The sequence below is a fragment of the Lontra canadensis genome, unplaced genomic scaffold (assembly GCF_010015895.1).
Source record: "Lontra canadensis isolate GAN:19392208 unplaced genomic scaffold, GSC_riverotter_1.0 scaffold41, whole genome shotgun sequence".
In the NCBI taxonomy this organism is placed as follows: domain Eukaryota; kingdom Metazoa; phylum Chordata; class Mammalia; order Carnivora; family Mustelidae; genus Lontra; species Lontra canadensis.
Genome location: NW_022631035.1, coordinates 848,399 through 910,775, shown reverse-complemented (window position 1 = coordinate 910,775; position 62,377 = coordinate 848,399). Strand labels below are relative to the sequence as shown.

The following is a 62,377-nucleotide window of genomic DNA, read 5'->3' as shown; positions in this document are numbered from 1 at the left end:
CCTCAGGGGCTTGATGTAAGGACACCTTCACTGGCCGGGGCCAGCCTTGCAGGGACTCCGCTCCCGCCGTGGCCGGGGCGGCCAGCCGTGCAGGGACTCCGGCTGGTGCAGGCTCCACTGCCTCGTAGCTGTGACATCTGGACCCTGGTCGTCACAAGAGGCAGCTGTCATGCTCTGTACCAACTCTTGGTGACACACATTCCTTTGCCCGTGGCCAGGGCTGGGATGAGTCTCTTGGTCCCACCTGCACTTAGAGCCACTGGGGCAAGTCAGGGAGCAGCTGAACGTTCTCCACTGCACCTGGCCCATCCGGCTGCCTCTACTGATTGCGGACAGAGAGGACACACACATGCCATCGTCACTCACTCCCACAAACAGCCTCTCTGAGCTTCCCAGTGACCGCCCACAGTTCCCAGTCCTTCTCACCTCCCGTTGTCTCTGCAAACCCTCAGTGCCGGCCCTCCTCCCTCCTAGCCAATGGCCTGCAGCACATAGCCCGTCCAGTCTCCTCTCCCAGCCCTGTCCCCCTGGAGGATCCCCCCCTTCACGAGTGACCCTTCCCTCCTGGCGTCCCGCAGCCTCCCCAGGAGCCTCTCGCTGCTGCACCCATAGCTTGCTATCGTCTCTCTCTCTCTTTTTTTTTTTAAGATTTTATTTATTTACTTGACAGAGATCACAAGTAGGCAGAGAGGCAGACAGAGAGAGAAGGGGAAGCAGGCTCCCCGCTGAGCAGAGAGCCCAATGTGGGGCTCGATCCCAGGACCCTGAGATCATGACCTGAGCCGAAGGCAGAGGCTTTAACCCACTGAGCCACCCAGGTACCCCAACTATTGTCTCTTCTTAAAAGCAACCCAGGGATGCCCAGGTGGCTCTGTGGGTTAGGTGTCTGCTTTCAGCTCAGGTTATGATCTCAGGGTCCTGGGATCGAGTCCCACATCGGGCTCCCTGCTCAGTGGGGAGCCTGCTTCTCCCTCTTCCACTCTACCTGCTTGTGCTCTCTCTTTCTCTCTGTGAAATGAATAAATAAAATCTTTTTAAAAACAAAACAAAACCAAAAAACCAACCCAGGAATGTGCCGAAAAACTCCTTGAGAAGAAGTTGTCCTCACCAGCTGCTGCCCCAGAAAACCCGTGTGAATGGAGTTCCTGTGTCCAGCCCCAGCGGTGCCCCCAGGCCCTGCCTCACTGACCGCCAGCAGCACACGGCCGGGGGCGCCTGGGGAGGGCAACCCCGGCACATACTTGAACACACACTTGGGCCACAAGCACACACTTCTGGCCACGGGGCTCGGCCGTCGGAGCAACGGGGAGGGGGGACAGGGCGGGCAGCGTGCTGAGGGCCCGGGAGAAGGACTCCAGCTTCAAGGTGCAGAAGGGGCCATGGGGTGGGGGAGGCCTCAGGCGCACGCTCGTGACAGGCCTGTGGTGCCCCTGAACAAAGGTCCTTCCTGAGCCTCCGAGCTAACTTTAACTCAGGTTTCATCCTTGAGAGAGGGGAGGTTTTCTTTCTCTTCCTGTTTTTCAGGGCAAGGAAAACACTCTTGAGCAGACCTGCCCGAAACTGGACCTGGCCAGGGCTAGGCTCCAGATGGGACACTTGAGCAGGGTAGGGTGGGGTAAGTCAGAGCCGGCTGGGGCCAGGTACGGGGCAGCGCTGAGGGCCAGAGCCTGGGTACCCACTGCAAAAGGCTGGGCTGCGGGCTGCACTCAGAAGGGCGGGGGGGCCTCAGGGAGGCTTGGGCACCTGACAGGCCTGGGAAGGAGGGCCCCCTCCGCAGGCCAGATCCCACCCCACTGCCTGGGCTGGGCAGTTTCTCAATCGGGAAGGCTTGACACCACCTTGAACAATCGGGATTGGGAGGTGTAGACAGATGCGGTCCCATGGCTGTATTCTGTGCACCTGCGGAAGGAGGCCAGACGGGGAGTGGATGCCAAGCCAGACCGTCTCCAAGCCAGGGCACTCTGGTGCCACAAGGAGTGTGGAGGGGGGCTGCCCCGGTGCCGTTCATGCTGAGTCAAAGGCTTCTCTCTGAGTGGCACGTGTCCGCTGTGTGACCCAGGGCCCAGAGCTGCCCTGGTTCCAGAACTTTCCTCATACTCCACTGGCCTCTTGCTGCCCAGCAGGCAGCACTGGTCTTACTTCATGAGGGTCTACCTGTTCCCAAGGCCAGGTCGCCTGCACTGTCCCACCCCGGTTCCCAGCTCTGCTTAGCTCCTGTCGCATCTGCCTGGAGGGGCCCCGCCCCCGCCCTGCTGGCCGCTGCCCGCTCAGCTCTTTGCTCCGTGCACCTTCCTGGCATCTGGGCCCGAGAAGCCAAGCTGGGACGTCGGCTTCCCTGAGGGTCACCCCTCTGGGTTCCTGCAGCCCTGGTGTGGTCCCCACAACAGCCGCTCTGGGACTCCTGACAGCCTGAGTCCCGGGGGCAGGGCGCGCTGGGGCCTCGGTTTCCCCAACAGCGGGCAAGATCTTCCATGCGTCTGTGGAGTGAGGAGCGAGTGAAGGAGTGAACGAACGAACGCACATTCTTTTTTTTTTTTAAGATTTTATTTTTTTTAATTAAAAGATTTTATTTATTTATCTGACAGACCGAGATCACAAGTAGGCAGAGAGGCAGGCAGAGAGAGAGGAGGAAGCAGGCTCCCTGCAGAGCAGAGAGCCCGACGCAGGGCTCCATCCCAGGACCCCGGGATCATGACCCGAGCCAAAGGCAGAGGCTTCAACCCACTGAGCCACCCAGGCGCCCAAGATTTTATTTCTTTATTGGGATGGCTGGGGGGGCTCAGCCCGTGAAGCGTCTCCCTTCGGCTCAGGTCATGATCTCTGGGCCCGGGAATCCAGTCCTGCCTTGGGCTTCCTGCTCTGTGGGGAGCCTGCTTCTCCCTCTCACCCTCCCTGCTGCTCTCCCTGCTCCTGTGCTCTCTCTGTCTCTGTCAAATAAATAAATGCAGCCGCATAGACACTCCAGGTCAGACCTCCCCTCCTGGGCCTCTGTGCTCCCAGCTGGGAGCGGGATCCAGGGCTCAGGCCACCCCAGGAGTTCAGTGTGGGGACGGCTTTGCCTCTGGGGGTGTCTGTGGGCTCAGCGCCAGGCCTCTCCTGCTTCGAACCCCCCATCTGTGGACAGGCATTCAGGCTGTGGAACCCCAGGGAAAGGACTCCTGCAAGGTTTCCTTTGAGGATCTGGGAGCCCTGCACGCTGCCTCCGTCAGGCCACGTGGGACATGCTGGAAACCACAGCTCCTTGGCTCTTTTCCTCACCCGTGGTGGCCAGGCCTTACCCAGCCGCAGGGGCCCCGAGCCTAGGACGGAGAGCCCCAGGTGTCTGCGGAAGGGGTGCCCTCAGCCCTGTGGAACCGGCTGGGGATGCAGGCCAGAGCCACAGCGGAGGTCTCCGTCCTCAGGGATTCCCAGCCCTGCCGGCCTCCAGCACCTCCTGAAGGCCCTGGGCCCACTCCAGGGGTCACCCCTGCCCTCTCAGAAGCTATTTCACAGCCTGGCGCTGGGGCTCAGAGAATGACAGGGAGGCCCTGGGTGTCAGGGTCAGTGGGCAGGGCCCCTTCCTCAAAGCTCCTGGGTCCTTGGGACCGAGCCTGCCCCCCCACCACTGACAGCTTCTCGGGTGGGAAAAGGCCTCAGGCCCCTGTTCCCAATTTAATGGGGTGACAGCAGAATGTGTCAGGTGTAGAGAGGGCCTTCAGGCAGATCTCCTTTGCCAAGAACCTAGTAAGCTGCTTGCTGAGGTGGCCTAATGCACAAAGGCCCATGTGGGTGAGTGTAAGGCGATGCCTCTGGGAAAAGGCATCCGGGCTACTCCCAGGATTAGGCCTGGGGGTGGGGGGGCAGAAATGTAGTGCTGGGAAGGGGACATCAAGCTTCCTGCTTGCAAGCTGTCTCCCTGGGCCTGTCCCTGGGCCCTTTGAGAGTTGACCCCAGGCTGCAGGCACAGGTGTCCTCCTCCCCCCACCATGCACTGTGAGTCTGGAAGCAGAGGGCCCAGCTGTTGGGACCCAGGTAACTTTCTGGAGATGAGGTTTCTAGGGGTTTCTCGTCCTCAGGCCAAGTCACTGAGTTCTCACATCCTTTGACCTCTCCCAGTACATGGAGAAGATGGTCCCTTCCACCAGCATGACAGTGTCTCTGGGGAGCTGGCCCAGCTTAGACGAATTTCTGTCTCCTCAGACCCCACTAGACCCTTCCACCAGCTAGTGCTTCCTCAGGAGCAACTATAATTTGGCCCCTGGATTGGAGCAGAACAAGGGAAAACAGACCAAGATTTACGATGCGGTGTCCTCCTCATGGACTGAAAATCTCGTACACTTGCTTCCAGAGGGGATGTTCTTTTTTTTTTTTTTTAAAGATTTTTTATTTATTTATTTGACAGAGATCACGAGTAGGCAGAGAGGCAGGCAGAGAGAGAGGAGGAAGCAGGCTCCCCGCTGAGCAGAGAGCCTGATGCGGGGCTCGATCCCAGGACCTGGAATCATGACCTGAGCCGAAGGCAGCGGCTTAACCCACAGAGGGGATGTTCTAACTGGTTCCCAGACTAGCCTTCCCGCTGTGAGTAACCATGGAGCTTGACAAATGTACCCAGTAGTGGTTTTCTGGAAATGGATAGTAGGCAGCACAAGACTTCCACCCTTGATGGATAGAAACCCCTAAGGTGAGACCCACAGACGCTCTGCCAGGGATAACGCGTCCACTGAGGGGCAGGGAGTCAGAATCTAAGCAGAACATGTGGTCCTGCCACGCAGCAGAGGCAGATCAGGGTTCAAGGCAACTGAAGGGATGGAATCTTCAGGGAGGGGAGGAGGCTGTGCCCAGAAGTCGGTGTGTGGTCTCTGTTTGCTCCCTGTCTAGTCCGTGGCTGAGGAGTGGGCTGAACACAGGCAGGATGAGATCACCCAAGAATGGCTCAGGACAAAAGAGAGCAGTTGTTATGGGCCCAGTGCTGGGGACCTGGGAGCTCTGGCCCAGCCAGAGAGGGTACAGCTCCTCCACACCTAGTGCACACCCTGGGCATCCAGCCAGGACCTGGAAAGTCTCATCCTTAGGAATTGGGGCCAGTGCTTCTCTCTCTGAAGCCCTCACAGAGTATACAGGGGAGACAGTTTGGAGGCTGAGTCCCACTGAGTTAGAGGACCTGGGGAAACTCCAGAAGTCTTCTGCAGATAACCCTAATAAAGCACAAAACCAAATCCGAACAAGTTTGGAATGATTAGTCAGTAATTAAACTGTCTACCAGAAACAAAACAAAACAAAACAAAACAAAACAACCCCAGCACTCTTCAGAGGAAGATAACAAAATCCAGACTTTCTATGGTGTATCATCTGTAATGTCCAGTACACAATGAAATATATCTAGGAATGAAAAGAAACAGGAAAACATTGCCCATAGTCAAGGAAAAAGCAGCCAACTGAAATAAACATTGTCTTGATATACCAAACAAGACTTTAAAGCACATATTTAAATGTGTTCAGAAAATAAAGGAAAATAACATTTTGATGAACAAACAATTACAAAGTTTTATCATAGAAATGGAAACAATAAAAGAGAATCAAGGGGCGCCTGGGTGGCTCAGTGGGTTGGGCCTCTTTTGGCTCGGGTCATGGTCTCGGGGTCCTGGGATCTAGCTCTGCATTGGGCTCCCTACCCACTTGGCGGGGAGCCTGCTTCTTCCTCTCCCTCTGCCTGCGTCTCTGCCTGCTTGTGATCTCTCTCTCTCTCTCTCTCTCTCTGCCAAATAAGTAAATAAAATCTTAAAAAAGAGAATCGAATGGAAATTGTGACTTTAAAAGTACAATAACTAAAAGAAATTTGCTAGGTAGGTTTAATGAGATTGTAGGTATTAGAAAACAGAGTCATTACACTTGAAGGCAGGTCAATAGAATGAGCCAATCTGAAGAAAGAGAACAAAAAGACCAAAGAAAAATGAAGAGACCCTCAAGGACCCTCTGGATAAGGGTCAAATAAATGGTCTAACATGCAGGTAACTGATCTCCCAGAAGAAGAAAATGAGAAGAGAAGTAAAAAATATCTGAAGAACTAAAACCCCCAAATTCTCAAACATTTGATTAAAATTGTCAACATACAGACCCCAGAGCTCACCAAACTCCAGGCAGGATAAGCAGAAAAAGAATGACATCAAAGTGCATTATTACCAACCCGATGAAACCAAAGATAAAAGGAGGATGTGGGAAAAAAAAAAAAAAAGGAGGATGTGGAAAGAGACTGGAGGAGGAGCTCTCATTGCCCAGGGGTAAAAGGAGCATGAGCGATGAGCCCTCATAAGCCAACGAGGAGGCCAGGAAGCAGTGAAATGACATCTCCAAAGTGTTAAAAGAAAAAAAAAAGTCTGTCAATCCAGAAATTCTAGACGCAGCAAAAATATCTCTCAGCAATGAGGTGAGGGGCACGCGGCGGGCTCAGTGGGTGGGGCAGGTGACTCGATCTTGGGGTTGTAAGTTCAAGCTCCGTGTTAGGTGTAGAGATGACTTAAAAATAACATCTTAGGTGCACCTGGTTGGCTTAGTGGGTTGATTCCCTGTCTTCGTCTCAGGTCATGGTCTCAGGGTCCTGGGATCAAGCCCGCATCGGGCTCTCTGCTCAGCGGGGAGCCTGCTTCCCCCTCTCTCTCTGCCTGACTCTCTGCCTACTTGTGATCTCTCTCTCTCTGTCAAATAAGTGAATAAAATAAAAAAAAACACAACACCTTAAAAAACTAGGGTGAAACAAGATATTTCCAGGTCAACAAAAGCCAAGAGATTTTGTCACCACTAAGACCTGTATATAAGAAAGCTAAATGATGTTCTTTAGCATGAAGAGAAATGATCCAGGTGATTCCTTGCAGCTACCAGGAAGAATGAAGAACGTTAAAAATAATAACTACATTGGAAAATATTCAATACAATTTTTCTCATCAAACATTCCTTTAAAAACATTTGACTCCTTAAAATAAAAATAAGAGGAGCGCCTGGGTGGCTCAGTGGGTTAAGCCTCTGCCTTTGGCTCAGGTCATGATCTCAGGGTCCTGGGATCCAGTCCCGCATCGGGCTCTCTGCTCAGCAGGGAGCCTGCTTCCCCCCCTACCTCTGCCTACTTGTGATCTCTGTCTGTCAAATAGATAAATAAAATCTTAAAAAAAAATAAAAATAAGAGGGGTGTCTGGCCGCTTCAGCCGAAGGAGGAAGTGACTGTTGATGTCAGGGTCGTGAGTTTGAGCCCCATGTTTGAGTGTCGAGACGACTTAAGTAAATAAATATTTTAAAAATAACCTTGTGAAGTGGCATATGTAAAAGTCAAAAGTAAAACAAAAACAGCCCAGAGGTCAATGAGGTTAAAAGGAATTCTACTCTTGCAAAGTTATTACATTTGCAAAGTGGTTCATATCAACCCCAAACCAAGTTTGGTAAATTCAGGATGCGTATTATTAACAGTACGGGACCAACAAAATATTTTTTAAATGTGTGGCCACGAAACCACATGAGGAAGTGAAGTAAAGCCCTAACGCTATTTGTTTGACAGTCCCATCCCAGGAAAGGGGGTCAAGGAGCAACAGGGGAACAAAAAGCAGAAAGAACAAATAGAAAACATGGGAAAGTGGCGTACTTGAACGCAATTAGAAGGCCTGAGTACACACGTCCCAGGCAGAGATCAGCGCCCCGAATGCAAAAGCAAGACCAGAAGTGCGCCCGACCACCTCAGTCGTTAGACGTCTGCCTTCAGCTCCGGTCATAATCTGGGGGTCTTGGGATCGAGCCCCGCATCGAATGAACCCGGGCTCCCTGCTCAGCGGGGAGCCTGCTTCTCCCTCTGCGTCTGCCCCTCCCCTTCTCTTCCCCCCTCCCTTTCCTCCTTCCCCCCTGCTCCTACATGTGCGTGCTCTCTCTCAAATAAATAAAACCTTTTTTAAAAAATGACACACACTTTACAAGAATACAACCACACGCTTATATCCTGAGACACATGGACGGTTTCCAGGATGGGTGGGAGCAGAGGACAGAACTACAAGGAACAACTGGGTGAAAAGAGGGGAACCCGGCCCGGATGGGAGAGCGTGAGAAAGTGATTCTTGGGGGCTCCTGGGTGGCTCAGTGGGTTAAAGCCTCTGCCTTCGGCTCAGGTCATGATCCCAGGTCCTGGGATCGAGCCCCGCATAGGGCTCTCTGCTCCGCGGGGAGCCTGCTTCCTCCTCTCTCTCTGCCTGCCTCTCTGCCTCCTTGTGATCTCTGTCTGTCAAGTAAATAAATAAAATCTTAAGGAAAAAAAAAAGAAAGAAAGTGATTCTTGGCACAAATTCCAAGAAAGAAAAAGCAAGGAGGAAAAGAAGGGAGGGAAGAGGAAAGGTGGCAGGTGGGAAGAATGGGGGGGTGAGGGGAAGAGGCAGGAGGGGTGAGGCGTCTCCTGGGGAGGCCTCCCAGAGCTCTGCATCTGGGGCTGTTGCTCCTTTCTCCCGGGCAAGGGGCGTAAGGGGACAGGTTAGGGGCCCAAGGCCACTCTGTGTGGCTTCAAGCTTTTAATTTATTATTTTATTTTATTTTGTTTTATTTTATTTCACTTTTTAAGTAGGTGCCATGCCCAGCATGGAGCCCAGTGTGGGGCTTGAACTCTCGACCCCGAGATCAAGACCTGAGCTAAGATCAAGACCTGATGCTTACCTGACTGGGCCCCCCAGGCATCCCTCAGGTTTTTTCCAGGAACCCCTCTGAGAACTGTCTGCCCTTCCAGGGCCACGGCTACCTTGGCCTTGACCAGAGCACAGCTAGGAAAGTGGCTTCAGGAGGCTGGTGGGGCCCAAGCTCTGGCTCAATCAGGAAGAAGGACGCTGCTGAGGTTCAAGGGCTGTGGGACTGGGGAGGAAAGCCCAGCGGCCAGGCCAGGGGGCGATGAGGCCTGGGGTGCAGAGCAGGGGGGGCCCTGGGTCTGGCACAGGCGCAGTGAAGCTGCCTGGAGGTGGTGGCTGTGGCCAGGGCGCCGGGACTGGAGCCCATGCAGCCCTGCACGGAGGCCGGGACCCCGTGGAGACCCCTCCTCACCGGGGCGACTCCCCACAACTGAGCTTTCTAAAGGCGGTGCTGGTGTCCTCTCCTCCAAGAAGACAGAAGACCGTTGCCCCGTGGGATGCCTGGGTGGCTCAGTGGGTTAAAGCCTCTGCCTTTGGCTCAGGTCGTGATCTTGGCGTCCTGGGATCGAGCCCCACATCGGGCTCTTGGCTCAGCAGGGAGCCTGCTTCCTCCTCTCTCTCTTCCTGCTTGTGATCTCTGTCTGTCAAATAAATAAATAAAATCTTAAAAATAAAAAAAGAAGAAGACCATTGCCACTGCCAGGGGTGCGTGCCAGCAGCCGCGAGCAGAGGGCCCTGACCTCCATGCCCTGCCTTTTCCCGCATCTCCTCCTCCTCCTCCTTTAAGATTGTATTTATTTATTTGACAGAGAGAGAGAGAGCACAGCAGGGGGAGTAGCAGGCAGAGGGAGAGGGAGAAGCAGGCTCCCCAGAGAGTTGGGGGAGCCCAATGTTGGGCTCCATCCCAGGACCCTGGACCACGACCTGAGCCGACGACAGTCACCAAACCACCTGAGCCACCCAGGCGCCCTTCTTTCTTCTTCCTCTTTCTTCTCCTTCCAGAACCTGTTGGTGGCTGCTGGCCTGGCTTCATGTTCCACGTCAGGAAAACTTGGCCGAGAACAAGATGGTTACCACCGGCTGAAAATAGGAGTTTGTGTCTCTGGTAACAACAGGTGACAGGTGCTTCATAAAATCCCCACCCCCGCCCCCGCCGTCAACACATCATCAGAGCCCCGGGGCTCCCACTCCCTCTGTCCAGCCCGCTCAGGGCACAGGTCAGCCGAAGGGCTCCTCCACAGTTCCCCACTTCCATCCCGCTGAGCGGGTGAGAGCGGGGGAAAGGACCGTGTCCCTTCTGGACTTGGTGCTCCTGATACTTCTCTCTGCCTCCGTTTTACCCGCTGACGCTGGGGCGACTGGAAGCCACAGATGGTGGCCCCAGAGGTAGGGGTGCTCTGGGTTCCTGACCCACGCGATCGCCGTGTCATGTGAACAAACGCGCATTTTGGGCTGGGTCCTTACCGCACCACCGCCCAGCCCGTCCCACTGGCCCTCCGTGCTGGCTTTTTCTTTTTCTTTCTTTTTTTTTTTTTTTAAAGTCAAAACTAATGACTTCATGGACTGATTCTAGCCCTATTTGTTGAAAGGACTCCCCCATCGGCTTGCTCTGGGGACCTTAGTGGTCCCCTGTGGCGGTGGGCGTGTGTACCTGCGTCCGGGCTGTCCTCCGGGCCCTCGGGCTCTGTGTGTGGGCCTGCGCGGCACCTGCTGTCTCGGACTGCAGCCCCACAGCAGGTCTTGAAGTTTTTAACTTGGTTCTTTTCCAAGGTTGCATTTGGGATCCCACTAACGTGCTTAGTGTTTCCATACCAAGTTTCGATTCGGCTGATCAACTTTTTTGTAATGTATTTGTCAGAGTTTGGTACCAGAATTATACTGGCCTCACAAAATGAGGAAAAATGTCCTCTTCTAGCCTAATTTCTGGAAGGTTTTGGGTAATGTTGCTACTCTTCCCTTGAATGTTTGATAGAATTTGGCAGTGAAAGCACCTGAAACTGGGTATTTCTTTGTGGGAACTTTTTTGGTTAATACATTGAAATTGTGCAATAAATATGGGCCACTCCCGTTCTGAATCTCATCCTGGCTCCCTTCCTAAACGACGTCTTTATGGAGACATCACTTGTATCAAAACGTGCCGGGTGTTGAAGTGTACAGTTCGGTGTTTTTATTATGTTCAGAGAGTTGTGTAACCACGACTACTATCTAATCCCGAATAGGGCTAATCCTATTACTCACGGTGGGGCGCATCGCCACAAACACGGAGTTAGCTAGCACCGAGCCCTTGCTGTAGAGGGAACCGTGTGGCCTCCCTGCACGCACACGGTTCGCGGAGATAATAACCCCAGCAATAGAAACACAGTTCCTTCCGGTAGATTCTGTTTGACAAAAGAGAAAACAAGGCTCAGAAGTGTCATGTGAACTGGCTGGGAGTGGGGACTCGGCCCTGTGCCTCTGGCCCCAGAGCAGGAGCCCTCTGCCCTCCATGCACACCCATCCCCACCCGCCCACATACTCGGGCCTCGGAGGCAGGAGGCAGGGCCTCGCCTAGTTTGACCTCGACCTCGGCTGGGGATGCTCAGGTCTTCCACTGTCAGATGAAGACAGGAAGGACTGATCTTGAGATTACAAACAAAATGTGATCAAGCAGGCCAGTCTGCAAACGCACAGCCTTCCAGTGGGGATCAAGGGGTTTTTGTGGCCCCAAGAAAGCCCACACCCATCAGCAGCTGTCTCCGTTCACCGGCCCCCAGCCCCCAGCAGCTGGCCTGCTCTGTGGGCCACCGTCCCTCCAGGGCTGGCCTGGGGCCTGGCCTGCAGTGACACGGGGTGTCCTGATATTTATTAAATACTCGTTAAAAAAAAAAAAGTTAGATGGAGGTCCAGGGACGCACGATTGAATTTTTAAACTCAATTTACAAAATTTTAACTTTTTCTGATGCTTCGTCTATTGCACGTCCATTATATGACATATTTTGTTATGCGTAAAATGCCATAAAGGAGAAAGAGAAAAATTCATTTTACTGGTTTTTGCATTTTTCAGAGACAACTAAACATTTTGGCGTTTCTTTCCAGGCTTTTTGTCCTCCCTGAAAAACAAAGGCGCCAGCTGGTCTGGCAGACCACGCCGCTCGCCGCTTGGGAAGCCGGCCAGTCCCCCCTCCCCTTGGAGGCTGCTGGGGGTCCGGGGACGACTCTTCCTTCTGACCCAGCGAGGGGGTCTAGGTCTCTGAAGGGGCCCAGCCTAGTGCTCCAGCCAGCAGGTGGGCCGATTGGGCCAATCCAAAGCTGTGCTGCGTCTATGCTCTGTGCGCACAGGACACAGGGGAGGCAGAGGGCCTGAGCGGCCTGGGTCTGGGAGGTTTGGCTAGTGCCCCGGTCTTGGGGGACTGCATGCTCTATGTCTGGGGGTGTGAGGGGGCATCCCGAGCAGGGACAATGCCTGGTGACCTGCCGCAAGCCCCCTCCCGAGTGACGGGGGTCCCATGCGAACTTGCTGCTTCGGGGGCTAAGGGCACCCCTTTCCCAGGACCCCAACTGGCATCTCCCACCCCCTGGACTTCTGGAGCCCACATCTACCCGTCTTCAGGCTCCGTTCCCAGTCTGAGGCTCGGGCCGCCTCCTGGTGCCCGTCTCACCCTCCACCCTGACGGGCCCCCGCAGCCCCAAGCTCGCCCGGTCTGCCTGTCTGCCACGGTGTGCGGCTGGGGTCGCGGGATCCTCTCCCCAGGAGCCCCGAGCAGTGCAACCGTGCGCCTGGGGACAGACATTTGAAGCAAAGTGGGAAACTGCTTGTTGGAAAATTTCATAACCCAAGTCCAGCAACACAAATGGGCTGTGCTGGGGCCACTAACGAGAAAAGCCTCAAGGCCCGAGTGAGTGGATGTGAACTCAGACCCCAGCCAGAGCGGGAGAAACGGCTCAGGCTTGGCTCACGAGCCCACGGCAAATCCAAGGCTGGAGGACGGTTTGGAGAGCAGAATGACCAGCTCAGACTTGATGGCGTCTGAATGGTAAGCGGTGTAGACAGAGCAGAGGTAGAGGGGGCGCGATTCTCCACGGCCGAGACGTCCCCCACGGGCACAGCGTGGCCCAGGCTGAGGCGAGGGCGTAACGGAGGCTGAGGAAGGGGCAGAAGGATCCCCCCCCGCCGCGGACGGAGCATCACGCACACCCACATGCTGCGGCCCGCGGACCGCACCGCGAGGCGCTGACCCGGCGCTGAGATCCGGTGCCCGTTTCCGTCACGGATCCCTCCCCGGTTGCCGTGACAGTGGTGCAGCACCAAGAACGCGAGGTTTCAGACTTGCTGAAATTCGCCACTCACTGCGTTTGCCTGGACCGCAGTGCTCCTCTTCCAGCCCCGTCGGTGCTCAGTCTGGGGCTCCTCCCGGGACTGTCGGCAGCCCTGGGGCCTGGAACCCGTGACGCTCCACTCCCAGTGACCTCCGGACATGTCTTCCTCGGGCCGAGCGCCATCGAACCATACACGGACACCAGGCCACACGGACACCAGTCCACGCGGACTCCAAGCTGCTGTCTGGGTGCTCCCTGCCTGCCCTATGCACAGGCATCGGCACCTACGGCCCTGCACACACACGCGCACACGAGTGCACGCTCACGTACAGCCCTGCACACACGCACACTCACGCACGCTCACGCACATTCACGCATGGCCCTGCACACACGCACACTCACGCACGCTCAAGTATGGCCTTGCACACACGCACACTCAGGCACGCTCACGTATGGCCTTGCACACACGCACACTCACGCACGCTCACGTATGGCCCTGCATACACGCACATTCACGCATGGCCCTGCACACACGCACGAGTGCATGCTCAAGTACAGCTCTGCACACACGCTCGAATGCACGCTCATGTGCGGCCTTGCACACATGCACATCCACACACTCACGTATGGCCTTGCACACACGCACGCTCACGTACAGCCTCGCACCCCTCCACGCACACACTAGTTGTCCCGCAGTGTGCTGAGAAAGCAGGCGAGACGGAAGACTAGCCTCCAGGGCCAGGTTTGCAGTGGGTCCATCGTTCCCTGCAGGAACCACCACCCAGCCCCCGCTTGGGAACCCACGGAAGAACCCCACGGGCAGTTAAGGCTTGGCAAGCAGGGCTTTGAGGGGCGCAGAGTTGCCTGGAGAGACCCTTCCTGGGGCAGCAGCTGGAGGCCTGTCAGCTCAGCTGCCAGGTGCCGTGCTGGTCCATTAAGCCAACGAGCCAGAGAGTAACAATCAAGCCTTTATTCACTTCCGGCAACTGCGCAGCCAGGACCCAGGACAGAAGTGCCGAGTTCCCTCATTCCCCTCTCTCTTCCGCAGAAAGGCACAGTTAAGGCGGGTGGGGGCTGCCGGGGTGGGGGCACCGCCCTGCAGGGGGAGCCCGGAACAGAAGGGCCCTGCTGCTTTTTGGACTTGGGGCAGGAGGCGAGGTCAGGGAGGAAAAGCACTGAGTGGTGGGTCGGAGTGGAGAGATGATACAAAGACCTTGGCTGAAGGGACGCGGTGAGGCGGCCCCTGGGTGGTGATGCCCGGGGCAGGAGTAAGCTGGGTTCCGAGCCCGCTGGCCGGAGGCCTTACTGCAGCACCTTCAGAGACCAGCCAGGTGGGGGGAGGGCGGCTCCCCGCTCCAGGCCTGCCGGTGCAGCCTCCTTGCCCACTGATGGCCTGCCGACGGAGCCCACGCACGACCCTGGCCTGGAGCCCACTCAGGGAACCTAGTCTGCCCGGAACCCCCTCTCCAGCAGGGTGAGGAGGGCAGGATGGGGCCCTGGGAGCAAAAGCCAGCCTTCTCCCAGGCCCCTAGGTCCCAGGGTAGACACCTTTCCTGCGGGAGCACACCTTGGGGGCTGCGCTGGAAGGAGGACCCACATTTCCCCCTCCCGCCTTCTGCGGCAGCTGGCACATGCACAGCCTGGACCCCTGGGCGGGGGCAGGCCGCTCACCCAGAGAGCTTGGTCATCTGGCCTGCCAGGGGCCCTGGGGGAGCACTCTGGGGGAGGCCTGCAGCACCCCCATCTCCCTGGACATGGCTGTGGCCAGCTAAGAGAGCCAAGGGCGGAAAAGGTCAGCAACGGTCCTGCTCCCTGGGTTGGGAGTCCAGGGTCACCGAGCAACGAGGTCACTTTGCTTGTGCATAGGACACCAATCCGTGTCTGGGTAGAGAAGGCAGTGGACAGACTTGAACCTGGGAAGGAAATACGGAGGTCAGGCCTACCGGGATGTAGGTGTTGTTGGGGGAAGCGCCAGAGGCCCTCCTCACCGCCCACTTACCGTGTGGGGTCCTGCTGCAGGCTGAAGCCTCCCACGTTCACCACATTATGTGGGTTCTCTGGACCCCCGTAGCTCAAGGTGACCTGAGGTGGGGGGGAGACAAGTCACTCCCAGGATCAGCTCTTCCCCCACACCCTCCTCTGGCCTCCAGAGTCAAACCAGGAGAGGCTGCTGTGCCTCTGGCTCCCCGGGGCCCTCCAGGGCAGGACTGCCCCCCATCCTGGTGCACCCAGGGCATGACCTCCCCCCCACCTTCCAGGGTAGGTGGAGGGCCCACCCAGGCCAAGTCCAGGCCCACCCCCCACTCTCCCCACCCAGGGCAGGAATGTCTCCCTCCATCTGGGGCATCCAGGCAGGCCCCTCACAAAGGAGCCCCTGTACCCAGGCCCCTGGATCCCAGCTGCGGGGCTGGGAATGCTTCCCTGAGCCCTGGTGATCGGCCTGAGATCCGGGGGAAGGGCCAGGCACCTCGGGGGGCAGGCTGGGGGCGAGGCCCGGGAGCTGGGCTGTACCTGCCGCAGCACGGCGTCAGGCGGCAGCCTCCGCAGGTCCTCCAGGTGGGAGTGGAAGAGCGAGCTCGGCAACAGGCGCGCGCCCAGCAGCCCCTCCACGATGTAGCCCACGGTGCAGTCATCCGGCAGCCGCGCCCGCTCGGCCGTGCTGATGAAGCTGCCCAGGCTGGTTGGGGGCCGGGGCCAGTGGGTCAGGGCCTCCTCCATCCTCAGCGCCACCATGCCCGCCTCCCAGCCCCGGCAGCCGGCCCCCAACACACCGCCCCCTCACCTGGCCCAGGGGCTCATCTTCAGAGCGAGGCCTCTGCTCAGGCAGAAGCCAGCTCCGCCCGTCGCAAACCAGAACTTGACGGTGGTCACCTGAGAAGGAAAGAGACGTGGGGCAGGGCGGCGTCCTCAGCTGCTCCCCGCACAAAGGGCAGGGGGACCCCCGGGCACAAGGGAGGGGCTTCCTGGGGGCCCAGCTCCGCCCACAGCACCTCCTGAAGGGCCCCCACCCCAGCATGGACCAGACTCTCCACCCTGCCGCCCTTCCCCAGCGGGGTCTCCGTGCTCTCAACCGTGCTCCCGGCCCAGCACTCACGGTGCCCCCTCCCTGGACCCTCTCGGCGGCCTCGATGGGGTGGTCCAGGCTGGGCCGGCCCAGGTAGACGTCCTGGCTGGGCGAGAAGGTGGAGAGCAGCCGCAGCAGGCCTCTGGGGTTCACGTAGTTGTCGTCGTCCACGTGGCAAAACCACCTGGGGGCGGCCAGAGGCGCTCTGGAGCCAGGGGCTGGTGCCGCTGGGGGCCTCCCCCTGCTGGCTCCCGAGCATGTGTGGGCCCAGGCTTAGCCCTGGGCTCTCCCGGGGGCACTGGAGCAAGGCCACCACATACTTGCGTCCGGACTCGATGAACTTGTCATACTCCACGGCCATCTTGCAGCACAGGGCCTGGCGGGTATGCACGGCCGAGCAGTTGGTGTTGATGATGTGGCTGCCTGCCCGGCGCGGGAAACGGGGGAGGCATGAGGGCCAGCCCGCCCCATGGTGATCAGGGCAAAACGGGGCTGTCCAGCGGGCATGGCCACCTCGCCCTGCTTGAAGCCCCCAGGCCGGGTCCAACCGCGCAGCCCTCGCCGGCTGCTGACCCACGGGGCCCAGACCGGTGACAACCATCTGCACCACTGTGAGCGCAAAGCCGGCCCAGGTTGACGACGTGCCCGGAGTGGAGCTGCCAGGAAAGAGTGGCCCTCTGCTGGAGCGTCTTCAGGGGCCGTTTGGGGACTGTGGCTCCGGCCCGAGGCCCTGGGAGGCCTGCCAGGGCTGCGGGAGGCAGAGCCTGGCCCGTGTGTGTAGGGGGCCTGGATGCTGGCACCAGCTGTGTGACCCTGGGCAAGCGACGGCCCCCACCCTGCCCCGGACCTCTCTACACAGCAGGGAGACGGGTGTCACCACACCAAAGGATCCATGAGGGGGCCCCGGTGCATGCAGGCTGGGGAGTGCACCTACCTGCCCGGAGTCGCAGTTCAGGGTCATCCCCGTCCGTGAAGATGAACGTCTGGGGAGAGACAACCTGTGAAGCCCCAGGGGGACCGGGATGGAGCTGCAGAGACGCCCCTGGGTGAGCCTGCGCTTCAGAGATGGAACTTGGAGACGAGAAGAGGGTGCCCAGGATGGGGCCGGACGCTTGGGGTTGGGACAGGGGAGTGGGGGTCCCCAGCGATGGCCTGCTGCTGTCCCCAGTGTCTCCTGCTGCGGTTGGGGCCAGGCCTGCTCTCACCGGACATCTGTGGGGTCTTGGTCCAGCGTCAGCTGAGAGAACCCACCCAGTTGGGAGGGCGGCCGTCCTTGGGTCCCCACAGACTCATGAGGGTCTGGCCATCACTCTGGGGACACAGCAGTGGGCAGGGGGTCCCGGGGATGGGGTCTCCGGGGCAGCCCTTGCGGGGACAGGGGTGTAAGGGGCGCGGACGGTTGCGGTCCGGCATCGGGGGAAGGGGTGCCGGGGTCCGGGGTCCGGGGGCAGGGGTGCCGCGATCGGGGATCCCGGGGCAAGGCCCACCTGCTGGCGAGCCCGGGAGATCCAGGTGCTCAGCAACAGCCCCAGGCGTGGCCCGTGGTTCTTCTGGGTGGTCTTGACAGCGATGAAGACGTCGTCCGGCCGCAGGCGGGGGACGGAGGCGGGTCGGGCGGGGGATGCCCGCCGGCCGGGGCTCAGACTGGGAGCCCTGGCAGGGGCGGGGGCCGGCGCCGGTACGCGGGGCAGTGGCAAGGGCAGCAGCAGTAGCGCGGCCAGGGCCGCGGCCAGCGCGAGGCAGGCCCGGCACAGCGCCCCCCGCCCGCGGCTCATGCGGCCGCGGGACCCGCGGGCACCGCCCGGGCCCAGGCCGCGCAGCGGCCCCTTTAAGAGCCGCTCCGCCCGCCGCGACCCGGATGCTCTGCCCCGGAAGTGGACGGTGCTGCCCCGGAAGTGGACGGCGCGCCGCGGCGGGGTCGGTGAAGATGCCGTTGCCGGTTCAGGTGTTTAACCTGCAGGTAACGAGCCGCGGCCGGCGACCCCTCCCCGCCCTCCCGCACCCCTGCTCCCGCCCCCCACCCCCGTCGCCGCCGGGCCGGGGCCGGGCCCCCGCGCGGCCTCCCCTTCCCGCCGCCCGGCGGCCTCGCGCAGGGAACCCGCCGTGGGCCCGGCAGCCCGGCCCGGCGCTAACGCTGTCTTTCCCTTCGGCCGCAGGCCAGCTGTGTGTCAGGGTCGGGGGGTGCAGAGAGTCAGGACAGGATGAGGGCTAGCCCGGCCCCCAGCTCGGCCTCCTCGTCAGTGACCGATCTGTACCGCGCCCCTCACAGCAGTAGGTCAGATCTCTTCCTGCCGGGCACGGCCGGGGACTTCAGCCTGAGCGCCAGCCTGTCGGCCTGTACGCTGCTTCACGAGGTACCTTCCAGGACAGGGGGCCCAGGAGCGAGCGAGCGCGGGAGGGGGGCGCGCCCCCGCCCGCCGGCCGGGCCAGCCGGCGCAGGACGCGCGCCCCAGGACACTGTTCCGCCGCCGCCTGGGCCCGCCGCCCCCGCTGCCGGGCGCTGCTTGAGGCTCGGAGAAGCTGCGTCAGGACGGTGGCTGCGGCCGTGAAGGGACCGCAGGGCCCCCTCGCCCCGCTGCCAGCCCGCGGCCCCGGAGACCCGCGGTGGAGAGGGCGCCAGGGCTCTCTGCTCAGCGGCCGCAGGGTTTGCGAGGGACGGCGTGGGACACGGGCTGGGGAAGGGTCAGGGACGGCCAGCGCCTCCGGACTGGGTCCCGGACAGGATCCCCTGGACAGGATCCCGCAGACAGGATCCTCCCGGGGACGTGGCGCCTCGGGCAGAGCCCGACTCAGGGCACAGTGAGGGTTTCTCGCCCTTCCTGGTCAGTCCGGTTCGAGTGCCAAGTGCCCGCCTGTGTTGCAGGGGGCCGTGGAGCCCATGCAGATCGATGTGGACCCCCAGGAGGACCCGCAGAATGCGTCCGATGTCAACTACGTGGTGGAGAACCCCACCCTGGTAAGGAGCCCTGCCGGCGGTCCTAGGGCAGGCAGCAGGGGCGTGCGGGGTCAGTCCTGGGGCGGGGGTAGGCTGGGCTCCCCCCCCAAGCCGTTTTTCTCTGACCCAGAAACCTCTAGGCTGTTCGGTTGCCACTGGTCATGGGGGCGGTAGCCCAGCCGGAGACCGTGTGCCCCACTTCTCTTCATGGGGCAAGAGCCCACGCGCAGCTCTCCTCAGACCCAGGACAGGTCTTTCTTGGTGCCCGGGTCAGGAGCGCGGCCTCCTGACTGCTCTGCCTGGGGACTGGCAGTCACGAGTCATGCCCGTCTGGCTCTGGCCGTACACCCCTCAGCGCCCCGGGCAGAGCTCTACCCTGGAGGCCCCCGCCCTGGCTCACGCCAGGTGGCCTTCGCCAGCGCCGGAGAGCCGTGTGGCTGGCGCCCAAGCACCTCATTCTTGCCATGGGCGTAGGGCTTCTCGGATACCGCAGGAGGGTCAGCGTCTGGGTCCTGCTCCTGGCTCACCCGCCAGGGCTTGGGGTCTGAGGTCCCGCCTTGCACAGCCTCCGTCCACCCCCGCCTCCCCGACTTCAGGATCTGGAGCAGTACGCGGCCAGCTACAGCGGGCTGATGCGCATCGAGCGGCTGCAGTTCATTGCCGACCACTGCCCCCCGCTGCGGGCGGAAGCCCTGAAGATGGCCCTGTCCTTTGTGCAGAGGACCTTCAATGTTGACATGTATGAAGAGATTCACCGCAAGCTCTCGGAGGCCACCAGGTGACACCAGGGGCTTGGCCAGAGGAGGCAGGGCCCTTGGTGGGAGCAGACTCCAGGGACTGGGCGTGGTGTATCCCCCTTGGGTCTAGCCTGGGCAGGGGCCCTTCCTGTGCTCCTGACACCTGACACCATCCCCGTGTGGGCACTTAATAGCGTCCCTGCCTCGATGTGTGGACATGGCCTTTTTTGTTAAAAAGCCAGGAGGGACGATAAATGGCAAAACAGGCCAGGTTCTCAGTCGCCCTGTCGTGGGGCTCTCTGCGTCGTCCTGGCCTTTCTCTGCGCGCGCAGGGCGCGTAGACGTCCTGGCGGGAAGCGGGGCTTCTGGAGACGGCACCTTGCTCTCCTCTGCGCCTGGCCGCACGCACGCGCCTTCTCCTGGTGGGTGTGCGCTCCAGGCTGTGGGCCCGTGTTCCTGTGCTGCCCGGGCGCTCCCTCGGCAGGGGCTGGGCAGGGGCCCCCGGGGGGGCACCCCCCTGCCTGCACCTCGGCCCCTGACTGCCGGAGCACTCCCTCAGGGAGCTGCAGAACGCGCCGGACACCATCCCCGAGAGTGGCGTGGAGCCGCCGCCCCTTGACACGGCCTGGGTGGAGGCCACTCGGAAGAAGGCTCTGCTGAAGCTGGAGAAGCTGGACACGGACCTCAAGAACTACAAGGGCAACTCCATCAAGGAGAGCATCAGGTGCTGTTCTTGGGAGGCTGGGAGGCTAGCGCCGGCAAGGCCCGCGTGGCCCTGGGCCAGGTCCGCTCACGTCTGGCCCCACAGGCGTGGCCACGACGACCTAGGTGACCACTATCTGGACTGTGGGGACCTGAGCAACGCCCTCAAGTGTTACTCCCGGGCCCGGGATTACTGCACCAGCGCCAAGCACGTTATCAACATGTGCCTCAACGTCATCAAGGTGGGCCCTGATTCGGCGGGGTGGGCGGCCAGAGGGGCTGCGGGGCAGCGCTGACCCTGAGCCAGGAGGAGGCACCCCAGCTGAGTCCACCCCACCTGCCTGCCAGGTCAGCGTCTACCTGCAGAACTGGTCTCACGTGCTGAGCTACGTGAGCAAGGCCGAGTCCACCCCGGAGATCGCCGAGGTAACAGCGGTGTCCCCACTCTGTCCTGGTCCCCGGACCGCTGCGCCCTGGTGGGCGGGGCCCTCCCCAAACTGCCCTTGCCCCTCAGGCTGGGGCAGGGCCCAGGAAAGGACCAGGTTGTGGAGGCTGGTGGCTGACGTGTCCCACTTTGCCCTGCAGCAGCGTGGGGAGCGGGACAGCCAGACCCAGGCCATCCTCACCAAGCTCAAGTGTGCCGCCGGTGAGCGCTTCGGGGCGGAGGATGCCACAGCTGAGCCTGGCCGGGGATGGCGTGTGCTGGTCCCACGTCGGTTCTCACTGCCAGGGTGGGGGGCCTCGTCACAGCTGAGGAAACGTCCGAGCCGCCCTAGGGGTGCCCGCCAGGCCACGGTCCTGGGTGGGGAGGCCAGTGCACAGCCGGTGGTCAGGGATGGAGGCGTGGCTAGCGGGTGGGCCTGGGAGTCCTTCGTAGGAGTCACCGCCGCTGTGCACGGCTTCCCCAGGCCCTCGACTCCAGGGTGCTCCAGGCCGGGCTCGCGGGCATGGCCACGTTTGACCAAAGTCCCTGTCCTTGACCCCGGGAAGTGGCTGGGGTGGGGAAGGCAAGGGCGCCAGGCTTCATTGTGGGCCGCCCCTCCCCCCCCACCCCGGGCAGGCCTGGCCGAGCTGGCCGCGCGCAAGTACAAGCAGGCGGCCAAGTGCTTCCTGTTGGCCTCCTTCGATCACTGCGACTTCCCCGAGGTGAGGGACCGGAGGGCATGTGGGGACGCGCCCTTGCTGGGACTCGGGAAGCAGGGGGAGGGCTCATGGGTTATGGTCTTTATTGAGGGGACGCCCCGTGGAGTCCTGCATGTTGTTCGGGTGGGTGGTGGCTGGGGCAGGGGTGACCCAGCCTCGTGTCTGTGTTTCCTCCTTGGATTCTGTCTTGACTGTCCGTGACCCCGGGTGTCTGGTCCCAACTCTTCTTGCCCGTAGCTGCTTTCTCCCAGCAACGTGGCCGTCTACGGTGGCCTGTGTGCCTTGGCCACTTTTGACCGGCAGGAACTGCAGCGCAACGTCATCTCCAGCAGGTGGGTGGGGGCTGGGGTGCCGGCCCTGCGCCCCCCTGGCCTGCTCCCTTCCGGAAGTGTGAGGACTAGCGCCCGGCGGGCCTGTGGGGGGGCTCCGGCCCTCGGCCGTCAGCGCAGGTGCCCGTCAGGCTCTGAGGGTCGTGCGTCTGCAGCTCCTTCAAGCTCTTCCTGGAGCTGGAGCCACAGGTTCGCGACATCATCTTCAAATTCTACGAGTCCAAGTACGCCTCGTGCCTGAAAATGCTGGATGAGATGAAGGTGAGGGACCGGCCAGCTTTGGGGCGGGGGGCGGGGGGCGGGCGGGCCGGGGGCAGCGGTGCCTGAGCAGGTCTCCTCGCCAGGACAACCTGCTCTTGGACATGTACCTGGCCCCCCACGTCAGGACGCTGTACACCCAGATCCGCAACCGCGCCCTCATCCAGGTAGACGCGGGGGCGCGGAGGCCGGGGCGGGGCGCTGCGGGCGGGCCTGGGAGTCCCCGGCGGCTGACTCGGCCTCGGCCCGCAGTACTTCAGCCCCTACGTGTCGGCGGACATGCACAAGATGGCCGCGGCCTTCAACACCACCGTGGCGGCGCTGGAGGACGAGCTGACGCAGCTCATCCTCGAGGGGCTCATCAACGCCCGCATCGACTCCCACAGCAAGGTGGCCGGCCCCGGGCCGAGGCCGCGGGTGCAGGGCGGGCCCCGGGCCGTGGGGAGCGCCGCTGAGCCCCATCCCTCCGCCGCAGATCCTGTACGCCCGGGACGTGGACCAGCGCAGCACGACCTTCGAGAAGTCCCTGCTGATGGGGAAGGAGTTCCAGAGGCGCGCCAAAGCCATGATCCTGCGGGCGGCCGTGCTGCGCAACCAGATCCACGTCAAGGTGCGGGCAGGGGCGGCCCCCGCGGGGACGAGGGGCAGGGTGGGTGCACACGCGTCCCCTGGGCTGAGCAGCCCCGTCTCTACTCCAGTCCCCTCCCCGAGAAGGGAGCCAGGGGGAGCTGACGCCGGCCAACAGCCAGTCCCGAATGAGCACCAACATGTGAGGGCGCCCGCTGGCCTCCAGGACCGGCTCGTGCCCCCCCCCCCCCCCCCCCCCCGCGGCCTCGACACACAGGCTCCCACGGCTCACCCGCTACTTGTGGAGGGGCCTGTGTACCCCCCTGGCCCCCACTCTGCAGGGCCTCCCACTGGGGCATCCAGGCCCGGCTTCTCGTGTTCCCTCACCCCCTGCTGTGCCCGGCGAGGGGGGCTGCTGCTGCTCAAGGCCCTTCCCGGAAGGAGAGACCGGCAGGGCTCACCCGTGTGACCTCCTGGTGCCACCCCCGCCCCCCAGCAGCACTGCCTCCCAGCCCCCTTGTTGTGTCATTGAGGGCGCAGACGAGTTCAACGTCAGTCCATTAAAGGGCAGCCTGAGAACGTTCCCTCGTGCCATTCCTTCCCGCTGAGAGGGCTTCCGAGGCCCATCTCCATGACGTCAGGCTTTGGGGTCAGGGCTCCCCACCCATTATGGGGGCCAGACGGCCGGGAGGGGACTGAGGCCAGCCCACACCCCCTCCTTTAGGGGTTTCCCAAGGCAGTGGCTCCTGCCCGTGGCCACTTGCTGAGTCTTCACGGGCCCCGGCTCCGCCCTCCCAGCCTGGTGTGGTGTCAAGGTCTCACAGGCCCGGGGTCTGCTCACGCTGTCTCTGGTTCTCTGCATCCTTTCAGAGATGCACATTTATTGTTCGCTTTTGAACACACGCGTTGCAGGGAGGGGGCAGGTCCAGCCTGGGCGCCTGCTCCCTGGTGCAGCATTTCTGGGCTCCTGGCGTCGGCCGAGGGGAGACCAGCTCTTCCTTCCGCGCTGAGTAGCGGGAGGCTCCCTGAGTAAAGGCATTTCCTTAAGTGGGACGCGTAGAGGTCTGAGCAGCAGTCCTGGGGCCTGGGGCGGCGCTGTGTCCGGCTCCGGCTGCCCCTCAGGCCAGGGCGCTGCCCACCACCTCAGGAAGGCCGCCTGGCTCCCCAGGTCCTGCTGGCTGGGGCTCCTGCAGCCGGGACGGGGCCCCCTTCCAGGCCAGAGACTTCTCCAGTTTGGTTTTAAAAAGCAATCCGTGACCTGGCGGCAGAGGAGGAGGGCAGCGGGGCTCAGGAGGCTGAGGGTCCCACTGCCCGCTGGGGGCTGGGGGTGGGGGGTGCGGGCAGCAGAGGCGCCCCTTACCTGGGCAGTCCGCGGCCTCTCTGAAAGCTCGCTTCTTGCAGCAGCCCCGGCACAGGTTGAACACACACCTGTTGCCCTGGACGCGGGGAAGCCGGTGAGCCTGCGGCTGAGGCCCCTGCACCCGAGCCGGCCCCCCAAAGCCCAGGGTCGGCCAGGAGCACCGGCGGGCTACAGCCTGGCCCAGGGCCTGCCTTCCACACCACAAGCGGCTGTCGTGAGGCGGGCAAACAGCCATCCTCCCTGGGGCTGCCCCCCAACCCCCGCCAGGTCCTGGGCAGTGTCCGTGGGAACCGCCCGGCCCGCCACCCCCAGCGCTGAGCTCTGGCCCGGGCAGCACGGCCAGACTCACCTTCGGGTTTCCACACTGATCACACTTAGCATATTTTGCTGAGAAAAGAACAGAAGCAGGTGTTGGTAGAGCCGGTGAGCCGGCCTGAGGACGCAGCACACGTGCCCCCACCGCGTACTAGGTGCTTGCCGCTACACCCTTCTCTGGAGTGTGGCCTCAAAGCCCATCCCCACCTCCAAGCAGCAGCCAGGGAAGCAGGTGGCAGGCCGGGCCGTGGTCACTCACCGTGGCAGCCTGGCTCCCAGCAGGCCCTTGCCACTGCACTCCCTCCACCCTGGGGAGCAGCCCCTGGGGCCCCACAGGGGGAACTACTTACGCTTCAGCGAGGGGTCGAAGGTCTTGTGGGGGTTCCTCAGCTGCTTCTTCTGCTTGTTCTTGGACAGGACGTCTGTGCCGCCCTCCTCCTCCTCCAGGGCCCGCTTGATGCGCGCCCCCCCATTCTCCTTGCTCCCTTCCCTGGGCCTGGAAGGAAGGGCAGCGGGCAGAGCCGGCCCTGTTGAGAGGTGACCCACCAGCCTGGGCCCCAGGACATGTGTACAGCGCCCCAGCAGCTCGGCTCCTGGGCTCCCGGGGCTGTGGCTGGGTCTGAGTGGCCCCAGATGACAGCCCAGCCATGGCTGCAGGGACCCAGGGGAAGCTCAGGGGTGCCTGCCACTTGCTCCCAGGACAAATCCACTGGGACCGCTTAAGAGAATCACCTTATGGGGACAGCTGGCATCTCAAGACAGAGCCGAGCGGCCAGCACCCTCCACCAGGGCTGCAGAAGGCACGCCAGGCCCCGGTGCAGGGAGCAGGTGCCCTCTCCTCCGTGTGTACCCCAGCCCGTGGGCTGGTGGGAAGCTCACCCTGGCCGCAGGTAGGGCTGGCAGATCCAGTGGAAGAAAGGCAGGCCGCCAGACGGCTTCTCTCCCTCCTTCTGCCTGGATATATCCTCCTGCAGAAGCCCAGAGCAACCCACGTCACAGAGCCCAGAAGCCCCACCTGCCGCCCTGCCCCCTGCCAGCCCCACCACCTGCCTGACACCGCAGCTTCAGCTCCCGGTTCACGGCCGCAACACCCTCCAGGGTCTTCACCTTGGCGAGCTCCTCCCGGAGCTGCTGATGCACCTGCAGCCTGAGACAAAGGCTCCGTCCCCGAGCCGCCCCCAGGTCGAGCCCCTGCCCGGCACGCAGACCCGACTCGGGAGCGAGCTCTCCCGATACACGCTTCCAGAGAGCTCCCCTTAAGTCCCCCAACACCCAGTCAGGGTTCAGACCCGTCCGCATCTGCCTTGAAGAGCAACTCACGTGTGGTGCCACAGCTTGAAGAGGTGGGCGCGGACGCAGGACAAGGGGCAGGGGTGCTGCTGCACGATGTCCAGGTATTCCTCGGCCAGCTCCCACACGGCAGGGCTGCGGCCCTCAAACAGGGCGGGGTTGTGCAGGTTGCCCTCTGGGGGGAATCGGGGGGAGGAGGGCTCAAGGTGGCAGGCACTCACGTCCCCGGAGGGGTGGCCCCCCACCACTCAGGCCACGGGCAGCCGAGGCCTGGGAGTGAGGCCAGCACGGGCCCGGGCACCCCAACGGGGCCCAGCCCCTCCGTGGCCTGCCAGCCGTGGCCCATCAGCCGCGGCCCTGGCTCACCTGCACTCATGACCCCCTGGACTCCTGTGTCCTGGATGCAGCGCTCCACGTCCCGCAGGCACTGGATGTTCCCGTTGGCAAATACAGGGATGGCCACTGCCTTCCTGTCGGGAGCAGGGGGCAGACACTCAGCAGAGGAGAACCATGTCCCTTCGTCCCCCATACCAGGCACAGAGCTCCCGCCCCCACACTCCCTCCGACCCCACCGCACAGCTCCCTGCCAGCTCGGGCAGCCGCGGCCCCCTCCATGCACACTCACCGCACGGCCTTGATGTGCTCCCAGGAGGCAGTGCCCGACAAGGGCCCCTTCTGCTCCTTGGTGCGCCCATGCACGGTCAGCAACTAGAACACGGTGAGGCCTGGCTCTACTGTGCTGTGACCTCAGACCCCAAACCAAACCCTGGGCCTCACGTGCCCAGTGCCGGCCCCCCAGTACTCTGGCTTGCAACGGGGGGGCTGCTGCCTGTGGCTCCCGTGTCCCACGGATCCACCCAGCGTGCAGCACAGAGGCGGCACCTGTTCGAGGGCGGCTCTTCGTGAAGTGGCAGCACGCCAGCTCCAAAGGTGTTGGGGGGGCACCAACCTGACCTTAAGGCTGGGGTCAGGTAGGGGGAGGGCAGCTGAGGCCTGGCCCCTCCCAGGACGAGCCTCCTCCTCGGGAACACGCAGCTCCCCCACCCTCACCAGGCCTTGCCTCGTGGTGACCATGATTCTGGCCCTCCCTGGCGAGTCGGCGCCCCAAGGGAGCTCCTGGGGGCAAGGACCCCTCCCTACCTGGTTCATGGTGCAGGGGACAGGAGGCAGGGGAGTAGGGCGTGGACCTGCGAGCCCTCAGCCCCCTCACCTGGCAGCCAGCCTTCTCCAGCATCTGGGCATACTTCACGGTCTTGTCGATCTCCGGGAAGACTCGGATTTTGCACGTGACGGGCACAGCGAGTTTCTCGTGGGCCAGGACAACTGGGGAAAAGGAGAGTCGGCTTCTGACAAGTGTGCTGCTCACCCCGGGCCGGCCGTGGGGAGCCCCGCCTCACACCAGCTCCCATCTGCCCAGACACTGCAGGGCCGGGCCAGGCCGCGACACCTGCCCCCAGCTCCCGCTGTCCGGTTCGCTGTCGGGTTCAAAGGGGAGTGGCTGGCATGGAGCAGCGGTTTCCCCACCCCTCCTGCAGCCGCAAGTGTGCGGTGGCCAGGACTCACCGGCCACCACCTTGGGGCTCCTTTACCAACCATGACCCAGCCTGATCCCCACCCCCGGCCCCAGCACGCAGCTGACTCACTCATTCTCTGGAGCAGGTCCCACTCCTCCTGCAGGAAGGCACCGTAGTGACCTGCAAAAGAGCAGCACGGTCCTCGGCCCCTGTTCTGCCACGTCACACCTGGGGGCTGTGTGCCCGGCTGCTCAAGGTACGGAGTGGGATGCCCACCACGTCTGACCAACCAGCAACCCCTCAGACTCAGCAAGGAACAATGTCTGTGCCCCAGGCCGGGGAGCGGTCCCAACGCCTAATCCATCCTCCCCAGGCACTAAAGAGGGCAACGAGCCTCAGGCCAGCGGAACCCTGTCACTCGAGGGAGGAGCAAAGACGGACAGGGACGCCACCAGGAGCAGAGCGCAGGCCCTCCCCTGGTCTTGTCCACACCCTGGCCTCTAGGTGGGCTCCCTGTGGTTTAGGGCCTTGCCCTCCCCCACCAAGGCAGTGCTCCGCACAGCGACCTGCGGCTGAACCCACCTCTTTTGGCTATCATCTGCGGGCAGCCCAAATTCAGGTCGATGGCGTCACAGTAATCCTGAGCCAGGAGAGCCGCCTGGACAAACACCTCCGGGTCATTGGCACAGAACTGGGAAAGACACAGGTGGTGTCGTGAGCCCGAGACAAACCCTGGTACCGCAGCTCCCCGGCCCCACAGGACATTCAGGGTCCCCGGGGCTGCCTGCCAGATGGCATCCTGTGCTAACGTTTACGCGACGCGTGTCCACACCACAAGGAGGGGGAGTCACAGACACACGTCCGTCCCGACTGACACGACGCTAGCATCACTGACTAGGAGAGCAGAGTGTGCCTCCCCAAGGTCCGGTAACGAGAGGACACGGGGCAGACAGGCAGGCGAGGGGGGAGGGGCTGCCAATCTCGCACAGCACGCACGGCGTCCCCTCGCCCAAACTGAGCCGGTGGCCCGGGAAGGGGTCAGTCTCTGGGAGACCAGCCCCGGGAAGCCCGGAGCTTTGCCAGAGCATGCCCGCCCCCACCCCCCGAAGCTGTTCCTGGAAAGATGCTGCACCTGGCATTCCCGGCCAGGCCCCTGCCCACCTGCACAATGAGAGGCCGGTCCTCGGGGCACACCTCGCAGTACAGGTTCTCCTTCCGATAGTTGGCGTCGCGGACGAAGACCTGGGCGTGCAGCATGGGGGTGTAGCAGAGCTGGGCCCCGTGCCGACGGCTCAGCAGCCTCCAGGCCAGCTCACTCTGGTCCACCATGGGCGCCACCACGTGGCGGGCGCCCCCCAGGGTGCGGCTCCAGAACTCAAAGCCCTGCAGCTTTGGCATCGCCTCCACACTGAAAAGGGGGAGACCAAGGGTCAGCCACTGGGGCGGAGCGGCAGGGCAGCCGTGAAGGCATCGGGTGGAGCCCAGAGGATGCACAACCCTCCTCGAGGCCACTCCAGGGCAGCCTGACGGTCGCAGACCCAGACATCAGGGTCACCCTTGCTGCAGACCCAAGGCCATCGCCTCTGGGCAGAGCGTCCCCACCCGCTCGCCAGTGAGCCAAAAAGCCAGGGAACGCGCTGTCCTGGTCCCGCCTCCCCCGGACACCACGGTCCGGTCAGGGAGGACGGCCTTGCCCACCTGCTCCGCACAGGAAACGCCTCAACGCGCCCCGGCTCACGGCACCGGTGCTGGCCAGACGCCCTCGCTGCAGCCGCCCTTCCCCACAGGCCGTCAGAGCAGCCGCGGCCCTTCTGCCTCCCCCAGCGGAACGCCGGGGACAGTCCCCGCACTCCGACTCCGCGCACCGAGCTCCGCGGTCACGAAGCAGTCACCGGCCTGACCACCGACCGAGCGCGCCCCTGGGGGGCCTGACACTGCCCGACCGAGGTCCCACGGGGAGGTCCCACGGGAAAGTGCCCGGGGCACAGGCGCGCGGGGCGCCGAGGCGCTGTCACCGTCGCTGCCGCCTCGCGCGGGCGCCCGGCGGGACCCGCAGGACACCTACCTGCCCGGGCCCCTCCCGGACAGCAGACGGGCCTCTGGGAGCCAGGGCGCGGCGGGGGCTCCCTCGGTGCCCGCAGGCCGCCACGCCGGGGCCGCCGCCCGGCCCAGGGCTCCGCGCCGGGGCCGCCGGAAGGTGCCTCCGCCAGGGCGGTCCGGGCGGCCCGCGGTGCGGCGGGAAACGCGTCCCCGGGAAACCGCGCCCGGCCGCGGAGGAGCCCCGCCCCGCGAGGTCGGAGGTCAGAGGCCGGAGGTCGGCCGGGCCCTGCCACAGCGCGGTCGGGCGGGGAAGGGAGACGCGCCGGCAGCGGGCGCCGAGGCCCGGCTCGCCCGGCGCCCGCTTTCCACTCCGGGCTCCCGCTTCTGCCTCCCGAAAGGGCCGCAAGTCCCCCGCCTCGGCCCGGCGCTCAAAGGCCTCCGGGAGCCCCCACAGGCCGGAAGTGCTGCCGTCCGCGGGGCCCCACCCCGCACTTCCGGGGCCCGGCCGGGGTGCGCACGCGGCTAACCCGCCTGAAACGGAGCACGCACGCGCAGGGCGCTCCTCGCCGCGGGGGCTGGCGCAGGCGCACCCCGGAGTCGGGGGGTGGTCGCGGCGGGAGCTGCGAGCGGGAGCCGCTGCGCTGCGGGGCTTTCCCCTGGCTGTTTCCGAAACCCGCTCGCTCCCCCGCAGGAGGCCGTGCGCTCCCCTCCGCCGCTAGCGAGGCGCCCGAAGCCCTGCCCGTGCCTGCCGCGAGCCGCGGACGGCCCGCGCCCGTGCTTTAATTCGCGGGCCCCTGCGCACAAACCCGACAGTGTGGAGGCCGTTTAGTTCCGGCCTTGAATACGGCCGCGTCCCCGAAGGACGGGCGTTGGAGGAAGGACAGGTCCAGACCGAGAGACGCGTCAGCCCGTCCGAAACGACGCGCGCACCGAGCACCTCCGCCGGGTCCGTGGGGCCGGCCGCTTCGGACGCAGCGGGTCAGGGCCGGGACGTGCTGGGAGCGCGACCTGCGCCGGCTGCGGACGCTCGGGGAGGGACAGAGGCGCGAGCGTTCGTTCTTGGACCTAGGAGTGCTGATTCCGGGTGCACGGGACCGTTCTTCGCTTGGCTTCAGCACGTTATTAAGAGGAAGGTCGTGCGGGCGCCTGGGGGGCTCCTGGGTCGAGCGTCCTCTCGTGGTTTCAGCTCAGCTGCCGGTGTCGGGTTCGCGGGATGGAGCCCCTTGTGGGGGTCTCCCCGGGATTCTTTGCTCTCCTCTGCCCCTTCCCTCCCACCTGCCCAGAATAAGGAAGTAAATCTTACTAAAAACACACAACAACCCCGAAATCAGTGCCATGCAGTCTTTAAAAATACGGTAACTAGAAAATTTAAAACTATCTACGTGGGCAGGATTTCTGGAATAGCAGATCGAGGAGTTTTCCAAATGCCTTCCCAAAAAAGCAATGTTTAAAACAGGACAAATCGTTTAAAGCAACCATTCCAGGACTCTTTTTTTTTTTTTTTTTGGATTTTTTTTGTTTATTTATTTATTCGACAGAGCACAAGCTCTCTCCCAGGTGCCCCCCATTCCAGGACTCCTGTCCAAAGACATAGAACATTTAAGAGCACTTAGATGGAAGTTATGAACATCAGGTGGGCTTGGCTGGCTCGTCAGCAGAGCCAGGGGCCGGGTGTGACCCTTGATCTTGGGGTTGTAGGTATGAACCCCATGTTGGCTGCAGAAATTACTCAAAAATAAAATCTTTAAGAAAAAAAAGGGAAGGGGTGACTGGGGGGCTCAGTGGGTGAAGCGTCTGCCTTCGGCTCAGGTCATGATCCCGGGGCCCTGGGTTCGAGCGTAGGTCGGCTCCGCTCTGCGGGGAGCCCGCTCCCTCTGCTGCTGCTTTCCCTGCTCGTGTGCTCAACGTCTCCCTCACTCTCTATCTTGCTGTCAAATAAATAACTAAAATCCTTAAAAAGAAAGGGGGCATTCTGTGGAGTTTCGGGAAGGGGCGCCTTTCCTTCCCGCCCACCCTCTGGTAACTCCACCAGAGTCAGGTGGGCCTCCAGGACCTGACACCGGGGAGGGCTGATTAGAAAGCCTCCCAGGGTGTTGAGAAAATTGCAGTCGTGGTGGCAGATGGCGAGCTGGACGCCCAGCTGCCAGAGGCCACAGGACTGGTTGGAGCAAGGACAGTCCAGCCAGAAATTCAACAAGGAGACTCCGTCGACAAAACAGCAGTCATCGGGGCAGCCGCCGGTGGTGCCTGGTAGCCTGCAAGGCCGCGTGTGTGCCCCGCAGGGACCAGGCTGCACTCCCAGCTCCACGCTCTTCTCTGGCTGCATTTGAGGCTTCGCAGCAGCAAAATGGAAAAACCAGGGCTGAACTGCGGACTGCTAGGACTTGGAATACGTCCCCAACCTACGCAGAACCGTCGGCAAAGGACGCAGCCCCCCCAGAGGACGCTGGCCCACGATGCTTACGCGCACCTTCTGACCAGTAACTTACGGTCGTTAAGCTGTACGGACCCAGGGAAGCGGAGGAGACCAGGGGCACCCGGCTGGCTCTGTCCACACAGCTCGAGAATTTTGATCACGCAGGGTGTGGAGCCTACTTAAGAAACAAACAAACAACCTGGTAGATACCCCAGTGGCCACACTGCGGAGGGGACAGGCTCAGCAGAACCCGCCATCCAGGCGCGGTGCTGCGTAAACCCACACCCGCACCGAGAACAACAGTGAGTTGGGTGGGGGCAGGGGGTTCAGAACCCAGAGTGTCTACAGCACGTCATCTAAAAATGCCCCGTAGTCGATTAAAAACATTCTTTAAAGATTATTCAGTTTAGGGGGCGCCTGGGTGGCTCGATGGGTTAAGCCTCTGCCTTCGGCTCAGGTCATGATCTCAGGGTCCTGGGATCGAGTCCTGTGTGGGGCTCCCTGCTCTGTGGGGGGTCTGCTTCTCCCTCTACCATTCCCCCCTGCTTGTGTGCTCTCTCTCTCAAATACATAAATAAAATCTTTTTAAAAATTCGTTTACGAAAATCATGCAGCCAGCAGCAAGCACAGCGGTGAGGGTCTGGGGCCTTTCCCTCTGATCAGGGGTAAGGTAAGGAGGCTACTGCCTCTCGTTACTCGAAATAGTCCTGGGCTTCTCCCGGCACCGCAGGCAAGAGAGAGGAATAAAAGGCATCCAGACAGGAATAGAAGGAAGAAAATGCCTCCTTTTGCCGTCACTGTCTATGTAGAAACTCCCCAAAAACAAAAGCAACCTACCACACCCCTAGCCCTAGCCCGCTCCCCCCGCTCCCCGCCGCTCTGCCTACTTGTGATTTCTCTCTCTCCATCAAATGAAAACATGGAATTTAAAAAAACAAAATACAAATATTTATGACCCCGTCGTGTTGCCTCCTGCCCCCAAGCCGCGTCCCTAGAAAGCACTGATCTGTTTTCTGTCCCTAGAGATTGCCTCGCCGTTCCAGCATTTTGCAGAAATGGACTCATGCTGCGCGGACTCTCCTGGTCCGGGGTCTGCGCTGAGCGGCATCTCGAGCCTGTCCACGCCGTCCTGGGCGTCCATGGGCCGAGTTTGCTGCTGGGCCTCGTTCCTCGGTCCCGACGAGCCGCCGCCCACCTGTCGCTTCACCTGGGATGGAGGTCTCCGTGTGTGCGGCTTTGGGCTGCAAAAAAGGTTTGTGGACAAGTCTGTGTGTGGACACAGACTCTGTTTCTCTTGGACACATGCTTGGAGTGGAACGGTCGCCTCGTATGGTAGCTGCATGTGTCACTTTTTCAGAAACTGCCAAATTGTTTTCCAGTCCCAGCGCACCGTTTCACACTTCCGCTAGCAACACGGGGAAGTCCCAGCTGGTCCATATCCTCCAACACTTAATATTCTTTTATTTTTTTAAGATTTTATTTTTTAAAAGATTTTATTTATTTATTTGACAGAGATCACAAGTAGGCAGAGAGAGAGGGGGAAGCAGGCTCCCTGCTGGGCGGAGAGCCTGATGCAGGGCTCGATCCCAGGACCCTGAGATCGTGACCTGAGCCGAAGGCAGAAGCTTCACTGACAGCCCCCCAGGCACCTCTCTCATTGTGTTCTTAATTATGAAATGTTATGTCTGTTCCTTTGATCTGTTTCACATCTTTTGCCCATTCAAAATTTTAAAAAAATTTTAAAGATTTTATTTTTAAATAATCTCTACACCCAGTGTGGGACTTGAACTCACAACCCCAAGATCAAGAGTCACATGCTCCACCAACTGATCCAACTGGCAGCCCTCTTTTGCCGATTTTTAAAAAATTAAAATGTTTGTTTCCTTTTTGTTGAATTTTGAGAGTTCTTTACATGTTCTAGACATAGATCCAGGGGTCTGTGACTTACTTTTCATTTTTCATGATCAGTGTCTTTCAAAGAGTAGACACGGGCGCCCGGGGGTCAGTCAGTTGAGCATGGGACTCTTTTTTTTTTTTTTTTTTAAGATTTTTTATTTTATTTATTTGACAGACAGAGATCACAAGTAGGCAGAGAGGCAGGCAGAGAGAGAGGGGGAAGCAGGCTCCCTGCTGAGGGGAGAGCCCGACACAGGATTTGATCCCACGATCCTGAGATCATGACCTGAGCCGAAGGCAGAGGCTTTACCCACTGACCACGCAGGCGCCCCTTCATGGCTCTAATTCTGTGTCCTGATGTCAGTAAACACACTGATTATTGCAGCTTTGTAATAAATTTTGAAGAGTCTTGGAATCAGGCACTGCAGCTTCTCCACCCCTGCCGCTCTCCAGCGCATCCCACGGGAACTGACTTTCGGGTCCGTGTGTCCCTCCAGACAGGCTTCCGGGATTTCGATTGAGGCTGTACGATGTGTGCGGGCTGGGGGTGCCCGGGTGGCTCTGGCGCAGCTCGTGGGACTCCTGGTCTCTGGGTCTTGAGTCCAAGCCCCATGCTGGGTACAGAGATTGCTTAAAGTTAAAATCTTAAAAAAAAAAACCAACCCGTAATGCTCATTCTGGGGAGAATGGACACATCAGCCCTGAGTTTTGTGACCACAAGCGTGGCACATCTCTGCACCCACTCCCTTCACCTGGCTCGGCGGGGCCGCGCCCATCTTCCATCGCGCTCCCCCAGCTCTGCCTTCTCTGAGGGGCAACTGGCGCTGACTTGTTGAGGGCAGCGTCTGCCGTTCATGTCCCTTGTCGGTACTTGCGTGACGGGCTCAGACCCTGTCTCTGCTGGGGTCGTCCCACACTCACCAGCTCCATCTAGCAGGTTTCCGGAGGGTCCGTCAGCATCTACACACGGGGGACCACGTTGCCGGCAACCAGGGCCGGTGTCATTCCTTCCTTCTCCACTGGACACCTTTTCCCTCCGCTCGGCGGGTCAGTCTCTGCCTCGTCCCCCGTCGCAGGGAGACGCCCACTCTGCAGCCAGTAGGGGAGACGGCGGCTGCATCTTGCCGTCTACCCGGTGCAAGAGGTCTCGTGTCTCCAGCGGGCAGAGAGCTGCCCCCGCAGACCTGGGTTAGGCTTTGCGCCTGTGTTCAGCACATGCTGTTTTTTGCATCCAATGAGATGATCCCTTTTCGGCTGTTAATGTGGTGAGTTATGGTGATTGATTTTTGAAAGTCCAACCAGCCTTGAATTCCTAGGATAAACCCCAATTGGTCATGATGTATTCCCCCTTAATGCGTGACTCTGCATGCTAAAATGCCGTCGATGTTTTGCTTGTGTGACCATGACGGATACTGGTAGCTTTCCTGTAACGTCGGGCTTTGGTACCAAGGGGATGCTGGCCTCGCAGCAAAGCTGACGTTACCCTCTTGCTGTGGAATGGATTGTGTCCCCCACATTCCTGGGGGAGCCCTAATCCCCAAAGGGACAGTATTTGCAGACGGGGCCCTCAAGGAGGTGCTAAAGGCGAAATGAGGCCCTAGGAGTGGCCCTTCAGCAGACAGGGCTGTGTCCTTACAGGAAGAGGGAGCGACACCAGACTTGTGTGCTCGCTCTGTGCCACGGGAGGACAGCAAGAAGGCAGCTGTCTGAGAGCCGGGAGGACAGCGCTCCCCAGGAACTGCACCGGCAGGAACCTCGGCCGTGGACTTCCCGGCTGTGAGGGTGAATTCCAGTCTGTAGTGTCATGTTACGGCAGCACGAGCAGACCGACACATCCCCAAAGTATTTCGTGCAAACAGAATCCTCCGCACGCGAAGAGACTGGTCTCCCTTCTGGAACTCGGGGAGCGTCTGGAGGGAATGGGTCACCTTTTTCTCCTACGCGTCCCGCAGAACTGGCCATTCCGCTCTGGAGTTATCTCTGCGGACAGGTGTTAGCCGCAAACTCACTGTCTCCCACGCAGGTAGGGTCACTCGGGCTGCGACTCCTTCTTGACTTTGTCCGGTGTGGGATTTCGTCACCTTACCTGGGCTGCCCGGTTGTGTGGCACGAAACCGTCCGTGGTTCTCCGGCGGCGGGGGGGGGGGGTGTCTTGGGGACGTCCCCTCCCGTTGCTGACGCCGGCTCTTGGGGTCTTCACTCCTCTTCCGGCTCGGTCTGCTTTAAGGTTTGTGCACTGCTGATCTCCTCCAAGAACTTGGTTCTGGGTTCATTAAATTTCTGTTGTTCTGCATTTTATCCAGCTGATTTTCACTCTGGCGTGCATTGCTTCCATTATTCTGCTGAGCCGGGTCCCGTTTGCCCCTATTGTAGTGTCTGAAGGTTCATCTGAGCCGTCAGTGCCTTTGTCCCTGCCGCGGCTGCCTGCCGAGTGTGGTGCTGCGCTCTCAGCTCCGACACCGATTTCTTTTTCCAGTTTTTTTTTTTAAAGATTTTATTTATTCATCTGACAGAGATCACAAGTAGGCAGAGAGGCAGGCAGAGGGAGAGGGGAAAGCAAGTTCCCTTTGAGCAGAGAGCCCGACGCGGGGCTCGATCCCAGGATCCCAGGATCATGACTCGAGCTGAAGGCAGAGGCTTTAACCTACTGAGCCACCCAGGTGCCCCTCCAGTTTTTCTTTAACCTGAGGATTCTTTAGAACTGAGATCTGAGGGGCGCCTGGGGGGCTCAGTGGGTTAAGCGTCTGCCTTTGGCTCAGGTCATGATCTCGATGTCCTGGGATCATGTCCCCCGTCCTGCAGCGGGGAGCCCGCCTCTCCCTCTGCCTGCCTGTGATCTCTCTCTCTGACAAAAGAATAAGATCTTAAAAACAACAACAACAACAACAACAACAAGAAAACTGTGATCTGATTTCCACACATTTGAAGATATTCTAGAGAACTTTTTGTTATTCTCGTTTTATTAATTGTGGTCAGAGAAAATATTTTCTAAAGTTGAATTTCTTTTTAACTTAACGACACTGGTTTTATGACCCAGAATGTATGCTCCCTTGGTAAATGTTCCATGTCAGTTTGAAAAGAACGGTGTTGTGCTGCTGCCCGGTGGGTGTTCTACCTCCGCCAACCGAGTGGGCTGGTCACACCGTCCATCTGATTCACCCCCGACATCCTGTCTCCGTGTCCTGCCAGTTCAGGACAGGGCTTTTGGACTCTCCAACTTTCATGGTACATTTGTGGTTTCTCTTCGGATGTATAACCTTGTTTCCTGTGATTTGGAGCCGTCATGGGGCACAGAGGCCCAGGGTTGTTACAGCCTTTCCATCAGCTGAGTCTTTTACCTTTTTTCTCATTATGGAGGAACCCTTTTTACCCCCGGTGCATTTTTAAAAAAAATTTTATTTATTTACTTGACAGAGATCACAAGCTGGCAGAGAGGCAGGCAGAGAGAGAGAGGAGGAAGCAGGCTCCTCACTGAGCAGAGCCTGATGCGGGGCTCGATCTCAGGACCCCGAGATCATGACCTGAGCCGAAGGCAGAGGCTTTAGCCCACTGAGCCCCCAGGTGTGTTTTTTGCTCCGAGATCTGTTCCCTGTTGGCACATACAGAATGTGCTGGAACAGCCCTTCCCACAGCAGGAGATCCCAGGCGGGGACAGACTGCATCTGTCCACTGTCCGTTAGTGGACACCTGCTGGCCGTCATGAGCAGGGCCACCGTGAACACGGACACACACGTCTGTGCGAGCCCTGGTGTGCCGTTCTTTGGGGCGTATACCTACGAGCGTAACTGGTGGTTCACGGTAATTCTACGCTGAACTTCCTGAGGAACACGGAAGAGCCCCTCGTCTGTTCTGGTTTCAACTCCCCGAGTTAGAAGCCTGGAGGTGGGCCTGATCCCCCTGACCCTGGCCTCCCTGGCTGCAGGGTCCAGCTCTCCCTGCTCATTCCCAGTTGGCCCAGAACTCACAGCTCCCCACACCCCACGGACCCACTGGGGTCTACCTCACCCCTTGGCTCTCAGGGTTCAGATGCTCAGGGGACCTCCCTGCCCCCCGACTTCCTCGGATGCACCTTTGTCTACCCCGGCCTGACAGCCAGGCTCTCGTTCGGCTAGGCCAGTTCGGCCAAGAGCAGCCGAGGTGCGGCTGGGAAGGCGGTGTGCCGAGATACACACGTCGGACCCCAGCGCCCGGTCCAGATCGCGCTCAGTCATGTGCGCGGGACCCTCAAGTGAGCAGAAGCCCTGGCGTCCCTGAGGAACAAGGAACCCCAGCCACAAGCGGTGGCGCCGGGGACCCCACACTCGGCCTGGCCCATCTCTTCAGTCCGCAGCGGCAGATTATCTGCGTCCCCCTGGCTGTGTGTTCCCAGTAGAGCTCCCGCCTGGCCCTCCAGGAGCCAGGCCCCGTCCCTGTGTCTGAGGGCTGCGGGGAGCAGACGGGCAGCCCGCCACCCCGGGTCCCCACAGCAGCTGTCAGAGGAGGGAAGGAAGGGTGACCGGAGGCCAGAGCTCAGGTGGGGTTCAATTGTGGGGAGGCCTTCACCAGGTTGGGGTAAAGACGGGACGTTGTCCAGACGTGGACCTTGACACGGACAGTTACAGTAAATTCCAGAACTCAAGCAGCAACGTGGATCATGTTTCTTGAAAAACGAATACAGACAAACACAGACCGGATGCCCGCGTGCCCTGGGCTGCTCCTTTCCACAGGCCCCTGCATCATGGGGGCCCCAGGGCTGGGGCTCCTGCGCCCCCCGCCTTCCTGGGGGGGACGAGGCCCTGGCGTCTCCCCAGCGACGCAATAAATAGGAGAACCGGAGGGATGAGCGGGGGGCAGACCCCCGCGGGCCCCACACGGCGCACCGCCCGCCGGCCGACCCTTCACAGACCCCGCAGGTCTCCAAGTCGGTGGCCGCGGCGGCAGGGGTGGCGGCCCGGGGCGCGGGCGGGGTCCCACCGGCAGGACCCCGGTCCCCCGGGGCGCAGGGGCAGCTAGCCCTCCCGCACGCTGACGCGGGGCTCGGCCAGGGTGCTGTGGATGATGCTGAGGATGGACTCCAGGCCGCTGCCCTCCAGCAGCGTGCGGTGGTCGCCCTCGATCACGTGCACCGACACCTTGCCGTCGCACACCTGCGACAGGTTGTAGTCGGCGCCCAGGCCCTCGCCGTACAGGCTGCCGGTCTTGGCGCGCAGCAGCGTCACGTTGCCGTGGTAGGTGGCCCGGGGCGTGTACTGCTCGGCAGCGCGCAGCTTGTGGTAGAAGGAGCGCGCGGCAAAGCTCAGCTGCCTGCGGTCTAGGCCCGCGTGGCTGCGCACGATCAGGTCCACGGCGGCCACCACGCGCTCCTCCAAGCCCTGGAGGGGCAGCAGCGCCTCGAGCACCTGCAGGCCGGGGCACAGGACGGCCGTGAGCGGCGCTGGCCGCGGCCCCCCACCTGCGGGGCCCGCCCCCCACCCCTGAGCCCAGCCCTGGCCCCGCTCCCCGCCCTGGGCCCGCTGACCCACCCTGTCGTGCTCCACGTCCACGAACTGCTGCACGAAGAAGCACATGGCCTCGGCCTCGGCCTCGGCCTCGCAGCCCAGGGTCATCTTGGCGCGGTAGCTCTGTGAAGGGAGAAGGGGCCGCTGCAGCGGGAGGCCGGACGGGGGCCGGGCAGGGCAGGGGGAGCCCGCCGACACCCGAGGGCCTCACCTGCGTATAGGCCAGCACGTAGGAGTGCGAGCCGTCGAACAGGAAGAGGCTGTTGTGCGTGGGGGCGGGGCTGGGCTGTGCTGCCTGCAGCTGCGAGCACATCTCGAAGGCCACGCAGGCCCCATACGAGTAGCCGGCGATGCGGTAGGGCCCCTCGGCCTGCACCTGGCGGATGCACTCGATGTAGTAGGCGGCCAGACTCTGGATGCTGTCCAGGGGCGCAGCTGCGGGGGAGGAGGAGGTCAGCGGCAGGCGGTGGGGGTGGGACACGCCCACCACCCTGCCTTATTGGGGGTGGGCACGGCCTCGCAGGACGGGTCCCACCTCGGGTACACTGCAAGCCGTAGGTGGGGATGCTGAGCTTGGCAGCCAGGCTGTGGAACACCGTGATGGAGCCCTCAATGGGATGCACCAGGAAGAGCGGTCGCTCAGAGCTCTGCACCGAGTTGAGCCGCGTCAAGGTGGGGCCCTCCGGGTTCACCAGCAGGGTGCTCAGGTTCGGCTGGGTCTGCTGCCCCGCAGGGCTGCTCTTCTTGGGCGTGGCAGCCACCAGTTCTGTAACGAGGGGAGGGTGCTAGGGAGGCCCAGCGCCGGAGAAGGGTGGGGGGCCCGAGGCCCCACGAAGGGCTCGCAGGAAGGGGCCCGATGGGCAAACCCTGACCTGGGGGGTGGCTTTGGCTGCTCATGAGCCTGCAACGTAAAGGGGCTGGGTGGCCCAGGGACCCTCCTCTTTCTACAGCTCTGTCCTCACAGCCACGCACCTTTAGCCGGGCCGCCCTTTGAAGAAAGCTCCTGCAGCTTGCGGAGCGAGAGCTGCCGGATGTCCCGCATGGACATTAGAAGGTCGTGCTCGCGCTCCAGCATCTGCCGCACCTCCACGCCCATGAGCGAGTCCAGGCCCAGGTCTGCCAGCGTGCTCTCCAAGTTGACGGTGGCCAAGTCTCGGATGCCTGGGGACAGGGACTCAGTTGGCAGTTTGGGAGGCGGAGAGGGGGGCCCTGGGTGAGCGTAGACACGCCAGCGGCCGGCGCCCTTCCCAAACCACCATTGCCCTGCTTCCCGCACGCAGCCCCCCACCCTGCCCTGTGCCAACCACAGGTGCCTGGCCTCTCCCACAGCGAAAAGGCACAACCTCTTCCCAGCCAGGACGACAGCGGTCAGCGGGGACGGTGGGCTCCCTCACCCAGGATGTGGGCCACGGCCTTCATGAGGTCCTGCTGGGTGCTGCTGTCTCCCTGGGCGGCGGCCTTCTTCTCAGCCAGCACAAAGCTGCCCAGGACGGGGTAGGGCTGGCTCAGGAAGAAATCCAGCACCCCCAAGCAGGAGCTCATTCGCTGAGGCAGCGTCCCGCCGACGGCCGTGTCGTTGGAGCCCATCGCCTCCAGGATGAGGCCCACGTCACCGATGGCGCCCCATTGCACGGCGAGGCCTACGGGAGGACCAGGGCCAGCGGGCCGGAGTGAGAGGGGGCACCCGTCGGGGCCGGGGCAGGCGGTGGGGGCTGCCGGGCGGGGAGCGGGCTGGTCTACCTGGGAGCCCGTCGTGCCGGCGCCTCTCACACACGCGCTCCATCGCAGAGTTCGCGAAGCCGTAGTTGGTCTGGCCGGCGTTGCCGCGCCCACAGCTCACAGACGAGAAGACCACGAAGTAGTCCAGCTCGGGGCATGCTGCCCGCGTCACCCTGTGGGTGCTCGAGTCACACCCTGCTTGCTGGCCCGGCCCACCTGCCGCCATGCCCAGGAGCCCCTGCCTGCTGAACCGCCTCCACGGCCCTGAACCCCCAGCTCAGGCCCCAGCAGAGGCCTGCTGCCTGGTCCCCGAGTGGCAGTGGGAACTGTGCTGGGATGCACGCAGGGCAAGAGACAGCTGCTCCCAGCACGTGCCAGGTCAGAGCCAGGCCGGGCTGGGGGATGGGGACAGGGTTGGGGCCGGCAGGGGGTGGACACCTCACCTGTCCAAGTTCACGGTACCACTGTACTTGGGCTTGTTGACGTCCTGGAAGAACTCAGGAGTCTGATTCTCTAGCACGGCGTCTCTCAGGACCTGGGAGTCAGGGACTCTTAGCAGCTATCCTGACCTCATGGCTCTGGAGAGCGTGGCCTGGGAGGGCCTTCCCTGGGGGGCCTGCTCGGGAACCCTTCAGAGTCACACTCACCACGGCCAGGTTGAAGACGCCTCCCACAGGCCCCAGCTGCGCGGCCTCCGCGATGAGATTCTGGGCCCCGTCGAGCGAGCTGGCGTTGCTGGTGGATACCAGGACCTGCACGCCTTGGCGTCTCCACTCGCGGACTTGCTTGGCCTGGTAGCCTGTGGAACACAGGGCAGTGTGGTCGGGCCCCCTGGGCTTCCAGACCCAAGAACGCAGAGCTGAGTGGGCATCCCGGCCCTCAGGCCCGCTCACCTGTGCGGATCCCGGAGCGAGAGGTCAGCACGAGCCTCTGGGCGCCCCGCAGCACGAGCCAGTGGGCCAGCTCCAGGCCAAAGCCGCCCAGGCCGCCCGTGATGATGTAGCTCTTGTGGGCTGGGCAGAAGGTCTTGGACACTGCGGTCATCAGCGTGGGCCTGGGCACCTGTGGCGCTGCCTCTGGCTCCTCCTTGAGCACCTGCGGCCCAAGCAGCAGCCCGGCTCAGGCCCCGACCGCAGGGCAGGGCAGGGGGCGGGAGCCGGGGGCCCCAGGGGCCGCGCTCACCTGCACCACCACTTTGCCGATGTGCTTCCCCTGGGCCATGAAGCGGAAGGCATCCTCCACCCGGTGCTTGGGGAACGTGGTGCACTTGAGGGGCCGTACCACGCCGTCCCGAATGCCCGCCTGCAGCAGGGTCGCCACCTCCTGCCAGCCGTGGCTCACGTCGTCCAGGAGCGAGTCCAGCAGAATGCCGTGGAAGGTCACGTTCTTCAGGAAGACGGCCATGCCTGCGCGGGCAGGGGGAGGGCTCACCACTCGTGGCAGCCCCTCCGCGGCTGACACCGTGGACTGTGCCCGAGTGCGGGCCTCCCACCGCCCACCTGCCCGCCGCCCGCCTCACCCAGCTGGTGGTTGTTGGAAAGGTCGAATTTGCCGATCTCCAGGAAGCGGCCGTGCATGGCCAGGCAACGCACGCTGGCCTGCAGCTTCTCCTCCGCCAGAGAGTTCAGAACCAGGTCAACTCCTGGGGGCGGGGGTAAGAGAGGTCCTCCCGTCACCACTGGGCCCAGGTCCCGAGTGCCAGACTTGGCCCCCGCCTGGGCCCGGGGAGGAGGCGAGGGGTGGGTGTGCTGGGGACACTGCTCACCCTTCCCGGCCGTGTGCCGTAGCACGTGCTGTTCGAAGGACGTGTCCCGGGAGTTGGCAAAGCTGGTCTCGCTGAGCTGGGGGAACCTGGCCTGGAGATACACCCGCTTCTCGGCGGACCCTGGCAGGGAGAGGCGCGTGCCGCTGAGCCAGGCTGTGGGGCTGGGGTCGGGGGTGGGGGGCAGCTCTGGGCTCCCGGGAGGGCTGGCGGGCTTACCCACGGTGGTGAAGACACGGCAGCCCAGGCTCAGGGCGATGGCGATGGCGGCCTGGCCCACGCCGCCGGAGCCCGAGTGGATGAGCACCGTCTCCCCGCGCTGCATGCGCCCCCGCACGATCAGTGAGTAGTAGGCTGTGGTGTACACCACGGGCACGGACGCGGCCTCCTCTAGGGTCCTGCGGGCACAGCACGGGAGGTCAGCTCGGCCTGAGGCTTGGCCGCAGCCATGCAGGGCACCGGGCTCAGAGTCCCCCCGACTCACCAGCTGGACGGCACATCCCACAGGAAGTCCTCCGACAGCAGGACGGAGGTGGCCAGGCCTTCAGCCGGCACTAGCCCCATCACGCGCTTGCCACTGGCGTCCCGGCCAGAGAACTCCATGCCTAGCATACAGTCCCGGGAGGACCATTTCCCTGGGGGCAGACGGCGGTGGTGAGCCCTGCGTCTCCCGGGGGCGGGGGGGCAGTGCACAAACTCAGGCACCAGGAGCCCCCAGGTCCTGAATGCTGCGATCGAGGACCCTCCTCCTCCCAGCCCCTGGCCCAGAGCGTCTGCCGTGGCCGAGGACGTGCTCCCACACCTGGGATGGCGTCGGGGGACAGCTTGCCCGTGGCCAGCATGATGTCTCGGAAGTTGAGGGAGGCGTAGTTGACGGTGCAGAGGTGCATGTTGGGGTCGGTGGGCTGGGTGTGACGCAGAGGCGAGCAGACCCAGCGGATGGAAGAGAGGTCCCCCCGGGTGAGAACATTGACAGAGGCGTGCTCGGTCTGCTCCTCCGGCAGGCCTGACGGCAAGAGGGAAGCGGGGCTGCCACGGGGGCTTTCCAGCCAGGGCCCCCCAGGCCCCGTCACCCTCAGCCCACCCAGGTATAACGCAGGGAGCTGGTGGGGGTCAGGGAGTTATCTTGGGGCGCTCACCGTGCTCCAGTGGGAAATGGCGGAAGGCCCCCCATGACCCGTCCCGGTAGACATTCATCACGAGGTCCCCCTGTAACACCTTCTGCAGCTCCGAGGAGCTTGGGTCCATCTTGGGGGTGGGGGACGTGCTGCTGAGGTTGGACACCAGGATGCATCTGGGGGCAGCCAAACAGGTGAGGGAGGCTGAAGAAGGAGAAGAGCCAGTGGGGGGAGAGAGAGGGCAGAGGAGGGAGAGGGGGCAGGGCAGGCAAGGGAGAGAGCCTGCAGGGGAGAGGGAGGGAGCAGTGGAAAGGGGTGGGGCAGGAGAGGGGGAGAGCAGGAAATGGAGAGAGGAAGGGGGGAGGGCAGGGCAGGGGGAGCGGTGGGTGCCTGCAGCCCCGGGGCTGTCCCTCACCGAACCCGATGCCCGCCAGGCTCCCGGCGGAGACAGTTCACCATGCCCACGACGCCCGAGGTGGGGCAGCTGGCGGCCGTCAGCCACACGGGTCGGGAGGAGTTATCTGCCAGGATGTTCTGCAGGACGAGGGAAGGGTTGGCGTCGGAGTGGGTCCCCAGGCCCGTGGGCGTGGTGCTGGGCGGCCTGGCAGACACTGACCTTCAGGGAGTCCACCCAGCGGAAGCTGGTGTCCTCCACGGGCAGGAAGACGGGGCTGCCCTGCGGGGCCGGCCGGCGGCACAGGAAGAGCGCGGAGCCGTAGAAGGACCTCTTCAGGGCCACCAGACGCAGGGAGGCCTGGGCAAATAGCCCCTCCCACTCATCCTGCTCGGGGGGGCGGGGTCAGTGCTGGGGTCAGTGCTGGGCCCTCTCCTGCGCCGCCCAGCCCCGCCCCCAGCCCGCCTCTGCACCTGGCTCAGGAGGCTCTGCTCGCCTCGCTGGGGCTCCGGGCAGGTGAGGAAGGCGACGGTCTCTCCCAGGGGGTGTCCTCTGAGCAGGGTATGCAGCAGCAGGAAGCCACCCTCCTTGAGAGCGGCTACCATATTGCTGAGGGCCGTGGCCGGGTCGTGGAGGGTGGCCACGGCACAGTTGCATACCAGCAGGTCAGCCGGGCCCAGGCTGCTGGGGACGGGGCCCGCAGGGTCCCACTGCTCCTGGGTCAGGTCGTACTCCTGCAGCTTGGCCTGGGCGGCCTCCAGAGCCTTCGGGTGGCGGTCCGTGGCCGTGTAGTCCAGCTGGAGCATGGGCTGGGTGACGAGCAGCGGTGGGATGCGGGAGTAGAGGCAGCCGTCGCCAGCCAGCACCTGCAGGCGGGGAGAGCATCCTGGCCCAGCGGCATCCCCAGGCAGACACCCGGGTCCAAGCTGGCGGACGTCTGCTAGGAAGGCCCACCCGCTCACCCTGCTGCAGAGACCGCCAGCTCGTGTCCTCCCCTCCAGCCCACCTCTAAGCAAGGCATAAGGGTCAAGGACACGAGCGCAGCCTCGGCACAGCCTCCTATGGGGCCCTGGCGCTGCTGACGTCTCAGCCAGCTTGGACCCGGCCCCACCCACCCACCTCGATGATGCGCATGCGGGTGCCGGTCTGGTTCTCCAGGGAGGTGTCCACGCAGGCCTTGAGTGCTGGGGCGTCGAGCAGGCCGCAGAGCAGCGGGTCGCTGTGCAGCAGGGGCCTCTGCTGGGCCAGAAGCTGGCTCAGCTCCATCTGCAGGCTCCCGTTGAGCTGGAGCTGACAGGCGGCGGCCAGCAGCTGCGGCAGGCCCTGCTGCGGGGGCTCCCGGGGGACCTGGGCCCCGTCCAGCCCGGGCACCACCATCTTCAGCCCCTGCTGGGCCACCTTGGTCTGCAGGGCCTGTGCCAGCCCTGAGGAGGGGAGAGATGGCCACTAGGGAAGGGTCCCACCTGCACCAGTGTTCCCTGAGCCCCCCTCGGAGCAGGCTCTGTCGCTAACCAGGCCCGCTGCCTGGCCCTTCCCCTGAAGAAGCAAACAGATGGGAGGGACAGAGTGGGCAGCCTGGTCCTCGAGGACCAGGAGTCAGGCCCCTGGGTATCATCGAGGCATGAGCGCCACAGAGGGCAGGCTTCCTACAGAGCACAGGCTCAGCGCCCCACCAGTTATCCCCCACCCATCGGCGCCGGGGCAAGGGTGGGGTGCAGTCTGCCGGGCCAGGCCCCCGGGCCCTCCCACCCCCCCACGATGGCTGGCTGGGGACAGAGGCCGGGAGGACAAATCTGTCCTCATGCCCCGGGCCGGCCCTGAATGCCGGGGGGCCTCTCGAGGAGGCGGGTTTCCGCTCCTTGTGAAGCAGGAGGTTATGGAGCTGGAATGGGTCCGGCGAGGGGCTGCGTGGGCAGGGAGACTCCCTCTCGCCAGAGGCAGCGGTGAAAGGCGGGGCACAGAGCAGGGATCGGGACTCACCCCTGCACAGCTGCAGCTCCTCCTGCAGGGCCGTGTCTCCAGCCAGGAGCCCCCCCTCCACGTGTGGGGTGAAGCAGAACTTCTCCAGGACGGGGGCCAGCTGCTCTTGCTGCCGCCGCGGGGCCACGGAGGCGTGCAGGCCCACGACGAGGGCGCCCCCGGCCACTGTGCTGTTCAGGCAGCTGCTCACCACCACGTCGGCCACTGTGGGGGACAGGGAGGGGCGAGCTGGGGGCGCGCGGGTTTGGGCGGCCGGGGGCGCGGTGCGGGGGCGGGGGGACCCGGGCTACCTTGGGCCTGGCCCTTGAGAGAGTACACCTTCCGCCGGTGTGTGGCGGGGTCGATGTGCAGGGAGGTGATGCGGGTGGGCAGGTGCAGGCTGCGCTGGGCCGTCCCCAGGATGGAGAGCTGCAGCATGGCGTCCAGGAAGGTCACCCAGTTGTCCTTCCACAGCAGCTGGCCTGTGTTGCCTGTGGCCGAGGGGCCGTCAGCGTGGCCTCTTGAGCTCACGGCACCCTCCCCTCCACGTGCCCCCTCGCGCCCTGTACAGTCTCCCCCGCCTCCCGCCCCCACCCCCACGACGGCTCCCGGATGCTGTGTGGCCTGAAGGGAGGCGACCCTAAGGCTTGTTTCCCGCCCTTCCCACGAGAACGTGGCGCCCTACCTTCAAGGTTGGCCTCCAGGACACCCTGGAAATGGGGGCCATAGTCATAGCCTCGCAACCTCAGCTCCTTATATACGTCCCCCTGGGACAGGCAGAATGCAGCCGTGGGGTCTGTGGGGTCCGGGCCATCCTGGCTGTCGAAGAGCTTGGGGTCGGGGTCCTCCCACTGGTACACCTTTCCTGGGGTGAGGGCAGAACAGCCTGAGACCCGTCCCACAGAGCTGGCCGCCAAGGGCCCCCCCAGAGGCCAAGCCCCCCAGAGAGCCTGGGGCCCGGCTGGACGCCCGCTGCTCACCGCTCACGATCAGGTTGCCGTTCTCAGAAACCTCAAAGGCACGGGAAGCCTCCAGCAGCCGCACTTCCAGAGCCACGGTCCCTGTGGACAGCAGAGCTGGCACTGAGCCACAGGGGTCGGCCGTTGGCTCTCCTGCCCTCGCCCAGCGGCCACCCCACCTCACCGGTCTTGGGCAGGATGGTGGCCTGGTGCAGCGTCACCCCCTCAAACACCACAGGCATGTCGTCCATGTTCTGGCTCAGGGCCCGCGCCAGCGTCCTCCAGACCAGGCACAGGTAGCCGGTGGCGGGGAAGAGCACGCGGCCGTCGATGCAGTGGTCCACCAGGTAGTGGTCAGGGGACTCAGGACTGGTGTCTGTGTGGGCTGAACCTTAGTGCCAGCGCCTGGGCGGGCGAAGGCGAGCCCTGCCAGCACCCGCGGCCCGGCCCTTGGCTCCCCTCAGCCCCTCCTCACCGATGCTGTAGACGGTGGCCGCGGAGGAGCCGCTGGAGCCACTGGGGAAGTCCCCGGCCGCAGGCACGTCCCAGGTCTGACTGTGGTCCCACTTGATGTGGGGGGAGATGAGGGGGGTCCCCCGGGGCACTGGGACCTCCATGGGTGGATACAGGCCATTGGGGTTGGCATCAATGCTGGAGGGGAGGGCACGGTGTGAGGTGCATGCCTGGGTGGGCAGCCTGGCCCGGGACTGCCCCGTTGAACCCACAGCCAGCCATCTCCCACGAGGCCCTGGAGGCCACCTGGACGGGGTGCGGTGGGGGCCGTAGCAAGGGAGCTTGGGGTGGCCCGGCACCCACCACCTCCCACTTCCTGGGGATGACTTCAAGGCCACCGAGCGGCCCTATAAAAACGCTTTGCTGTCGGGGAGAAGGTCCGTGTGGCCCGCCCCACCCTGCCCCAGAGCCCGGCCCCCTCCCCGGCAAGCCGGCAGGGGCCGCCGACCCACCCCAGCAGATGCAGCCTGCCCACGCTCCTGAGGAAGAACTCCAGGTTGTCCGTCTGGTCCTTCTTCATCAAGGGGACGATGGTGCAGCTGGACTTGAGGCCTCTCTTCAGGACAGCCTGGCGGGGCAGACAGGCTTGAACTTCCTCACTGGCTCCCACCTGCCCCCAGGCCCAGACCCTGGGCTGCTCTTGGCCGATGCCCCGAGACCAGGGTCCCTCCTGGGACTGGCCGGCCTCCCCCTCCCCCGCCCCCGGGGCAGGGCGCGCACCTGCAGCAGCGCGTGGGGGGCGATCTCCAGCACCACGGCGTGCTCGGGCACGTGGTAGAGCGCCTCCTGGAACAGTACCGGGCTCACGAGGTTGTTGACGCTGTACTCCGCCGAGGATGTGCGGGCCAGGCTGCCCTGCCACTGGGCCTCGGGGATGGAGGTGCTGAGCCAGCGTGCCGAGCGGGGCCTAGGCTCCCGGATCACCTGTGTGCACGGCCTGGTCAGCGCGAGGCCTTGGCCTTGGCCTTGGCCGCCGCCCTACCTCCCCGAAGCCCCCGAGGGCGGCCGGCTCACCTTCTTGAGCGCCTGCAGCAGTGTGGGGGCGATGGCCTCCATGAAGTAGGAGTGGAAGGCCATGCCGCCCGTCCGCACCTCCTTGGCAAACACACCCTCCTTCTTCAGCTGCTCCAAGAAGGTGACCATCTCGGCCTGAGGACAGAGACGTCTGGAGCTGTACGGTGGAACCACACCGACTGCCTGCCCCCTGCGCGGAGCTGCCCCCAAGGGACAAGGAAGCGACCCGGGGACAGGCCTGGCCTCGTGGGCCCACCTGCTGGCCCCCCACGAAGAGCTGCCCCTGAGGGACGGGGAGGGACCCAGGGATGCGCCTGGCCTCGCGGGCCCACCTGTGGTCCTGAGATGGTCACCGTGTCTTCGGAGTTGTGGCAGGCGGGCACGATGCCGGGGGGGCAGCGCTGCTTACACTCCTCCCAGGACAGGCCTGTGGGCAGGGGTGGCCTCAGGGGGCGGGCTGTGGAGAGCCAGGAGCACCCCCGCCCACCCCCGGCGAGGACAGTGACGCCCCAGGCAGGCCCTAATGACTGGTGTGGTAATGACTGCCGCGGAGCAGGGCCTTTACGGGGCACTTTCGCTCCTGCCGCGTTTGATCTCAAGGGAAGGTGTTCTCTCTGTTGTCCCGCGGGTGGGCAGCTGGGTCCCAGACACTCGGCCTTGGCCTCTCCCGTCAGCACCTCAGGGTGGTGGCTCTTGGAGGTGGCCCTCCTGTCTCCAGCCCAGCCCGCCTGAAGCATGAGCAGGTGCCAACAGAAGGGAGCCACAGCGAGCCACCCTGACACCAACTTTCCCGAAAGCCCTCAGGCTGCTTGCCTACAGGTGGGAGCTGGTTCTCAACCTCACGTGGCTTCAGCCCTCCCTGTGGCCACTGCACCAGTGCTGACAGATGGCCACCATGCTGCACCCTACAGGGTGCTGGGGTGGGTGGCCACCCACCCATGCCCCGTGGGAACATAAGGAACACCAGGGACGACACCCCCACTCCGGACCCCCGGGCTGGTGGGGGGAGCAGGACGGGGGACCTCAGTGATACCCACCCACGGCTGCCATGGTTCCCGGAGGAATGCTGGCCTCCTTGATGCACTGGCCCCGCCAATAGGCGGTGAGGATGGTCTCCTCCCGAGTGAGGCAGCCGTCGGCGTAGCCGCAGGCCACCTCCCCCAGGGAGTGCCCAATGATGCCATCTGGCCGCACGCCCATTGAGGTCAACAGGTCTATGAGAGCGATCTGGGGGCGGGGGACGTGACACGTCACGCCAGTCCGGCCACCAGCACCGCCCCAGCAGCCCCATCCTGCCCACGGGCCGTTGGGCCCCAGGGCGCACCTGGATGGCGGTGAGGCTGACGAAGGCGTGGACGAGGTCGTCAAAGGTGGCCTCGTCCTTGCTCAGGAGCAGCTCGGACACCCGCAGACCCAGGGGCTTCACGACCTCGTCGGAACGCAGGATGGACTCCCGGAAGCCGTGCAGGCGCATGAGGCTTGACCCCATCCCGTGCCACTGCGCGCCCATCCCTGTAAAAAGAGACGGGTCAGGCTGCCAGCCGCCCGGCGCCCGCTCCTCCCCAGGGCGGGCCCGGGCTCTCACCGGAGCAGATGAACCAGACCGGACGCGGGCCAGGGGGCAGCTGCGGCACCTCCTGCACCTCCGGGCCGCCGTCCCGCACCCCCAGCATCGTGAAGCCCCGGAAGGGCATGGCGGCGGGGGCGCCGGCCGCGATGTCGTTGAGCATGCTCACGAAGGCCGGGTCCCGGTGGTGCTGGTGGCCCTGCTCCAGCAGACAGCGCACGGCCTCCACGGTGCGCCCGCTGGCCCGCAGCAGACGGGGCAGGGTGATGTGCGGGGTGGCTGGCGAGGGCGGCCGTGAGTTGGGTCTGAGGACCACGTGCACGTTGGAGCCTCCGAAGCCGAAGGAGTTGATGGCCACAATGCCGCCGCGGACAGGCAGGGGCCGGTCCACCACCTGCAGCCGCCCTTCCCGGAGGGCGGGGATCTCAGGGTTCGGGCTGCTGAAGTGGAGGTTGGGGGCCCAGAGCCCGTGTTCCAGCGACAGCAGCACCTGCGGAGGCTCGCAGTCAGTGGGGCGGCCGGCCCCCGACACTCAGCACTGTTGCCAGAGTCCTGCCTGTCCCCAGCCTCGGCCCACCATGGTGCAGGGACCCAAAGATCTGACCTCGAGTCCCTTCCCCTCTTTGGGCCTCCTGCCTTCACCCGGGGCCCCATGGTGGCCCCCGGATGGGTGGGCTGTGGGCCTAGACACAGAGGCACCGCCCCCACCCCCGCCAGGGCTCCCTCCAGGTCTCAGTTCTCGTGGGAACCACAAACAGGTGACTACGTCAGCCCGAAGGAACCTAGAGCACCAGCAGCTACAGTGCGTGGTCTCCCCACAGGCCACCCGGTTCCCGCTGCCCCCTATTCTGGCTGAGTGTCTGACCCACAGAGAGCAAGGGGAGAGACCTGTCATAGGCCTGGCTCCTGCTGTCCGGGCCTCTGTGGCTCACCCCCCTCAAGCACAGCCCGTGGGACCCCCCCCACCCCAGCCTGGCAGACAGGACGGCTCTGGACTCGCCCACCCACCTTGGCCAGTGCCGCGAGCCCTGAGGCGGGCTCTGGGTGCCCCATGTTTGACTTTGTGGACCCGATCAGCAGCGGGTCCCGGCGGGTGGTGCAAAGGGCTCGGTCGATGCCGTTCAGTTCCTGGGGGTCACCCACCTGTGGAGGACAGGAGGAGGGTCAGGACCCCAGTCGGGTGCCTCTCGGGCGTGGGGTGTGGGGCGTGGGGCACTGGCGGGGCGCTGACCTTGGTGCCCGTGCCATGGGCTTCGATGTACTCCAGGGACTCTGGGGCCAGCCCGGCTGGCTCGTACAGGGAGCGGATGAGCTGCTCCTGCGCCTCCCCGGAGGGGAAGGTCACACCTGTAGGACGAGCCTGGCCTCAGTGCCCGGCTGATGACCCCTCACGGTAGCCCGGCCCGGGGCCCCTGCAGCCCCCAGCTGGCACCCACCTTGCTCCTTGCAGCCGTCGGTGTTGGTGCCGGCATTCAGGATGGTGGCATACACACGCCGGGCCAGGGACTTCTTGGTCAGCAGCATGACCACCACGGCCTCCGAGCGGCAATAGCCACTCCCTGTGTGCAGAGCGCCACTGAGGCCCGGGGCGCTGCAGACCCCCAGCCCCCAGGCCAGGTGCTCTGGGGCCGCCACCCGCCCCATCCCCCACCACCCGCCGCCTCTCACCAGACTCGTCGAAGGACCGGCAGGCGCCCTCGGGGCTCAGCATGCCCAACTTCATGAACTGCACGGACGTGTTGGGTTTGAGCAGGATGTTGATGCCGCCCACGATGGCGCTGGGGCACTGCCCGCTGTGGATGGCCTGGTATGCGTTCTGCAGAGCCATTAGGCTGGACGAGCACGCTGTGTCCAGAGCAATGCTGGGCCCTGGGAGCAACAGCACAGTGTGGGGGCCTAGCGGCTCGAGCAGCGTGGCCTCCCCTGGGAGCCCCGGCCAGCCATCCTGGGGGAACCAGGGGCCCAGAGGGGCTGAGTGGGTACCCACCTTTAAAATCAAAGAAGAAGGAGAGACGGTTGGCCATCATGGCACGCTGGCAGCCCACCATGCTGTAGCCCACGAGATTCTCGGGGTCTCGGCTAAGGGCCTCCGAGGCCTCGGAGCCGCTCACGCCCACCCAGACACCGGTGTGTGTCCCTCGGAGTGACGCTGGGTTGATGCCTGCAGGAAGCAACGGTGAGACCTGGCGGCTGGGCCTGTTGTCCAGCTCTGAGGTAAGTCTGCCCCCTCGGCCCGGCTCTGGAGGGGCCTGACCAGAGCAGCCAGCCCAGGTGGGGTGGAAGACAGATAACTGGGGCCCAGGAGACGGGTGGGGCTCCAGGCTCTGGGTCAGGCAGAGGCCAGAGAAAGCCGGAGGTGAGGATAGAAGGCACCATTGTCCTCAGGACACTCCCCTGGCCCCTGGTGTCACCAGTAGGGTCTGGCAAGCCCCAGTGACCAATGAGCACCCGAGCGCCAAGGGCAGCCTGCCCTAGGACAAGCTCAGATAAGGAAACAGAGGGAAACAAAGGCTGAGTGTCCAAACTGGGAAAGGAGGGAGGGACCCGGCCAGCCCCCGGGGAGTAGCACCCAAGGTCTCCGCTCGCCCTTCACTCCAGGGAGCTCTGTGCCGGCGACACTGTTGAGTTCAGGGCCCGGGGGCTGGCCGGCTGTGGGGCAAGCGAGCGGGCAGGCCAGGACTTTCCACCTGCAGTGCGATGGGTCGGCCCCCGGCTCCCCCTCAGGGCCGGGCTCCTGCCACCCACCTGCTGAGGTGCCAGACCCATGAGGCCAGCCTCCTCTCCCCACCAGGCAGGGCTCCTAGGCCCTTGGGGTGGTAGGGACAGGTCTGTGCCCCGTGACAAGGGACAGCTGTCTCAGAGCACTTATACAAGGCCAGACACAGCCCAGAGAAGGGGAGAGTGGAGGGCACGAGTCCTGGGAGCCGGCCCCCACCTCCCAGTCGGCCTGGCACTCCACCCTTGCCCCAAGAGCAGCTGTCCTCTGCGGAGGGAGGGAACTGGGGCGTCAGGGCATGCCAGGGACACCTGCGTGCGCTGTTGTGAAACCTCAACCTGCTCCCAGGCCCACGCCTCCCGCACCGCCCTGAGCCCACGGGCCCTGAGCCCCAGCCCCGGAGAGCCACAGCGCCTTGGGCTGCCTCCTTGGTATCTCTGTGTCTTCAGACTTCTGCTTTTAGAAGTGGGAAGAGGCAGTGTTGTCACAATTTCTGGAGAGGTGGGAACCTCAAGGATGGGCCCCCAGCCCCAAGGAGGCCACGACTGGCCCGCAGCCTCATGGGGACCCACCTCCGTCCAAGATGGCCTCGTAGGTGACCTCCAGCAGCAAGCGCAGCTGGGGGTCCATCGTGTGAGCCTGCTTTGGGTGGACCCCGAAGAAGGAGGCGTCGAACTTGGAGAGGTCCTTCAGCTTGCCGGACCGCCTGGGCAGGCCGTAGAGCCCTGCGGACACAGGCAGTAGAGGGCTGTGGGACCCGAGGGACCAACGGCGAAGTCCCTGCCGTGACAGGGGGCCATGAGCTCCTCAAGAAGACTGGGCAGGGGCCAGTGTTGCTGGGTCTCAGGGGCCCTGTGGGTGACACCAGCCCTGCTTCTGAGCAGGGGCCCCACTGGGTAGCCATGTGGGAGGTGGCCTCAGAGTAGAGCACAGTGAGGACGGGGCCTCCTCCCGCTCACCACTGCCCCAGCCGGAGACCCCTGCCTGTCCTAATGCTGCCTGGCGGCCGCAGCCATCCCTACTCCACCGGCTGACTCACACCCCGCAGATCAGGTACAACGGCTCTGCGGAAGAACCTCCTGGGCGGGAGGGAGTCAAACCAGCTTCCCGAGAGAACCTGGCATCTTATCTGGCAGTGGCTGGCTGGGCTCTGAGAGACAGGGTGGTGGGCGGTGGGACCACGGGTGCCTGCCCCACCTGGCCTCACCCTGGATCTGCCCCCCAAGTGGGTCACCTAGCTCGGCCATGCCCAGGCTTGGCTCTCAGTCCCCAGCCTTGCCTTGGTGTCCAATGGCTCTGCCGCTGGGACGGGGGCTCAGGCTGGAGCCGGTCTGCCCTGTGTGGGAGGGGAGTGCAAGGGGCCACCCACTCACCGGCCTTCCACCTCCTGTCATCGTCTGTCACCATGTCTATGCCGCTGATGAGATTGGTCCAGAACTCCTGCATGTTGTCCGACTCGGGCAGCTTCCCGGACATACCAGCGATCACCACCTCCTCCATGGCTGTTCTGTACAGGGAGGGCAGTGTGGGGGCCTGGTGCTGGTCAGCTGCAGCGGCCACACCACCAGGATGCAGCCTCCCGCCCTCTCCCCTGGCTTCCCGACCCTACAGCACCACCTATGGGTCTGAGAGCACTGAGACCACGATCCGAGTGGCCAGCTCCTGCGCCCTGCACTGGCCGGAACAGAAGCCCCGGGTGCATGGGGAGAGGGTCCAGGGCTGGTCCAGCCAGCCCTTACTCGTCATTGGGAGGATCGGGCCCTCTAGCCTTTGGCACTTACCTGTCCCATGTGGGACCCTGGCCTGGGTGACTACCCCATGGCCCTGCTGCCCTGTACTGTGGGTAGGTGGGCTCTGCACCCTGCTGCTGGGGTGCTCCTGGGACAGGGCCATCCTGGAAGGGCCAAACTCTTCCCGGGACAGGGCCACTCGGCCCTCAGTCTGTTGAGAACTGACCCAGCAAATCAAGCAAGCAAAAGAGGGTGCCAAAGTCTGAGGGGATTTGGGGGAGTACCGGGCCACACTCACCAGTGGGCCCTGCACCCCACACGCCAGCTTGTTCTCCATTGGGGGCAGCCCATAGACTGCCAGGGCTTGGGAGGGACATGGGTGTCCCAAGAGCCAAGCCCCTGCAGGTGGACCCACCCAACTGGTCTGACCACCCAAGCAGGGTCCAACCTGGGAGACCCGGCCTTGGTTAGGGGCCAGGCAAGTGCTGCTCACGCCCGCACACCTGTGCAGGTGAGGCCTCAGGACCCCCCGGCCCACCTCTGCACAGCCAGGCCGACCACCCAGACTCAGGTCCCCCAGGTCCCCCTGCACGGAAAGCCCCCACGCTCCTGAGCACGGGCGCTCCTGGGAGGCCCCTGGAGGACCCGGCAAAGCCAGGCTTGGTCCGGCCACTTCCGCCAAGGCCTCAGGGCCTCGTGGTGTTAAGGACCGGCGGACACGCCAGCCTCCGGCCGCCCCGGGTCTCCGGGCCTCTCCGAGCAAGGGCGCGCGAGCGGAGAGCAGCGTCCTCGTCGCGTGGCCCGGCGTGCCCGAGTCCCGGGCCGGAGGGAGCCCCCACCCCCAGCACCGAATAAAGAGCCCTTTGGCGGGCCGGGCAGCCCGGCTCGGGGGCGGCCGCTGCCTCCAGAGAGCGCCCGCGGTCCCCCTACTTGCTATTCACCGAGCGCGGCGCGGCCCGGGCAGGGGCTGGAGACCCCGCGGCGCCGCCTCGCCTCGCCACCCGCCCGCCCTCCGGCGCTTGGGGCTCCGCGCGGCGCCCACGTGACGCGAGCCGGCTTCCCCCCCCCCCCACGGCCCAGCACCCCGGCCGCGGCCCTCGGCACCGGGGATGCGGGATGCGGCCGGGCTCTGCGGGCCGCGTGGCCCAGCCAGCGACCAAAATGGCTGTTCGCGGCGCGCCCGGCGTCCGCCCTCGCCCGCGCCCACCCGCCCCGCCGGCCCCCGGCGCCCCGCGCACCCACAGCGGGCGTCTCAGAGCCCGCGGCCCGACGGCCCGACCCTTCCCCGCGGGTGCGCCCCGAGACCGCAGCGTGTGGGCCGCCGCCCCGGCCCCCCGGCCCCGCCGCCGCCGCCCCGGCCCCCCGGTCCCCGGGCCGCGCCGGGCCGCTCGTACCTGGTCTGGCGCGGGCGGCGGAGCGGGCGGCGGAGCGAGGATGGAGCAGGCGGCGGAGGGGAGGCCGGGCCGCTGCCGTCTCTCTGGCTCCCTCTAGGCCGGCGCGACTCTATTTAACCGCGGCCGTCCCCGCGCGGACACGCCACATGGGCTGACAGCTTGGCTGCGCCGCCCAGGCCAATGAGCGTCGGGGCTGCGCCCCGGGACCCGGCGCGCCGCCGCCGATGGGGTGATGCCGCGCGCCGCCGAGCCGCCGGGACCCCGCGCGGGGGCGCGCAGCCGCGGGGAGCCGGGCGCTCGGGGGGCGCGGGGAGGGGCGCCTCGGCACCCGCCCCCACTCCCCCGCCCCCGGCTTCCGAGCCCCGCCCCGCGGGCCCCCGCGCGGAACCGCCGGAGGCGCACGCGCACGCGCCGGGGCCCGAGCCCCGCGGCCGCCCCCCGCCCCCTCCCGGGGCCGCCCCCCGCCCCCTCGGGCCGCGGGGCCACGTGTGCGCGCCGCGCGGGGGAAGCTGGACGGGGATGTGCTTGGGTGCCACTCGGGGACCACGCTGGTGGCACGCAGGGGGGCCGGCCGGACCCCCGGGAACACCGACGGAGCGGCCCGCGCTCTGGCCGCGCGGAACGGGGCTGGCGTGGGGGGGCGGGGGCGGGGCTCGCTCCGCCGCCGCGACCAATCGGGGGCCGGGGGCGTGCGCACCGGCCCAATGGCGGCGGGCGAGTGGGCGTTGCTAGGCGATAGGGTGATGGGCCGGGCGGTGCGGCGGTCGTTGACCCCTGCCGAGGGCGCCCCGGGCGGGGTCACTGCCGGTCACCGCAGCGCGGCGCGGCGGGCCTCCCCACTCCCGCGGGCCGGCGCGCGCGCCCCACGGCTCCCGGAGCCCGCGGGTGGGGCGTGGCACGGACACCGCTTGGCGTGTTTCGAACAAAGGCGCTCCCCTGGGCAGAGGCGCTCGCGCGCGCACGTGGCCGCTTGCACCCACGGGCACGCACACGCCCGGCTGGAGGCTCCAGCCCTGCGTCTCCGCGCACTCCCAGCTCACGTGCTTGTCCAACTTACAGAAAGACCTATGCTTCCAGACCAAAAGGAAACCCACCGCCTGTCTAGGGGACAGCTGACACTCCAAGAGGGCCGCCTCCCTCCCTAGTGGCCATGCCCTACAGGACCCAGGCGCCGTATGGGCCTCCCAGCAGGTCCTTTGTGAGGCTATGCAGCTCGTTTCGGGGCCCCAGGACAGCCAGTGCCCTGCTTCCTCTCCACCGCCTCATTGTCTTGAAATCAATGCTGCGAACCTAGGTGGTCCCTCCAGCTTTGCTTCCGGGAGTGCAGGGACTGTGCAGCAGGACACTGGCCAGGGACGCTCAGGGACAGCACAGAACGGGACTGGAGGGGTGACACCAGTAGCCGCAGCTTCACCTGGCCACATGCCCCTGGATGCCCCATAGTGCTCACCAGCCCGATGAGGTCCTGGTGGTCCCTCCACGCCCTGATGCTTCCATCTTCCCTTTGCGTCTTGTCACTGGGGGGCTTCTAACTCCTGACAGTGGAAGGAAGCGCAGGCCAGGAAAAGATGGGAGAGTGCCCTGAGGTCCAACAGCCAAATTAATGTCCTGAACAACCTTCCCATGGGTTTTTCTTTCTCTTCCAAATTAAAAAATTTCAGCTACCTTGTACCCTAGGCCAGGAGTCACTGGACCATGGTGCATCACACTCCCAACCTTGGGTGACTTGAACGGTCCTAGGCTCATTTCTTGCTGGTCAGTGGGGCTCTGCTCACTGCAGCCTGCAAGGGGCCAGATAATGGGGGCCCACCCCAGGCTGGGCCAACCTGAGATGGAGGGCCTGGGTTGGTACCTTCAAGGGAGGGCTCGGAGACTGACTCATGGGCTTTTTTTTTTTTTTTTTTTAAAGATTTTATTTATTTACTTGACAGACAGAGATCACAAGCAGGCAGAGAGACAGGCAGAGAGAGGGGGGGAAGCAGGCTCCCTGCTGAGCAGAGAGCCCGATGCGGTACCCCGAGACCATGACCTGAGCCAAAGGCAGAGGCTTTAACCCACTGAGCCACCCAGGCACCCCGCTCATGGGCTCTTAAGTGCCTCTTCGGAAAGTCACAATGCATCTCCACTCAGGTTTTCAGCTTAAGGAAGTCACACAGCCACACCTCACTTCTAAGGACACACCAGAAACGCAGAGCCCTGGCACCACCCACCTCGGCAAATCTTCCTCCAGGTTGCTGCTTCCTGGCACAGCGGGGAGGGCCCAGCATGGCCTCTGCAGCTCCTGGAAGCACAGTGGGCCCAGGCTGAGTATTATCCTGTGGCAAGGATGTCCCCAGGCCCGTGTGCCGTCACAAGGAGCTCAAGGGTGCGCAGGATGAGGCAGGAGCCATTGCAGACCACTGGGGCCTGGTATGTGGTCTCTTGGCCTGACATCAGGGTGACGCGTGAGCTGCAACACCACCCGTTCATGGTCTCTCCCTGCAATGTGCTTCCACAAGCGCCCCTGCACGTGGGAGCCAGGCGGGGAGAGCACGTGGTGTACATTCTACATGAGGTCAACGGAAGCCACAAAGGTGGCATGATGTGTGCCGGTCAGCCTTCCCCCAGCACTCTCCCATCCTCCCAGAGAAGCAGTCTGCCGGGTTCCGTGGGAGCCGCTGCCCAGAAAGGGAAAGCCTCCCCGCAGAGAGCTCAGGCTGCTTGAGGGCACAACCGCACTCTGTCTCAGGTGGGGACAGACTGTCTTTGTTCCTGAGCGCTGCTGCGGGCATGGAACGGCCTGGCTCTGCCAACCAGGTGTGGACACCAGAGGAGCCAGGGGCTGAGGGCTCTGGGGGAGCACAGCAGGAAATTGGGATCATTCCCTGCACAGCAAGTCTGCAAGTGTCAAGCATGTGTGGTTACGGTGTGTGAGACGTTTCTCAGGTGGGGAGTGTGGGTGTGGTTTTGTGGTACTTGGAGTAAGGGGTTCAGTGTCCAGCCCCAGGCATCAGGCTGTTGGGAACGCCTCACTTCTGTTCTACATGGGGAGCGGACGTAGAAGGCTCCAGACTGACCTGCTGGGTTGGCCTCATGGGGCCAAAGAGGTCTGGAAGTGCCACCCCCACATCACCAGGGGCCAGATGCCAGCAGCTAGGCTGTCCCTTCTTCCAGGAGATGCCCTCACGTGGCAGCACCCTGTGGGGAGACGCCTGTTTTGTGGACGGGCATTCTGCTCCCAGTGTCCCCCAGCACCGCAGCAGGCTTACCAGCCACGCTGCCCTCCTGGCTTCCTCTCCCAGGTAAGGACTGCAGGGCCGAGCACGAGCATGGGAGGCGCAGGCTTTTATGGCTCTGGGTCGGTCAATGGGGCCTCTGCTCCAGGGCTGTGGGCACACTCACACTCTCCTCGTGCACGTGTGGGCACTCACACACACCCCCCACCCCGATGCGGGATGAAAGCACAGGCCCCACGTGCCAACACGGGACGGGAGGCGGGGGGGCGGTTGCCATGAGGAAGGCCCGAGAAGTCAGTCCTTCAAATTGTAGTTACGGATCTTGGGGGGCTGCTGGCAGCCTTTAGGTTTTGAAGAGGGAGCTCTGGCGGGTCTGGCGGGGAGGGCCTTTGCCCGCGCTTCCATCTTCATCCCTTCGACGGCAAAGGCTGCCCGTGTCGCCACGGAGCTCCCGTCCGGGTGTCCGAGGCTGTTGGCTGCTGGCCGCGCAGTGCGCTCTGCAGAAGGACAGCAAGAGAAAAGCCTGTCACTGCACAAGGGAGGAAGGGGCAGGAAGCCTGGGCTCCCCCAGGACGAGCTAAGCGGCTGCGCCTCTCGCCTGCACAACCCAGAAACCCCATGCCTTGGCCCTCAGAGTAGAGCCTGTCAGGCCAGAGGTCCTCCCTGGGGGACGAGCTCCGCGGCTGCAGCTGTGCCTCGGGGGCCCGGCACGGGGCAGATCTCTGGGACACAGGCTCCCCAGATGCACCGCAGGGCCTGGGCCTGCTCCTCCACTGGGCACTCTGGACACACCATCTCCTGCCGTGACCATTTCGTAATGGGTCCCCCGGGCGGGTGCTGAGTTAATGGTTGACCCAAGGCAGGTCTCAGGCCGTCCCCAGCTGTCAGCCACCTTCTGCCTGCTGGCTGTGCTTGCCAGTCCCTCCAGCTGCCCAGCAGCCCTGATGTGTGCGTCCAGGCACAGGCCGAGGACCCAGGAGCCTGGCCCACGTGCCGCACGCGTGGGCCCACACTCAGGGGCAGCCTTTCCGTAGTGGCCACCGCGGTGTCTCTGGACTCAGGCACAGTAGGGGGCTTCCAGTTTCCAAGCTTCTCTCTACTTGGCAAGTTTTTAGAACTAGGACTATATTTCTTTTGTAGACAAAACAAGACAAAAAAGATGGTGGTGGGAAGCAGCTACAGCTGGAAGGTTCCCTGAGAGGTCAGAGTGGCTCTCCCTTGTGGGCTGGCCCAGAGGGGAGGGCCGGGGTCCCTGGAGTATCCCAGGAGGGTCCCGGCAGATGGGAAAGCTGCCCCAGAGAGCACACGTAGGGCAAGGCGGGGCCCGGCACTAGCATCTCACACACGAGACACACGGGTGACACACACACCACACGTCTCGGAGCCAACTCCCCAGGGCCTGGACCCCACAGGGCAGTGTGCAGCACAGGTGGGGGACACCGCGTGGCGGGGACCCACCCGGGTGAGGTCTGAGGGCAGGCCGGGGGGACAGGAAAAGGCCTGTGCTCTGGAAAGCACACACAGGTGAGGCACACTGTGGGCTTGCTGGTAGTGTCCCCAGCGCTGGGAGGTGGAGGTCTGCCACGTGTACCCAGGTCCCTCTCCCTCACCTTGGGCCTCTTCTGTCCTCTCAAGTACCTGGAACTGGTCTGTTCCCTACAGGCTCCCTGGGGTCACACAGCCTTAGGCCCCCTTCCTGGGGCCAGGCCCCGTTCTCCTCCTAGTGCCTGGGCTCCAAGCACCGAGATCCTGGAGTGGGGCAAGGTTGGTCCCTGGATGTCCCTGTTCCTCTCTGCTTCCCAAGGCCATGGCTGTCTCCCTCATGGAGGAAAGGCCCGTGCCTTTGCTTCTCTAACTGCAGACCAATTCCTTCCCCTGCACACGCCCTCCTGCCCCCACTCTCATCGGCCCCATCCCGATAGCTGATAATATCTGGGCCTGTCCTGGGCGCCTGGGGGGCTCAGTTGGTTGGGCGACTGCCTTCCGCTCAGGTCATGATCCTGGAGTCACAGGATCGAGTCCCGCATAGGGCTCCCTGCTTGGTGGGGGGTCTGCTTCTCCATCTGACCTGCCCTCTTCTCATGCTCTCTCTCAAATAAATAAATAAATAAATAAATAAATAAATAAATAAATAAAAAAAATCTAGGCCCACCCTCTGCTCCAAAGGCAGTGGCCAGCGGGGAGGGGCAGAGTTGGGACCCTGACCCCACAATGTGAGGGACCAGCCCTTGCAGGGGTTCCACGGGCCTGGCCTGAGCTCCCCCTCGCCATCCACTGCCACCGGGGTTGGAGAGACGGGGCGGGGGGGGGGAGTGGCGCTCTGGGAGGAGGAAGAGCCCAGGCCCCGAGGCCTTGTGCTTGGGGGGCCCGTGACGCTGACAGTGGGAACAAGGCCTCTGAAAGAAAACGGCAGAGGCAGCCATGTAGTCTCGGGGGTTTTTATCATGCCCCTTCCCGCAGAGCCCTCCCCGAGGCGGTGAGGAGGCAGCCAGTTGCCCCAGGTGTGAAGCTGGACGGTTCATGCCTGTTTGCCCTGTGACCATAACCTGAGACGCGCCCTCCTCGCTCAGGCTGGTTTGTGGCGGGGGATCCCCCTCCGCTCTGCCCTTCCCCGTCTCCCCCTGCAGAGCCCAGCCTGGGACTGCTCTTTCTGCACTGGGGCCTGACTTGCCTCCTGTCGGCTGCCGGTCTGGCTCCACTGTGCCCAGGGCCTCACAGCTAAGAACGTGAAAGCAGGAGCCTGTGTCTGTGCCGGGGCTCCCAGGGCTCTGTGAGTGCTCTGAGCTTCCCGGCTGCCTGGAGCTGCTGCTCAGCCCTCTTCTGACTTGGGGAGGCTGGCTGCTCTCCAGCCTGACGCTCCAGAGCCTTCCTTGGGGCCACGGGGGCAGCTCAGCTCTCAAGTCCTTGTTGCGGCCTTGGACACTAGGGACAAGGCCTCCTCAGGCTCACGGCAGCCTTGGCTGGTGCAGGCAGCCCTCCTGGCTCCCCTCCTTCCATCCTGGGTGCTGATAGGCCCTGCTTCCACTGAAGCCTCCCTCCTGCTTCTGTGGGAGCCCCTCATGCCGCAGGGTCCAGCCCTTCTCAAATGGATGAATTGTACCCCCACCGTGCCCCTCATCCCAACCCCCGCAACTTTCCCTGTAAGCAGGCTCCATGCCCAGTGTGGAGCCCAACATGGGGCTTGAACTCATGGCCCCGAGGTCAAGACCTGAGCGATCAGGAGTCGGACGCGAAACCGACCGCGCCCCCAGACGCCCCCCAGCCCTCCTTTTGATACATTGTTATGAATTAGATTAGGTCAAACTCCCCAGAAGCTTCCAGGGCTTCCTACCATGGTGGGATGGAGCCCAGGCCTTC

At 63.5% G+C, this 62,377-nt stretch overlaps 4 protein-coding genes across 11 annotated transcripts; 1 reads left to right on the top strand and 3 right to left on the bottom strand.

Annotated features, from left to right (window-relative positions):
- Positions 1-14,639: 14,639 nt before the first annotated feature.
- Positions 14,640-17,822, bottom strand: RFNG (RFNG O-fucosylpeptide 3-beta-N-acetylglucosaminyltransferase). Of its 2 annotated transcripts, none has more exons than XM_032870348.1 (8): positions 17,469-17,822; positions 16,916-16,979; positions 16,302-16,404; positions 16,012-16,165; positions 15,700-15,788; positions 15,429-15,594; positions 14,917-14,999; positions 14,640-14,830 (listed from the first exon to the last, which is right to left on the bottom strand). In XM_032870348.1, exons 1-8 carry the CDS (start codon positions 17,754-17,756, stop codon positions 14,749-14,751), a joined length of 1,029 nt encoding a protein of 342 aa, XP_032726239.1. In that variant the 5' UTR covers positions 17,757-17,822; the 3' UTR covers positions 14,640-14,748. The 2 variants fall into 2 exon arrangements, with proteins under 2 accessions (XP_032726239.1, XP_032726241.1); XM_032870350.1 differs by having other exon boundaries at positions 16,916-16,964; positions 17,469-17,820.
- A 32-nt stretch (positions 17,823-17,854) lies between these two features.
- Positions 17,855-22,931, top strand: GPS1 (G protein pathway suppressor 1). 5 transcript variants are annotated; one of them, XM_032870347.1, is made up of 15 exons: positions 17,919-17,941; positions 18,251-18,335; positions 18,845-18,937; positions 19,513-19,694; positions 20,213-20,377; positions 20,462-20,597; positions 20,704-20,781; positions 20,941-21,001; positions 21,416-21,501; positions 21,736-21,830; positions 21,983-22,088; positions 22,172-22,252; positions 22,338-22,475; positions 22,561-22,695; positions 22,784-22,930. In XM_032870347.1, the coding sequence occupies exons 3-15, from the start codon at positions 18,860-18,862 to the stop codon at positions 22,856-22,858; spliced, it is 1,416 nt and encodes a 471-aa protein (XP_032726238.1). In that variant the 5' UTR covers positions 17,919-17,941; positions 18,251-18,335; positions 18,845-18,859; the 3' UTR covers positions 22,859-22,930. The 5 variants fall into 5 exon arrangements, with proteins under 5 accessions (XP_032726237.1, XP_032726236.1, XP_032726238.1 ...); XM_032870346.1 differs by lacking the exon at positions 18,251-18,335 and having other exon boundaries at positions 17,855-17,941; positions 20,944-21,001; XM_032870345.1 differs by lacking the exon at positions 18,251-18,335 and having other exon boundaries at positions 17,855-17,941.
- Positions 22,932-23,671: 740 nt separating this feature from the next.
- DUS1L (dihydrouridine synthase 1 like) lies at positions 23,672-29,617 on the bottom strand. Of its 3 annotated transcripts, none has more exons than XM_032870342.1 (14): positions 29,197-29,617; positions 28,293-28,539; positions 27,714-27,789; positions 27,261-27,311; positions 26,828-26,940; positions 26,243-26,325; positions 25,984-26,087; positions 25,648-25,792; positions 25,378-25,474; positions 25,207-25,295; positions 24,678-24,823; positions 24,362-24,399; positions 24,013-24,088; positions 23,672-23,910 (listed from the first exon to the last, which is right to left on the bottom strand). In XM_032870342.1, exons 2-14 carry the CDS (start codon positions 28,527-28,529, stop codon positions 23,771-23,773), a joined length of 1,395 nt encoding a protein of 464 aa, XP_032726233.1. In that variant the 5' UTR covers positions 28,530-28,539; positions 29,197-29,617; the 3' UTR covers positions 23,672-23,770. The 3 variants fall into 3 exon arrangements, with proteins under 3 accessions (XP_032726233.1, XP_032726231.1, XP_032726232.1); XM_032870340.1 differs by having other exon boundaries at positions 27,714-27,822; positions 29,197-29,615; XM_032870341.1 differs by lacking the exon at positions 29,197-29,617 and adding an exon at positions 28,830-28,850 and having other exon boundaries at positions 27,714-27,822.
- An 8,791-nt stretch (positions 29,618-38,408) lies between these two features.
- Positions 38,409-56,042, bottom strand: FASN (fatty acid synthase). Its single transcript, XM_032870338.1, has 42 exons — positions 55,806-56,042; positions 54,055-54,188; positions 53,254-53,406; positions 51,953-52,126; positions 51,634-51,834; positions 51,402-51,524; positions 51,197-51,312; positions 50,974-51,108; positions 49,984-50,455; positions 49,723-49,910; positions 49,436-49,625; positions 48,731-48,825; positions 48,399-48,533; positions 48,105-48,308; positions 47,837-47,952; positions 47,347-47,522; positions 47,056-47,247; positions 46,893-46,973; positions 46,598-46,777; positions 46,224-46,403; positions 45,934-46,137; positions 45,073-45,377; positions 44,427-44,819; positions 44,176-44,340; positions 43,975-44,093; positions 43,581-43,735; positions 43,244-43,447; positions 42,926-43,076; positions 42,661-42,839; positions 42,445-42,564; positions 42,199-42,321; positions 41,862-42,085; positions 41,573-41,774; positions 41,327-41,478; positions 41,123-41,214; positions 40,701-40,852; positions 40,355-40,600; positions 39,933-40,121; positions 39,496-39,726; positions 39,172-39,395; positions 38,985-39,083; positions 38,409-38,861 (listed from the first exon to the last, which is right to left on the bottom strand). The coding sequence occupies exons 2-42, from the start codon at positions 54,179-54,181 to the stop codon at positions 38,472-38,474; spliced, it is 7,557 nt and encodes a 2,518-aa protein (XP_032726229.1). The 5' UTR covers positions 54,182-54,188; positions 55,806-56,042; the 3' UTR covers positions 38,409-38,471.
- Between the last annotated feature and the right edge of the window lie 6,335 nt (positions 56,043-62,377).

Excerpts from the sequence above, each read along its gene's own strand:
- RFNG (XM_032870348.1), bottom strand. The coding sequence starts at position 17,756 with ATGAGCCGCGGGCGGGGGGCGCTGTGCCGGGCCTGCCTCGCGCTGGCC. Across the intron at positions 15,789-16,011 it reads GGGTCCAGGGAGGGGGCACC|GTGACCACCGTCAAGTTCTG; the intron begins GTGAGTGCTGGG and ends TTTCCTTCTCAG. Across the intron at positions 15,595-15,699 it reads AAGATGAGCCCCTGGGCCAG|CCTGGGCAGCTTCATCAGCA; the intron begins GTGAGGGGGCGG and ends GCCCCCAACCAG.
- GPS1 (XM_032870343.1), top strand. The coding sequence starts at position 18,183 with ATGAGGGCTAGCCCGGCCCCCAGCTCGGCCTCCTCGTCAGTGACCGAT. Across the intron at positions 18,938-19,512 it reads TGGTGGAGAACCCCACCCTG|GATCTGGAGCAGTACGCGGC; the intron begins GTAAGGAGCCCT and ends CCCCGACTTCAG. Across the intron at positions 20,782-20,940 it reads CCACCCCGGAGATCGCCGAG|CAGCGTGGGGAGCGGGACAG; the intron begins GTAACAGCGGTG and ends TTTGCCCTGCAG.
- DUS1L (XM_032870340.1), bottom strand. The coding sequence starts at position 28,529 with ATGCCAAAGCTGCAGGGCTTTGAGTTCTGGAGCCGCACCCTGGGGGGC. Across the intron at positions 27,823-28,292 it reads ACCGGCCTCTCATTGTGCAG|TTCTGTGCCAATGACCCGGA; the intron begins GTGGGCAGGGGC and ends TGTCTTTCCCAG. Across the intron at positions 23,911-24,012 it reads AGAGGCCGCGGACTGCCCAG|GTCACGGATTGCTTTTTAAA; the intron begins GTAAGGGGCGCC and ends CTCTGCCGCCAG.
- FASN (XM_032870338.1), bottom strand. The coding sequence starts at position 54,181 with ATGGAGGAGGTGGTGATCGCTGGTATGTCCGGGAAGCTGCCCGAGTCG. Across the intron at positions 51,313-51,401 it reads CGACGGCTGCAAGGAGCAAG|GTGTGACCTTCCCCTCCGGG; the intron begins GTGGGTGCCAGC and ends CTCGTCCTACAG. Across the intron at positions 42,086-42,198 it reads TTCCAACAACCACCAGCTGG|GCATGGCCGTCTTCCTGAAG; the intron begins GTGAGGCGGGCG and ends CTGCCCGCGCAG.